The sequence below is a fragment of the Physella acuta genome, unplaced genomic scaffold (assembly GCF_028476545.2).
Source record: "Physella acuta isolate Inbredline_101_S28 unplaced genomic scaffold, ASM2847654v3 ptg001056l, whole genome shotgun sequence".
Lineage (NCBI taxonomy): Eukaryota > Metazoa > Mollusca > Gastropoda > Physidae > Physella > Physella acuta.
In genome coordinates, this window is record NW_026732573.1 from 18,592 (window position 1) to 90,680 (window position 72,089).

The 72,089-nt window shown below is 35.9% G+C and overlaps 3 protein-coding genes across 5 annotated transcripts in view; 2 read left to right on the forward strand and 1 right to left on the reverse strand.

Moving 5' to 3' along the window:
* Nucleotides 1-22,401: 22,401 nt before the first annotated feature.
* Nucleotides 22,402-28,914, forward strand: LOC131955129 (uncharacterized). The gene is made up of 5 exons (XM_059319107.1): nucleotides 22,402-22,504; nucleotides 23,770-24,126; nucleotides 26,384-26,556; nucleotides 27,718-27,949; nucleotides 28,657-28,914. Exons 2-5 carry the CDS (start codon nucleotides 23,791-23,793, stop codon nucleotides 28,912-28,914), a joined length of 999 nt encoding a protein of 332 aa, XP_059175090.1. The 5' UTR covers nucleotides 22,402-22,504; nucleotides 23,770-23,790.
* Nucleotides 28,915-32,018: 3,104 nt separating this feature from the next.
* On the reverse strand, nucleotides 32,019-50,664 carry LOC131955127 (serine/threonine-protein kinase N2). The gene is made up of 23 exons (XM_059319102.1): nucleotides 50,600-50,664; nucleotides 46,750-46,776; nucleotides 45,002-45,145; nucleotides 44,242-44,419; nucleotides 44,040-44,137; nucleotides 43,756-43,924; nucleotides 42,986-43,137; nucleotides 42,269-42,504; nucleotides 41,773-41,918; nucleotides 41,509-41,618; nucleotides 41,250-41,393; nucleotides 41,058-41,133; nucleotides 40,698-40,838; nucleotides 40,163-40,380; nucleotides 39,602-39,828; nucleotides 39,336-39,408; nucleotides 39,019-39,198; nucleotides 38,074-38,225; nucleotides 37,417-37,636; nucleotides 37,012-37,119; nucleotides 36,541-36,621; nucleotides 35,019-35,078; nucleotides 32,019-34,493 (listed from the first exon to the last, which is right to left on the reverse strand). Exons 1-23 carry the CDS (start codon nucleotides 50,618-50,620, stop codon nucleotides 34,350-34,352), a joined length of 3,105 nt encoding a protein of 1,034 aa, XP_059175085.1. The 5' UTR covers nucleotides 50,621-50,664; the 3' UTR covers nucleotides 32,019-34,349.
* Nucleotides 50,665-69,836: 19,172 nt separating this feature from the next.
* LOC131955128 (STING ER exit protein) overlaps nucleotides 69,837-72,089 on the forward strand; it is a 9,709-nt gene continuing 7,456 nt past the window's right edge. Inside the window, exon 1 of one of the 3 annotated variants that reach the window (XM_059319104.1) lies at nucleotides 69,837-69,900. The gene's annotated coding sequence lies outside the window, so the exon portion shown is untranslated. Of the gene's footprint in view, nucleotides 69,919-72,089 lie in introns of all 3 variants that reach the window. The other 2 variants (XM_059319106.1, XM_059319105.1) reach the window with 2 other exon arrangements.

Genomic DNA, 72,089 nt, shown 5'->3' on the forward strand with positions numbered 1-72,089 from the left:
CGTTTTTTTTAATTTTAGATTATAATCGAGCTCAAATTTTAATTGCAAACCGCTAGCTAAATTAAAGCATTGAATTGTAAACATGATGAGAAAGTTCAGTTTCAATAATTAGCTCTCGTTCTAGGCGGCGGACACTACACTCAGTGTTGCTCTGTAGTTTTAATTTATTTATAAAAGAATGTAATTGAAAATAGTACATACTCTTGGTCTAGGCCAGGGGTCGGCAACCTTTAGAGGTGTAAGAGCTAAAAGCTACAATTTACAAAATTTCCCAGTTATGAAAGAGCCATTAATAATTGTTCTTCAATATTAAGTTAGTTGATTAGAATTTGCTAAATAATAATTTTTTAATATAATTTTAAGTATGAAAAAAATATTTATTCATATAAAAAAATACACATGTTTCGCACAAAACATAAAAAAAGTATTTCAACTATTTCTTTTAGGATAATAAAATCCAATTATAAAACTACCCCTACCCAATTTAGAGGCTAATAACTATTAGAATAAGCCACTCAAGTCAAAATTAATGGACGATTAAACATACAAAAATGCCTTCTGATTAAAATAACCTTTACTATTGAAAATATGTGAAAAAAAAAGTGCACTTCGGTTGTTGAAAGCATAAAACCACTGCCACGGGGCTGGCCACAGCACAGTTGTGGGGCTGGGCCTTGTGTCTATGCAGCTGTCAGCTTTTTGTATACGCTCTACTCCACCTATTCTTAGTGTTTTTATTTTGTTTAAAGTTGTTTTCAAGTATAGTATTTTTTATGAGTTATGAAAATAAAATAATATTATTATTATTGAACTGGCGAGCCGCATCTTGACATCAAAAGAGCCTTTTTGATGTCAAGATGCTCAAATACTATTAATACTATTATCTTATTACAAAACTCACAAAAAATATAATTCTGCAAGTCTTGGTAAAAACGATATAACAATAAACATTAACAATAAACACATGCTATTCTATTAGAATATTTTGTTACTCCCTATTTCAATGTACTTCCTATTATTTCGTGACACTGGTGCAATGTTTCTTACCGACTTTTTTCTCCGGAGAGGGGGGGGGGACATTTTCCGGGGGAGGGACACTGGTAACGATAAAACAATAAACATTAACAATAAACACATGCTATTCTATTAGAATATTTTGTTACTCCCTATTTCAATGTACTTCCTATTATTTCGTGACACTGGTGCAATGTTTCTTACAGACTTTTTTCTCCAGGGGGGTGGGGGGGGGGGGACATTTTCCGGGGGAGGGACACTGGTAAAAGTATATGTTTTCTCTATAAATTTAATTTCGTTGGGAGAGGGGGGGGTTGGAGGGGGGAGGCGGTAGACTTTCTTGGGGGGGGGGGGGGTGTAGAGCGCCCAAGAGCAAGTAAAAATAGTTGAAGGTTAAGTAAAACATGCACGTTTCGCTGCACAAGTGGACAGCTCAAAAAGAAATACCGCGAGTTGAGGCACTCATGCGTGACGCATGGAATAGTCTCCCAGGATGCTAGAGTAAAATGTAGAAGTTGACATCTGGAGTGATGACGATCGTTAGGTCAACATATTCTAGCTAACAAGAGTTCTCGTACATGAACATAATAAAAACTAAAGTAAGAAGGCAACTCACAAACACAAATCTGGAGGCACGCTTGAAACTGAAAACAAGTATCAGCCAGATTTAAACAAACTTTCAAACTGCATTCAAGACTCCCTTTGATGAAACTAATGTAAATATTTATTTATGTATTAAAATTATATATATATATATATATATATATATATATATATATATATATATATATATATATATATATATATATATATATATATAAATCCTATTCAAATACCAAATATTGAAATAAATATGTAATTGGCTCTTTAAAAAGTGGTAAATTTTGTAATATGTAATTTTTGGCTCTTCCGCCTCTAAAGGTTGCCGCCCCTGTACTAGACGAACCAACCTATTAAAATGATTATTGTTTGTAGAAAACCACACAGATCAGGGGTGGGTTAAAGTTGACCAAAGTTTCGGTTTGTACCTTGTCATTCCAAAAAAAAGCATTTTTCTTCTGTAAATTTTTCAATTTTTTGCCTTGGTGTCACTGCCCTAAATGGTGTCACGGGGTGAGCCCACCCCCCACCCCCCCCCCCCCCGCGCCTCTGGTACCTTGTAGTTTTGTAAAATAGAGGCCCAGGCTAGGACAGGAGAGTTCATAAAAAGTAACGCATAATTGTATTTGGGCACACCATACTTCATATAACGTTATATAACATAAACATAGAACAGTGTCTACCCGTATATTATGTAATGTTTCTATCCACCCGCCCCCCTCCTCCCTCCCCCCCCCCTCCTCTGTTTACCTCCACGACATGACTGTAGCGCCTCCTGATTGTGTGTGTGTGTGTGTGTGCTCTATATGACAGGTATCGTTTTTTTGTATATAGTTGGTTGTGTGTTGTGATGTAGATGTCTATATAAAGTGTGTAGGAACAGATAGACTGTTTGTGAGAGTGGCCTCAACTTGGAAGTGGTGTGCGAGCGGGAAAACAAGTGTGTGAACGAGGGAGTGTGTAAGCAGTGTGTGTAGCGTCAACACAGTGTATCTAGTCGTCAGTCTTTTCTTCGTGTCAATGTTTCTCTTGTAGTTGGTGAAAATTATACTTCAATGTTACAGAAACTTCGATGGGTCATGTGGTGAAGTCACTTCAAAACAAATGTTTATATTATTTATAAGCTGTCATGAAGAATGTATAAATGTTGTCACTTATGGACCACAATATCAACATACATAAATGTAGCCGGTCCTCAAAAACAAAGAACAGGAAACTCTGATTTATTATTTTATTTAAATGAAATCAAAATTCTGCAGTATATTTTCTTTTTTTTTTTTTGTCACTGCAAAGATTACATGCCTTGATAGGCAATAAATATTTTTTGTTACTCATGAATATGTTTATTTTCTGTATTAAATATTCGCTTCTAGTAATTATAACGGTGCTGTAGAGAAGACGAAGAATTGCCTGTTTTCGAACGCTTCTAAAAACAGCATCAAACTAGTTATGTTATTTTATTCATCAAAGATGTCAAATTTTTCTTTAAACACATAGCCACATATTGGACAAACAAATACAAACAAAGAAACATTTTTTTACCACTTTAGCCTATATATTCATAGATAAATTTGTATATTGAAAATGTAGGCTTATAAATAAATAAATATATACATATATATATATATATATATATATATATATATATATATATATATATATATATATATATATATATATATATATAAATTTATATATATATATATATATATATATATATATATATATATATATATATATATATATATATTATAAGCTTATATATTCACGAAAGATGTCAAAGTTTGCTTTAATCACATAGCCACATAGAACACATACTTGACTAACAAATACAAACTAAGAAACATGTTTCCCACTTTAGCCTTTATATTCTTATATACATTTGTACATGGAAAATATAGGCTTATATCTTGCTCATTTAAATTTCGGATACATTAATGTAATTATTTCCGAATCAAAAACCTTTGTTTAATTAATTCGCCTACGCTAATCTCCATTTATAAATTTGTATTAACCAAGAAGGATAATCTGTAACTTTGATGCCAAAAATTGCTGCATTTAAAAAAAATTCATAAGTATTTTTTAAAAATACAAATCATTGTTTAAGTGGAAAATTAAAATAAGAATATTATTTATTCTTATAAAAATGATAGTTTAATTTTTTGTTCTGTAATTTAAAATTATTATCAGGCTCAAGTTTTAATTGCAAACAGCTAGCTGAGTTAAAGAATTGACTTGTTGATACGATAAGAAAGTTCAGTTTAAGGAATGTGTGTCTATTATTGAGGCTTGACACAACACTCCGTGTAGCTCTGTTGTTTTAATTTATTTATAAAAGGATGTAATTGAAAATAGTACATACTCTTGGTCTACGCCAGGGGTCGTCAACCTTTTCAGGTGTAAGAGCCTAAAGTTTCAATTTACGAAATTTCCCAGTTTTTAAAGAGCCATTAATATTTGTCCTTCCATATTAAGGTATTCGATTAGAATTAGCAAAATAATTATTTGTTTATGGGTTTAAGTATGAAAATATATGTATTCATATAAAAACATACACATGTTTCGCACAAAATATAATATATTTCAACTAGTATATATATAATTCTCTTCTGGGAGACTGTAGAAAACAAGCTGTAAGCGCTCCCTCCCACCCCCCCCTACATGGTCTGGTGAGCTGTGGTTCACGCTAAATGTTTACAAGCACAGCCGGGTTTAATGACGACTATTAGGGGCAGATAATTTAGTTTGAAACTATTTTAAACGTAGGGGGTAGGGGGGGGGTATCGTACTTTAACGAGCTACTTATAGTGTTTTAAAGAAATATTTTCAGTGGCATCGTTGGTACTGTCAAATTCAGAAACTATGAATTACTGAAAGGTGGAAAAAACAACAACTAAATAGCGGCGTAAGATATGCCGCGGGTCGGCTCGTAACTTTATAAAAGTGTAGGGCCCATCCTATAACTTAATAGTAGTGTAGAGTCCATTAGGGCCACATAACTTAATAGATAAGTATGGCCGAACATATAACTTAATAGTAATGTATGGCTGATCATATAACTTAATAAAAGTGTATAGTCGATCATATAACTTAAGAGTAGTGTAGGGCCCATTAGAAGAGTGTGGCCGAACATATAACTTAATAGTAATGTACGGCTGATCATGTAACTTAATATAAGGGTGGTGTTAGTAATGGTGTTTGAAATGACTTTGGTAATAAAGTTGGTTATGGTGTTGATAACGGCATTGGAAAAGGAAATGCTGCGACTGAAAATATTTTGCTGTAAAACACTATCAATAGCTATTGAAGGACGAGTATCCTCACCCTCACTTTCCACTCCTCTCCCCCCTTTGTCCCCCTTTCCCCCCCCCCCCCCCCCCCAACTCTGCCTCCGTGAAAGCAGCCGTCTGTGACGACAGTTTACAGGCGACAATGAAAAGAGCAAGAAGAACGTGTTATTATGTCCCCTTAGTTTTAAATCGTTTAAAAGCTAAATATCTGCCCCCAAATAACCGTCACTACGATTGTAAACAGTGATATGCCTAGAAAGCGGGGTAGGAACGGTTAAGCTGCGTGGTGTCTTGTATGGTCCCCATGAAGAAAATTATTTATATAGATAGATACGGTACTTTAAACTGGTACTATGAATATGTAATGGCACCCCGGCGCTCTTATGTCGGCGCTCTTTTGTCTGCGCTCTTATGTCGGCGCTCTTTTGTCGTGCGCTCTTTTGACGGGTCACCTATGTAATAAATACAATAAGTATTATGGCTTTATAGTAATTGAAAATATTGAATCCCACTTATCATCGAATCTAATAAACACACGATAAGCAACAAATCTAACATGTCGGATATCGAATCTAACAACAAGATCGATACTACTGTTACGGCGTTAAATTAATCACTGTAAAGATTGCATACCTTGATAGCGAACTTGTTTTTTTTTGTTTTGAATATTGACAGTTTTGTTGATATAAACTCGGTTCAGGTTTATCTCTTTGTTAATGTTAAATTACTTTGAAAAGCTAATATAAGCGTTAATCAAGAAAATGTATTTTATTAATTCGCTTTGGTAATTTCCATTCATAAATTTAAATTAACCAAGAAGGATAACCTATAAATTTGATCCCAAAAATGGCTAAATGTAGAAAGAAATTCATAAATAATTGTAAAATATACAAAACATTGTTTACAGTATAAACAGAAACAAAATTATTTTTAATTCTTATAAAAATGATTGTTTAATTTTTGTATTTTTAATTTCGATTATTACCAGGCTCAAATTTTAATTGCAAACAGCTAGCAGAATTAAAGACTTGAATAGTAGAGATGATGAGAAAGTTTAGTTTTAACAATTATACTTCTTCGACGATTTGCAACACAACTTTCCATGTAGCTCTGTTGTTTTAATTTACTTAAAAAGAAAATGATTGAAAATAGTACATACTCTAAGTCCTAGGCCAGAGGTCAGCAACCTTTTGAGACGGAAGAGCCAAAAGTTACAATTTACAAATGTCCCAGTTTATAAAGAGCCACATTATTATTTCAATATTATAGTATTTGATTAGGATTTGGTAAATAAATTTGATTTGTTAGTTAAAATCACGAAATTGTTGCCATGGTGCTGTCCACACCACGGCTGTGGGGCTGGCACTGGTGCCCAAGCGGCTGTCAGCTGTCTACCTTCTACTCCACCTATTCTCACTGTTCTCTGCTGAGTGTTTTATCATGTTTAAAGTTTTTTTTTCTTTACAGTATAATATTTGTTATGAGTTTTGAAAATGAAATAATATAACTTAATATTCGTGCAAGGAGCTGGAGGGCCGCATCTCGACATCAAAAGAGCCGCATGCGGCTCGCGAGCCACAGGTTGCCGACCCCTGTCCTAGGCTGTAGCGTCATCAGGTCGAGTGTACACCCACACCGAAAAAAAAATAAAAATAAATTCATATATGTATATATATAATGTATATATATATATATATATATATATATATATATATATATATATATATATATATATATATATTAGCCATCGGCACCCGTTACACGTGAATTATAGGCATATATTTTTGTAACGCTATACTTGTTTGAGAAAAATATGTTATGAAATAGTTATTGGTCAAAGCGCAATGTGCTTTACTACACGTTGAACAATATTAGTGGAAAAGCAAAAAAAAAACAAATAAATAGTAAAATATTCACACACATTTAGTATAACATGGGCTACCAATACCAATTTGAAATATTAGAAATAAATCAAGAAAAAAATCTAAAAATTTTTAAGATGTCATGTTTTCTGAAATTACTCAAGTAAACTTACACCATCTAATTTACAATTATTATTTTACTGGTGTCACCCTCCCCCCACCCCCCACACACCTCAACGCTGGGAGGCTGTTACATGATGACATGTTCCATAAGAAATTTAGCATTGATATTTTAGTTAGCCGCCACGCTCCATCATCAAAGGATTTATTGATTTGCAATTTTTTTCAATGTGATGTCAGGCCCATCCACTTTGGTGGGTGGTGTATTTCGTTCTGATCACTACATTGTTGAAAGTTGCATTTGGTGTCCCCCCACCTCCTCCAATTAAACAAGTGGCATCAGTTTTTGCAAAAATTATATAAACGAGCTGATCCGCGGCGTAGTATACGCCGCCATCTAGTTCTTTTATTTTCTGGTTATTAGCAATTTGTAATTTGTGAATTCAACACTACCCCCTACCTCCCTTCCTCCCCCCGCCCTCTCCCTGCCAGTGAAAGCAGCTGTTTACAGAAAAAGAAAAGATCAATCAGAAATTGTTACCTCCCCTTCGTTTCAAATCGTTTAATACTAAATTTTTTGCCCCTAATAGCCGTCACTAACCCAGCTCTACGATTGTAAACATTCAGGGTGAACCACAGCTCACCTGACAGGTGGGGATGAGGGTGGTGGCTAAGCTGTGTGGTGTTTTCTATGGTCTCCATGAAGAGAATTATATATATGTAGATCTCTTATTACTTCAAGTGGAAAAAATCAGTTTTCATAGTAACTTATTAAATGTGGTGTCACCCCCACACAGGTCGTTTGCTGAGGTACAAATTTATAGAAAATACTCAACAAAACAATTTAAAAATAGTAAAATGTAGCAAAGTTTTCAGCTGGTGTCGTTTGTAGCAAAGTTTTCAGTTGGTGTCGTATGTAGCAAAGTTTTCAGTTGGTTTCGTTTGTAGCAAAGTTTTCAGCTGGTGTCGTTTGTAGCACAAGCTGTGTCTGAGATGGATGAGGTTGACCGTGCTCTAGACTAGAAAGCTGGTTTGTCATCAGGGTTGTTTAGACGTGTGAGCCTTCCTGCTTGCCATTCTTCTATTTTCTTTCCTTTAGCATTGAGGTCAGGGTAAACCCATCTCTGAGAGTGGCTGTTCATGTCTCCCACAACCAGGCAATCTTCATTGTCTGGCAGAGAGATACGGTCCAGTTCCAAGTCCTTATCACAGATTACTTTCTGTTAGAATGAGCTATGTACTAATTTTTAAACTTTAAATTTGCATATGAAATTTTCTTTGCTATTTAAACTTTTTAAAACTCTTAATTTTTAATTAGAAACTAAATTTAATTGAAAACAACTAGCAAAATTTAATAACTGACACGTAGACTAGTAAAGATTCAAAAGTTTCATTTCATTAACCTTTAGATCTAGTGATTCTTAGAACACGTTTTTCCTTATTTTAATAATCGCAATTTTAACATAACATTAAACTATACATTTGCATTTTCTGCTAAAAATATAATTGTAAATAGATGCAATGGATTATGTATAAGAAAACTATCCTAAAATAATGAAAGAACATGTCAGAAAGAAATATTACTATTGTAAATCTGTATCAGTCCTCACACGCCGATGATGAAAACTGTAATACTAAAGCGAACACGACAAGGCAAACTGACGCTGTAAATTACATGTCTGATTTTGAAAAAGAGAAAACAAAAAACAAAACAAAAACAAATAAATTTACATTCTCGTATACGAAGCATAAAGGAAGTATTGTGATCGTGCAAAAAAAAAAATAATCGAGATTTTCACAGATATTGAAGTTGCACACCTCACTGAGTCGGAGAAACATAGTTTTGCAAATTTGTCCGTACGTCTGTGTGTGTATATGTTGACTGTAAACACGATAACTTGAGTACCGTTACAGCTAGGTTGATGACATTTATATTTAATATTTACTGTTTGTAGAAAACCACAACGAAAATCAGGGGAGAGAAAAGCTTGAGCAAAGTTTCGGTTTGTGTCTTGACATCCCGCCCCCCCCCCCCCCAATCACCAAACCGACACTTGTAGTGGCATATTTTTACCTTTAAAAATGTTTCCTACTACAGTAGGTACTATAAATACAGTAATTTAAATATGACACTATATATAATATAAAAAGTGTCGTAAATACAGTATTATAGATACTTTACCCCTTATATTCATAGTTACGTTTGTATATGGAAAATGTAGGCTTTTATCTTGCTCTTTTAAATTTCATGTGAATTAATTTAATTAAATCCGAACCAAGAACTTAATTTTTAATTAATTCGCTAACGCTAATTTCCACTTATAAATTTAAATTAACCAAGAAAAATAACCTACAAGTTTGCTCCCAAAAATGGCTAAATGTACAAAGAAATTCATAAATAATTTTGAAAAATACAAAACATTGTTTGAAGTGTAAATCAAAACTAGAAAAAAAATTAATATCTTACAAAAAAAAAGATCGCTTAGCCTTTGTTTTGTAATTTTAAATTATTATCAGGCTCAAATTTTAATTGCAAACAGCTAGCTGAATTAAAGAATTGACTTGTAAATATGATGAGAAAGTTCAGGATAAACAATGGTCGATATGCATGTATGTTGTTTTAATTTTAAAATGACTAATTATTTGATTTTTTCTGTCCATTGGTGGCTACAGTGTGAACTTTTGACTCCGCAGCACACTAAACTAAGCAGTGAAGAGAAACCTAGTTTGCACACCTTATTTTAATCTAGTTCTTATGCCATTTTATTTTTTTTCCCTTTGATTATTATATATGCAATTGATGTTCATTGTTCATGTCTTTGATGCTATGTAAAATCTATCAAATATATTATTATTACTGATTTAAATGTTTAAAACAATTGAATTGATAAAAATAAAAATTAAAAAAATCTACCCCCTCCTCTCTCCCCCTCTATCCACTTTACCCCCAGACATGATAACCCCACAATCCCTTTAACTGTTCCAACGACCCCACCACCCACCGCAACATCAATATCCAGAACTTATTTAAAGTTCTAAATCTTGTCTCTTTCCCCTAATCTTTCACACTGCAACCTTTTGAAAACTCAATGCGACCACTACAACACCCTTTCAACTAGTCACCTTAAGTTGTTTCCCTACATAGAAAATGCTTCACTGTCCCATTGACCCTCTCTGAAAAATTTCCTTTCCTCTCCCCACCCAGACTTCTGACACTTTCATTTGACCTTCACCCCTTTTACTGTCATACTTTGCAATTTTTTTTTTTATAATCAAATACATGACATCATGTAAATATTCATTATGTACATTTGCAAAACCTTTCGTTTTCACTTGGTGTTCAAAATTATGTTAAAAAAATTTGATGTTGATGTACTTGTTTTAATTGCAAATAAAAGTATTAAAAAAAAAAAAAAAAAAAAAAAAAAAAAAACCTAATTATTTGATTTTTTAAAAATTTATCTAGTGTCATCATATTTACTTTTTCGTATACTTAAAATTTGTATCATAAAAAAAGAAAAAAATTATTTATAAAAGAAAATAATTGAAAATAGTACACACTCTAGGTCTAGGCCACGGGTCGGCAATACTTTGAGGTGTAAGTGCCAAAAGTTACAATTTACAAAATTTCCCAGTTTTTAAAGAGCCACTAATAATTGTTCTTCAATATTAAGGTATTTGATTAGGATTAGCTAAATAAAAAAATGTATGAGTTTAAGTATGAAAAATAAAGTATTTCCACTAGTTCTTTTAGGATAATAAAAACAATTATAAAACTGCCCCTACCCAATTTAGAGGCTAATAACTATAAGAATATGCCACTCAAGTCAAATGAAAAAAAAGTGCACTTCGGTAGTTGAAAGCATGGAACCACTGCCACGGGGCACCTATTCTTAGTGTTTTGATTTTGTTTAAAGTTGTTTTCCAGTATAATATTTTCATGAGTTATGAAAATAAAATAATATAATTATTATGAACTGGCGAGCCGCATCCAGAAATCAAAAGAGCCGCATGCAGCTTGCGAGCCGCAGGTTGCCGACCCCTGGTCTAGGCAGTCTGCGGCTCTTTTGATGTCAAGATGCTCAAATACTTTTAATACTATTATCTTACTACAAAACTAAAAAAATATAATTCTGCAAGACTCGGTAATGAACGATATAACAATAAACAATAACAATAAACACATGCTATTCTATTAGAATATTTTGTTACTCCCTATTTCAATGGACTTCCTATTATTTCGTGACACTGGTGCAATGTTTCTTACAGACTTTTTTCTCCAGGTGGGTGGGGGGGGGGGGACATTTTCCGGGGGAGGGACACTGGTAAAAGTATTTGTTTTCTCTATAAATTTAATTTCGTTGGGGAAGGGGGGGTGTAGGGGGGAGGCGGTAGACTTTCTTGGGGGGGGGGGGGTGTAGAGCACCCAAGAGCAAGTAAAAATAGTTGAAGGTCAAGTAAAACATGCACGTTTCGCTGCACAAGTGGACAGCTCAAAAAGAAATACCGCGAGTTGAGGCACTCATGCGTGACGCATGGAATAGTCTTCCAGGATGCTAGAGTAAAATGTAGAAGTTGACATCTGGAGTGATGACAATCGTTAGGTCAACATATCCTTGCTCACAAGAGTTCTCGTACAGGAATATAATAAAAACTAAAGTAAGAAGGCAACTCACGAACACAAATCTGGAGGCATGCTTGAAACTGAAAACAAGTATGAGCCAGATTTAAACAAAATTTCAAACGGCACTCAAGGCCAATGCGCACATTGATGAAACTAATATAAATATTGATTTGTTTATTTAAATTTTATATATATATATATATATATATATATATATATATATATATATATATATATATAAATTTATATATATATATATTATATATATATATATGTATATATATAAATATATATATGTATATATATATATATATATATATATATATATATATATATATATATATATATTATATATATATATATATATATATATATATATATATATATATATATATATATATATTATATATATATATATATATATATATATATATATATATATATATATATATATATATATATATATATATATATACTAATTCTAATCAAATAGCAAATATTGAAATAAAAATGTTAGTGGATCTTTAAAAAGTGGTAAATTTTGTAATATGTAATTTTGGTCTCTTACGTCTCAACAGGTAGCCGACCCCTTGAACTAGACGAACTAACGTATTAAAATGATTACTGTTTGTAGAAAACCACACTAATCAGGGACGGGTTAAAGTTGACAAAAGTTTCGGTTTGTTTCTTGTTATCCCCCCCCCCCCCCCCAAACCAAACCAACACTGGTAGTGGCATGTTTTTACCTTTTAAAAGTGTTACCTAATACAGTACTATAAAAAAGTACTTTAACTATAGCACTATATATTCGGTGTCATAAATACAGTATATTATATATATATATATATATATATATATATATATATATATATATATATATATATATATATATATATGTATGTATATGTATATATACATATAATAACGTGAAATGAAAATAAAAACATTGTTTAGAGAAAAGCACAGTGTATTTTGAAATTTTGTAAAATAAAGGCCAGTGGCTAGGACATTTAAAAAGTTGGATGCATCTAGTTCAGAACCTAGCAAATAATTTATTAAATCATCAGAACTATTTTAAATTTATTAATTTAAAATACTCAGGAAAGATAACTCATAAACACATAGCAAAATATCGTGAGATAAATTAAGAAATAATAAAATTAAAGGAAAACTATTGTCGTCTATTTTGTTTGTTAGAAATAGTAAAACTATTGTATGAAAATTTGTTATCTTTAAAACTTTGTTTCTAATATAAAGTTTTTAATTGGACAATAATCATAAAAACGGTTAGCTGAATTAAAAAAATAATTTTCAATAATGTAAAACTTTAGAGTATCATTTTAATTCGCTGAAATACCAAATTTATCTCAGCTCTACTTAATAACCCAAATCCTCCTTCCCCCACCCTCGACCTCTCAGCCCACCACGCCGATGGAAAAAAAATTCCCTTGAATCATCATGTAATTACACATTTGCATTTTCATGTTGTTGGTTTTTTTTAATATTTAGACGTTTTGAATTTGATCTATGTATAAGTAAACCATCTTAAATGAATACAAGTAGGCTAAAAGTAAGAAAGAAATATTGTAAATCTGTATCAGTCCTCACAAGCCTATGATGAAAACTGTAATACTAAAGCGAACATGCAAGGCAATCTGACGCTGTAAATTACATGTCTAATGCAGAAAAAAGAGAGAACAAAAAACAAAACAAAAACAAACAAATTTACTTTCTCGTATACGAAGCATAGAGGAAGTATTGTAATCGTGCAAAAAAAATCGAGATTTTCACAGATATCGACGTTTTACATCTCCCTGAGTCGGAGAAACATAGTTTTGCAAATTTGTCCGTACGTCTGTGTGAGTATGTGTTGTCTGTAAACACGATAACTTGAGTACAGTTACAGCTAGGTTGATGAAATTTATATTTAATATTTACTGTTTGTAGAAAAACAAAGCGCAAATCAGGGGAGGGTAAAGCTTAAGCAAGGTTTCGGTTTGTGCCGTGTCACCTTCCCCCCCCCCCCCTAACCCCAAACCGACATTGGTATTGGCATATTTTTACCTTTAAAAATGTTTCCTAATACAGTATTATAAGTACAGTAATTTAAATATGGCGCTATATATAATATAATAAAGTGTCGTAAATAAAGTATTATAGATACTTTAGCCCTTATATTCATAAATATATTTGTATATGGAAAATGTAGGCTTTAATATTGCTTATTTAAATTTCATGTGAATTAGTTAAATTAAATCCGAACCAAGAACTTTTTTTTAATTAATTCGCTTACGCTTATTTCCACTTATAAATTTAAATTAACCAAGAAGAATAACCTACAAGTTTGCTCCCAAAAATGGCTAAATGTACAAAGAAATTCATAAATAATTTTTAAAAATATATAACATTGTTTAAAGTGTAAATCAAAACTAGAACTTTTTTTATTATCTTATAAAAAAGAATCAATTAGCCTTTGTTTTGTAATTTTAAATTATTATCAGGCTCAAGTTTTAATTGCAAACAGCTAGCTGAATTAAAGAATTTACTTGTATATATGATGAGAAAGTTCAGAATAAACAATGGGCGGTATGCGTTGACGATGAATACAACACTCCGTGTTGCTCTGTTGTTTTAATTTTATAATGACTAATTACTTGATTTTATAAAATGTATCTAGGGTCATCATATTTTCTTTCTCGTATACTTAAAATTTGTATCATAAAAAAAGAAAAAAAATATATTTATAAAAGAAAATAATTGAAAATAGTACACACTCTAGGTCTAGGCCACGGGTTGGCAATACTTTGAGGTGTAAGTGCCAAAAGTTACAATTTACAAAATTTCCCAGTTTTTAAAGAGCCACTAATAATTGTTCTTCAATATTAAGGTATTTGATTAGGATTAGCTAAAAAAAAATGTTATGAGTTTAAGTATAAAAAATAAAGTATTTCAACTAGTTCTTTAAGGATAATAAAAAACAATTATAAAACTATCCCTACCCAATTTAGAGGCTAATAACTATAAGAATTTGCCACTCCAGTTAAATAATTGCAAAAAAACGCACAAAAATGCCTTCTGATTAAAATTACCTTTACTATTGAAAATATTTGAAAAAAAAAGTGCACTTCGGTAGTTGAAAGCATGGAACCACTGCCACGGGGCTGGCCACAGCACAGTTGTGGAGCTGGGTCTTGTGTACATGCAGCTGTCAGCTGTTTGTATACGCTCTACTCCACCTATTCTTAGTGTTTTTATTTTGTTTAAAGTTGTTTTCCAGTACAATATTTTTTATACGTTATGAAAATAAAATAATATCATTATTATGGAACTAGCGAGCCGCATCCTGACATCAAAAGAGCCGCATGCAGCTTGCGAGCCGCAGGTTGCCGACCCCTGGTGTAGGCAGTCTGCGGCTCTTTTGATGTCAAGATGCTCACATACCGGGCAATTATTTAACTTGAGTACTTAAATCATCGAATCTAATAAACACATGAGAAGCAACGAATCTAACATGTCGGATATCGATTATATATATATATATATATATATATATATATATATATATATATATATATATATATATATATACTAGCCATTGGCACCCATTACACGTGAAGGCCTGAAAGCCTGATGTACGTATACAAGGTTAGCCTATACTGCACTATAAATACGTTACTTTAAATCAGGGGTCTCCAAACTACGGCCCGCGAGGTCCTCTCATCCGGCCCGCGGAGATCTTTTTGTCCACTGAAAAAACGTTTGTTGGTGATGGCTGAGGAACTTTGCCCAGAGAAATCAAAGACATGCCTGGAAGAAACTGGCCCCTGAACTGAAATTTGATAGTTAATGCGGCCCTCGAACTGAAAAGTTTGGAGACCCCTGCTTTAAATAAAGAAAAATGCGGTAACTAAAAATACGGTATTATAAATAAATACGGTACTCTAAATTTGTACTATAAATATGTAATACATACAATAAGTATTTAGGCTATATAGATCTATAACAAATTTGAAAAAATATAGTAATCTATATATATAATTCTCTTCTGGGAGACGTTAGAAAACAAGCTGCAAACGCGCCTTGCCGTCCCCTCTCTTCCTCTCTATCACTACCACCCCTCACCCCCTCACATGGTCTGGTGAGCTGTGTTCACGCTAAATGTTTACATTTTACAATCGTAGAGCCAGGTTTGGTGACGGCTACTAGGGGTAGATAATTTAGTTTGAAACGATTTTAAACTTAGAGGAGGTAACTAAGAGGAGGCTGCTTTCACGGGGGTGGGTGGGGTGGGGGGTTTAGTGTTTTAAAACAAATATTTTCTGTGGCAGCATTGGTACTGTCGAATTCACAAAATATGAAAAGTAGAAAAAACAACAACTAAATAGCGGTGTATGATACACCGCGGGTCGGCTCGTTGAAAATATTGAATCTCACAAATCATTGAATCTAATAAACACATGATAAGCAACATATCTAACTTGTCGGAAATCGAATCTATCTACTAGATCGATACTACTGTACCTGCATTAAATTAATCACTGCAAAGATTACATACCTTGATAGCGAACTTGTTTTTTTTTTTTAAATATTGACAGTTTTGTTGATAGAATCTCGGTTCATATTTAACTCTTTATATCAGGTAACGGCAATGTTAAATTACTTTGAAAAGGTAATATAAGACATAAGCAATAAAATGTTATTAGTTATTCAGCAATATGTTTATTTTCTGCATTAAATGTTCGCTACAAGGAGTTATAACGGTGCTGTAGAGAAGAATAAGAATTCCCTTTTTTCGAACGCCTCTAAAAACAGCATCAAACTAGCAATGTTATTTTATTCATGAAAGATGTCAGTTTGCTTTAAAAACAAAGCCACATATTTGACTATCAAAAACTAAGAAACATTTTTCCCACTTTAGCCTTTAGATTCATAGATACATTTGTATATGGAAAATGTAGGAGTATATCTTGCTAATTTAAATTTCAGATGAATTATATCCGAATCAAGAAAATGTATTTAATTAATTCGCCTACGGTAATTTCCATTTATAAATTTAAATTAACCAAGAAGGATAACTTATAAATTTGCTCCCAAAAATGGCTAAATGTACAAAGAAATTCATAAATAACTTTAAAAGATACAACACATTGTTTACATTGTCAATTGAAAAAAAAATAAGTTTATTTCTCACAAAAATGATTGTTTAACCTTTTTTTGTAATTTTAGATTATTATCAGGCTCACATTTTAATTGCAAACAGCTTGCTAAATTAAAGTTTTGAATTGTAGAGATGATGAGAAAGTTCAGTTTAAACAATCTCCCGTCCTGGTTAATCCGCTTAGCTCTGTTGTTTTAATTTACTTAAAAAGGAAATTATTGAAAATAGTACATACTCTAAGTCCTAAGCTGCAGCGTCACCAGGTCTGGTGGACCCCCACTCCGAAAAAAATGTATATATATGTATATATATATATATATATATATATATATATATATATATATATATATATATATATATATATATATATATATATATAAATATATATATATATATATATTATATATATATATATATATATATATATATATATATATATATATATATATATATATATATATATATATATATATATATATATATATATATATTATATATATATATATATATATATATATATATATATATATATATATACTAGCCATTGGCACCCATTACACGTGAATTATAGGCCTATATTTTTGTAATGCTATACTTGTTTGAGAAAAATATTTGATGAAATAGTTATTGAACGATATTAGTAAAAAAGCAAAGAAATAACTAAATAATAAAATATCCACAAACATTTGGTATAACATAGGCTACCGATACCAATTAGAAAAATTAGAAATAAATCCAGAACACTAGAATTAAGAACGAAGAAGACGAAGAAAATACAAACATTATTTTAAGATGTCATGTTATCTGAAATTACGTAAGCAAACTTCCACCATCTAATTTACAATAATTAATGTTTTAGTGGTGTCACCCCCCCCCCCGCCCCCCCCCCCCCACACACACCTCTATGCTGGGAGACTGTTACCTGATGACATGTTCGATAATAAATTTAGCTTTGATATTTTAGTTAGCCGCCACACTCAATCATCAAAGGATTTATTCATTTGCAATTTTTTCAATGTGGTGTCAGGACCAACCACTTTGGTGGGTTGTGTATTTCGTTCTGATCACTACATTGTTCTGTGAAAGTTGAATTTGGTGTCACCCCCCCCCCCTCCAATTTAACAAGTGGCATCAATTTTTGCAACAACAACAAAAAATATTAATCCTCTTATTATTTCAAGCAAAAAGATGTTGTCTCCGACGTAGAAGTTGTGGTCTGCCAATATAGTAGTCCTCGAAACATTCTGCAATCGGCATTGCTTCTTGGGGGAAATTTTCCGACAATTTATTAAGTTGTCACCACTACACCTTTGTTATAATTGTCGATTTGTACTTAAAAAAACTATTAAACTTTAATTAATTATTAATCGAAATGGCAAAAAAGAATTTTTCTTCTGTAAATTTTGATTTTTTTTGGCTTGGTGTCAATTCCCTAAAAGGCGCCACCCGGTGCGGACCGCACCGGGTGACACCAAGGCAAAAAATAGCAAAATATATAGAGAAAAACTTGAAGGGGGGGGTGCAAATCGAAAGTTTGAGAGCGGGGCTGTAAATCAAAAACTTGAGGGGGGGGGGGTGAAAATCGAAAGTTTGAGGAGGGGGTGTAATATTTGTTTTGGTAGAAGACGTAAACGGATGTGCTAAGTATTTTGTATGGTAGTTTGTGTCGTGAATCTTTTATTATTTATAATATTATATTACGAGAAAAATGGCCCGTTGAGGAAGGATACAACGGGCGCTAGGCTGATAGTGCTGTCTCTTTTCTCTAAACTAAAACCAACCCACCCCCCCCCCACACACATCCCCCCCCACCCCACCCCCCCCCCCCCACCCCCCACACACAACCCTCCCCCCCCCCCCCCACCCCCCAAAAAAAACATGTCTACCGTCCCATTCAACGAAATATAATTATATACTTTTTCTAGTTTCCGCCCCCTCCCCGAAAATTCTACCCCCGCCCCCGAAAATTTCAAGTACCCCACCCCTCTCCGGGGAGGAAAAAGTCTGAAAGAAACACTGGTGTCGCGCTTAGCCACTACGCGAAGAATTGCATTAAAGAAATTGCGAGAAAACCACTTTTTAGATTAGACACATTAATTAGGCGGTAATTTTATTATAGAGTATCGATGAGGAAACCACCCCACCCCCCCCCACCCCATCCCACCCCCCCCCCCCCACCCCCCACCCCCCACTCCCAAAAAAAACATGTCTACCGTCCCATTCAACGAAATATAATTATATACTTTTTCCAGTGTCCGCCCCCCTCCCCGGAAATTCTACCCCCGCCCCCGAAAATTTCAATTACCCCCACCCCTTTCCGGGGAGGAAAAAGTCTGAAAGAAACACTGGTGTCGCGCTTAGCCACTACCCGAAGAATTGCATTAAAGAAATTGCAAGAAAACCACTTTTGAGATTAGACACATTAATTAGGCGGTAATTTTATTATAGAGTATCGATGAAGAAATTTCTTTTGAGTTGGGGAGGGGGAGGGGCTCAGACGTTCTTACGCGGGGGGTGGGTCTTCGCCCCTACCCGAAGAATTGTATGCAAGAAACTCTTCACGCAAACCACTTAGATTAGACAACATTTCCTCTTTATTCAATGTTTACGCCAGAATCAATGACGTCATTATATTACTGTGAGATTATTTTCAACTCTATGCTAAATGTGTCGACGTCATACTTCGTTTTTCGAATTACTATGCATGTTTTTAAATTGCTTGTCTTTTCTCTAGAGCGTTCTTGTCAGACAGATAGATAGATAGATAGATAGATAGATAGATAGATAGATAGATAGATAGATAGATAGATAGATAGATAGATAGATAGATAGATAGATAGATAGATAGATAGATAGATAGATAGATAGATAGATAGATAGACAGCGAAACTATTATTATAGATTGTAGTATTATTTTTGTGTGTGTATATATATATATATATATATATATATATATATATATATATATATATATATATATATATATATATATATATATATATTTATATATATATATATATATATATATGTATAGGATATATGTATAGGATATATATATATATATATATATCTAATATATAAAGCTCAATTCTGTAACGCATATGTTTGTCGTTGGCATTTCTACGGATTTAAGTGTTAGATCAATTATCGTGCGCGTTTGTCTAAATTTATGAGTTAAAAAATTACTATTAAAAGTGTTGGGAAATTATTTTCATTTTTCAAATTATAGTAATAATTGTCGGCATGTTCATTAAACACAAGTTTTAAAAAAATATCATCTTTTACAAAAATTCTAATTATGTTTTTATTTAGTCCTATAGCGCTTACTTCCCTTTGATAAATTAGGCAAAACACAATTACTTCCCTTTATGAAACCATTGCATTAGTTGAAAAGCATTTACTTTTTAATTACTTTGTTTTGGTGTTGGGAAAAAAATAATTACATAATTAGCGGGGATTGATCAAGTGCAAATGTTTTAGGTATTTTACGGATAAGCTTGGAGTATTATAATTGTTCATTAAATTGAAACAGGCGCGTTCGTTTAAGTGAGTGCAAAAACTATGAATAAGTTGGGGTACTATAGTCGTTTATTAAGCTAAAACAGGCGATTCTGCCCCGGGCGTTTATGTTCGCGTTAGTGTTTTCTTTGTGTTTAGGTGGGTTTGCGTTAGTGGTTGCGTTTTGATTTGGTTCGTTTTTGTTCTTTCTTTTTTCGTTTTTGTTTTTTTTTTGTTTGGGTTTGTATTTGTGTTTTTGGTTGGTTTTGCGTTTGGATTTGGTTTGTTTTCGTTTGCTTTTTCGTTGTTTTTTTTTTGGTATTGGTGTTTGTGGTTGGGTTTGTTGTTAGGTTTTTGTTTTCGTTTGTTTTTTCTTTGTGTTTGTATTGGTGTTTGTGGTTGTGGTTGGGTTTGTTGTTAGGTTTTTGTTTTCGTTTGTATTTCTAATTGTGTTAGCCTTATGTTTGCGTTTTGTTGTTTTGGTTGGTTGTGGTTTGGGTGGGCAATGCCGGGTTTATGATGATTACTAAACACACAGGTAATGGTCTTTAACGGAAAGGTTTTTCACAGAAGCCAGAGCAGGGCCTGGCCGGGACGGCTAGTATATATATATATATATATATATATATATATATATATATGACTCCATATTATTATTTAGTATCATCATTAGTGTTATCCAGTCTGTTGTATAGTACGTTTGCTTGTATATCCATAGACAAAGAACCCAACATTTCCCCCATCTCTCCCCCCCCCCCCCCCCCCCCCCCCAAAAAAAATAATCCTGATCACACTTTACCAGTTTGACAACAAACAAATTTAAAATTACTTTAACAGTTTTAAACTAAATGATGGCAGCAATCCCAACAAGCACGAAGGGGTTGGTGTGTGTCAGATCTAAAATCTAAACTTGAACTTCTGTGTTGAAAGAGAGAATGTGTCAAACAGGTGTGGAAACCTAGTCGTAGAACCATCATACAGAGCACACATATTTGCATGAATAAAAACACAAATAATCAAAATGTTATATCACATGGCAATTGACATCCTACCTAACTTATAAAGCAAAATATAACAAAATGACCCTCCCCTTCTCTACTCCCTTCGTATAATTTATCCATTCAGTTTCTTCCAGGCATCTAACCCCCCCCCCCCCCCCCCACCCGAGTAAAAAGTCTGGAAGCGAATAATGTCACCAGCACAAAGAAGACATCCAGTGGCGTAGCCAGATCAGGTGCCACCCGGTGCGCCACCCCCCCCCCCCCCCGGAAGAAAAAAGTATGTGTGTACGCATGTGTATATGTTTTCAAATATTGTTTTCTTCTGGGTGTATTTGCCCACTTTGCTCTTAGAAGACTATTTAATTCACTCTAATTAATCATTTAATCAAGTGAAATTATCATTTTTCTGTATATATTTTGCTATTTTTTCCTTGGTGTCACCCCCCCCCCCCCCCCACCCGCGACGCTTCTGATGACATCTACTATTTTTTACCTTTAGATAATCGTGTTCTGGACAAGTTCATGTCGAATTTTATGGGCCAAGTTCGTGGGATGTGTACAGGCATGTGTCAAACTTTTTTTATTCTATTTTTAAATTCGATTTTATTTTAGAGTCCAAGGTCTATTCCATAAAATCTTAGTAAATGTCGATTCTTGAAGAAAATCAAATCACACAAGTATCGAATCTCATACAAATCATATCGAATTTTTAAAATATCGAATCGACATACAAATCCTGGATCTCTGAATCTAACAGGTATCGAATCGAAAAAAAAAATACCCGACCTGAAAAAATAATGTGCCTGAAAAATTTCGTATCTGAAAAATATCTAATCACACAAATACAAAAGCTAAAAATGCATCTGGTTAGCAACGAATCTATCAGAAATTGAATATGACTGATATCGAATCTAACTAAGCAGAGGCGAGGGGGTGGGGAATGGGGTACATAAGTTCTCGGGCGCCAAAATGGGTTGGAAAAACAAATTAAAATCTCATTTTAGTTGCAGTTTTGCATTATAAATATAAAAAATATATGGGGGGAGTGCAAATTGAAAGTTTGATGGGGGTGCAAATGGAAAGATTAAAGGGGGTGCAAATTGAAAGTTTGAAGGGGGTGCAAATTAAAAATTGAAAGTTTGTCCCCGGGCGCCGGGAAGGGTCGCTACGCCTCTGTAACTAAGACATCAGTACCATAGTACCGGCGTTGAATTATTCGCAGCAAAGATTAGGCCTGCATATCTTGAAAACAGGTGTGTTCTTTAAAAAAGCACAGTCTAGACAGCGTGAAGGTGTGCTGAAATTTTATTCGGTTCTGGTTTAATTATTTATCTCAGGTAAGGGCAATGCTACTGTTACATTACACTAAGGCATAAGCATTAAGTAGTTAAATACATTTTGCTTTAATCAACAACTTTACTTTCTGCCGCAAATTTTCGTTTCAAAAAAATAAATAAATTGTTTATGTTAAGTAGAGAATAATATAATGTCTGTGTTAGAACTATTAAATCGACTCTAAAAACAGCATCAAACCAACAATGTTATTTTATTCAAATATACACGTTTTCTTATTAAAGAGACATAAATAAATGGGTTACACAGCAAAACTTTTAAGCCCAATTACTCTAGCATCCGTATACCGGTATATTAGATCAAATAAACTTTTATATGGTTAAAGAGTATCTTACTAAAATAACGAGATTAAAACTGCTAAGCTGTTCAGAACCAAGATCTCGATTATTATATAAGTTACTTCCCATATAAACATTTAAGAACCAAAGATGATAACCTATAACTATATTCGCTTAAGTCGTTAAATATGCAAACGAAATACATGAATTATTAAATTAACAAATTGCATTAGTTTAAACATTTATAAATAATGAATATCTTAAATGTTAATGTTTATTCTTTATACTACATCAATTTTTAAATTATCAGTAGACACTAGTTTGAATATAAAACTGTTAGGTGAGTTCAATATTTGATGTATTGACTAACGAATGTTCGGCTACTTAAATGGTTAAACTGTTGATTAATAACTTTCTATAGAAATTTTCTTGTTTTTTGTTGTTGTTGTTTTTTTTTACAGATACAATTAATTTAAATATTCATCAAATTTTAAACCATTGACACTAATTTGAAAATAAAACTTAGCTGAGTTAATTTGTTGATTTATAGACTTACAAACGTTCACTTTAACAAATGCTGATTCACAGATGTTATTGAAAACATTTTTTTTTCTTGACAATTATCTATACATCTTAGGAGTTCAAAAAACAAGGTGAAAATCTTATGTACCGAAAGTTAAATGTTCGTGGAAAAAACACTCAAGTAATACAGTTTGGTTAAGCTTCTGATAGATCTATATCATAAAAATCTGGTTTTAATTTTTTTTTTTTTTTAAGTTTTATGCGCTATAAAAATCTGGTTTAAATGTATATTTTGTTTAAACTTTCAGACACCATAAAATTCTGGTTTAAAAATATTTTTTGTTTAAACTTTCAGACACCATAAAAATCTGGTTTAAAAATATTTTTTTATTAAACTTTCAGACACCATAAAAATCTGGTTTAAATGTAATTTTTGTTTTAACTTTCAGACGCTAAAAAATCTGGCTAAAATGACCGAAACAATTTCCAGCCAGGTGAGAGAGGATCGGATCCCTGAACAAAAAGTGTTCGATGACCTCGTGTTTCCTCTCGTCTTGGCCAACGACACAAACGTCCTTGACCCTATTCAAACGGCGAAGCAAGCCTGCGATTGGTTGGCGTCTCAGAAAGCTAATATCGAAAGTCAGCTGCTAAAACATGGCGCCATTCTCTTTCGGGGATTTCCGCTGCAGAGCGCGCAGGATTTCGACGACTTTGTGACAGCCTACGGTCTGGAGTCTCTTTCCTATGTGGGGGGCGCCGCTCCAAGGGTGAAGGTCACCGAAAATGTTTTCACGGCTAACGAGGTAAGTCTCTGTACTCGTGACGCCATGCGCAGCCCTGACTTGCGCCTTTTAATGATTGCGCATGATTTTAATATTACACATGTCTGTATGTGTATTTTTATTTGTACTCATGATTAATTTCGTAGTTCTCACTTGAAATTCAATAACATGCATATATATATATATATATATATATATATATATATATATATATATATATATATATATATATATATATATATATATATATATATATATATGTATATATATGTGTGTGTGTGTGTGTGTGTGTGTGTGTGTGTGTGTGTGTGTGTGAGGCAAATATATATATATATATATATATATATATATATATATATATATATATATATATATATATATATATATATATATATATATATATATATATATATATATATATATATCACAACCTCCACTTTTGCCCCCAAACCTTTGCACCAAACACTAACCTATACTCTTCCCCCAGCCCACCTTTACTCTCAATCCCATAACCGCCACTAATCTCCACTTTCAAAACTTACTTAAACTCTAACCCACGCATCAGTAACCTCAACTCTACCCCCCCCCCCCACATCACCACTTACCTCCAGTCTACAACCCCCCATATACACACTAACCTCCACTCTACCCCCCACACCACTCTAACCTCCACTCTAGCCCCCCCCCACCACTCTAACCTCCACTCTACCCCCCCCCCACACACCAGTCTAACCACCACTCTACCCCCCCACACACCAGTCTAACCTCCACTCTACCCCCCACACCACTCTAACCTCCACTCTACCCCCCCACACCACTCTAACCTCCACTCTACCCCCCACACCAGTCTAACCTCCACTCTACCCCCCCCCCCCACCACTCTAACCTCCACTCTACCCCCCACACCAGTCTAACCTCCACTCTACCCCCCACACCACTCTAACCTCCACTCTACCCCCCACACCAGTCTAACCTCCACTCTACCCCCCACACCAGTCTAACCTCCACTCTACCCCCCACACCAGTCTAACCTCCACTCTACCCCCCCCACCACTCTAACCTCCACTCTACCCCCCACACCAGTCTAACCTCCACTCTACCCCCCCCCACCACTCTAACCTCCACTCTACCCCCCACACCAGTCTAACCTCCACTCTACCCCCCCACACCAGTCTAACCTCCACTCTACCCCCCACACACCAGTCTAACCTCCACTCTACCCCCCACACCACTCTAACCTCCACTCTACCCCCCCACACCAGTCTAACCTCCACTCTACCCCCCACACCACTCTAACCTCCACTCTACCCCCCCACACCAGTCTAACCTCCACTCTACCCCCCACACCAGTCTAACCTCCACTCTACCCCCCACACCAGTCTAACCTCCACTCTACCCCCCCCCCACCACTCTAACCTCCACTCTACCCCCCACACCAGTCTAACCTCCACTCTACCCCCCCACACCACTCTAACCTCCACTCTACCCCCCCACACCAGTCTAACCTCCACTCTACCCCCCACACCAGTCTAACCTCCACTCTACCCCCCCACACACCAGTCTAACCTCCACTCTACCCCCCACACCACTCTAACCTCCACTCTACCCCCCACACCACTCTAACCTCCACTCTACCCCCCCACACCAGTCTAACCTCCACTCTACCCCCCACACCAGTCTAACCTCCACTCTACCCCCCACACCAGTCTAACCTCCACTCTACCCCCCCACACCAGTCTAACCTCCACTCTACCCCCCACACCAGTCTAACCTCCACTCTACCCCCCCACACCACTCTAACCTCCACTCTACCCCCCCACACCAGTCTAACCTCCACTCTACCCCCCACACCAGTCTAACCTCCACTCTACCCCCCACACCAGTCTAACCTCCACTCTACCCCCCCCCACCAGTCTAACCTCCACTCTACCCCCCCCACACCAGTCTAACCACCACTCTACCCCCCCACACCACTCTAACCTCCACTCTACCCCCCACACCACTCTAACCTCCACTCTAACCTCTATACCACAACTTACTTTCACTCTAACCCACACACCATCAGTAATCTCAACTCTGACCCCACCACCACATCACCACTTACCTCCAGTCTACACCCCATACACACACTAACCACCACTCTAACCCCCACACCACTCTAACCTCCACTCTAGCCTCCCATCCATACTTACACTCAACTTCCTTCGCCCCCCCCCCCCCCCTTTACACCATTACTAAGCTTGAATCTGATCCTCTCCCCCCCCCCCCACCCTCACAGGCACCTCCAGAAAAACGAATTCCGTTTCACCACGAGATGGCGCAGGTCCCCGTATCTCCCAGCATTCTCTTCTTCTACTGCGACATCGCGCCACCTTGCGGGGGGCAGACGCCACTGGCCTTGTCAAACGTGATCTACAGGTCAATGCTGGAGAAACACCCTCAGTTCGTCAGGTAAGTCGCCATGACATCACCTTTATCAATTTAGTCACCCTATTAGTCAAACCCGGAAGTCTCGAGTTCGAATCCGGGTTCAAGTCAGTAGACCGTCCCTGAGTCCAACTCTAATGGATACAGAATTTCTTCCAGGCATCTCTTCGGGGGGTCGACCCCCCAAAAAAAAATTCTACCGCCCCCCACCAACCCCCCCCCCCCCGAACGAAATGAAATTTATATATACTTTTAACAGTGTCCGCCCCCCCCCCCCCGAAGGAAAGTCTACCGCCCCCCCCCCCCCCCGGCCCAAAATTTCAAGTGCCCCCACCCCCCGGAGAAAAAATTCTGGAAGGAACACTGAATGGGTACCTAACTCACGTTTGGGAAAGTAAATGCGGCTGGGCATAATGCTGACCACACTATCTCTTCATATGCCGAGGTCACTGAAACAGGTGAACTCTACTCAGGTTTGAAAGGGAACTTTACCTATTAGTCAAACATTACTGATGCACTGGTTCTGTGAATGTAAGTCAATAACCTTTCTATAGATGTTCTTGACACTAATCAGCAGCTGTAATCATTTTTAGCAACGGCCGTTGCGTGTTGTTGTATTTTTTTTTACTGCGTTATCTTATCAAGCATACTTTACCAGAAACAAATCCGCTGAGTTTTGAAGTCGAATCCGGTGGGGTTTTGTATGGATTCTGTGGGGACGGGGTGAAAGTTTCCCCAGTCTGCGGGAAGGGGTTGAAGCATCATTAGACCAGCTTCTGGGGGAGGGGTCAAAGTTTACCCCCCCCCCCCCCAACGTCTGAAAGGGAGTGGACATAACCCAAGTCCAGCGCCATCTAATGTTTGAATTACTCACCACAAATAAAACACAATAGGACGTGTAAGTAGGTCACCAACCAGTTCTATGGCTCATGCAGGTTTTATTGAGCCGTGGAGCTGGTTGGTGACCTACTTACCATCCCTAATAACCCGGGCCAGAAATTTACAACGATTTCTTCGTCCAGATATTCACGCCTCATTCTGTTACGAGAAATGAGCCCTGACTCAATTACTGCTCATAAACCTTCACTGACTCCTTTAAACATAAACCTTCAGTGACTCCACATAAACCCATACTGACTCTATTAAAACATGACGCCAACTGACTCCAGCACTTCGACTCCTCAGAGACCTGGAGGAGAAAAAGGTCCAGTACACGCGGGTGCTGCCTGAGTTTGATGACCCGGACACCCCCATAGGGCGCGGGTGGCGGTCCACGTACCAGACGGACGACAGGGGCGTGGCTGAGGTCAGGTGCCGGGAACAAGGGACGTCATTCGAGTGGTTGCCGGATGGATGTTTGAAAACCGTCACGGCAGTTTTACCGGCAATCCGTGTGGATGCACGAACCGGGAAGAAGGTGATCAATATTGTTTTGTTGTCTGTTTATATATATATATATATATATAAAAATCCCTACTGCCTACGTCATTGGGCTGCGTTATAATATATGGTATGATGGTAGGAAAGGGAGGGTTAGGGGGGGGGGGGTTATAACCCCTCTCATGGACTCACACCCATTTATATATATATATATATATATATATATATATATATATATATATATATATATATATATATATATATATATATATATATATATATATATATATATATATATATATATATATATATATATATATATATATATATATATATATATATATACATATACATATACATATACATATGAAAAAATATTTGAACCCCTCCCATTACCAATACCTGGCTACGCCACTGTCCCAACCCATTTTGATATAAGCCAACTTTGACAACACTAAGCGTCAGTGTTTCTTCCAGACTTTTTTCTCCAGTGGGGGGAGGGGGGGGGGGGGGGGGGGCACTTGAAATTTTTTTTTGGGGGGGGGGGGCGGGACGGACTAAAATTTTCGGGGGGGTGGAGGGCGGCGACACTGTTAAAAGTATATATTGTCTATATAAATTCCATTTCTTGCGGGAAAGTGGGGGGGGGGTAGACTCTCTTCGGGGGAGGGGGAGGGCAGAGCCCCGCCGAAAGTGAATCCTGAAAGAAACTCTGCTAAGCGTTAGTTTTTATGTAACGTCCAGATGTGGTTCAACTCCATCATCGCCGCCTACAGGGGGTGGCAGGACAGCAGGAACTCTTCACAAAAGGCCGTCACCTTCTCTGACGGCACCTACATGCCACCGCACGTCATGGACGATTTGGATCAGATTTTTGAAGAGGCGGCGGTCGATGTCACCTGGCAGAAAGGGGACGTTATTCTCGTCGACAACAGACAGGCGCTGCACGCACGTCGGGAGTTTACGCCACCTAGAAGGATACTGGCCGCACTTGGGAAATAAATTTGTAATATATATATATATATATATATATATATATATATATATATATATATATATATATATATATATATATATATATATATATATATATATATATATATATATATATATATATATATATATATATATATATATATATGCATATCCGGTATTTTATGTGATTGTGTAGTAGACAGAAATAATGGCAGTTACCTCCCGTTTGTGAATGAAAATCAAGGGACGCTACTTTAAGTTTCGTAATTAAAGAATTTTTTTTTAAATAATAAAAAAAATATTTAAAAAAAAAACTATAAAAATGCTGTTTGTTGGTTTTTTTGTTTTTTACATTGAAAATATATATACATAATATAATAGTATAAACAAAGCACGCCTCTACAATTATGATAAAGAAAATATAGCGCACGCTTTGTTTACGTTTAAATACCTCATATTCATAAAACAACGTAACGCATCTTAAAATTGCACGATTTGTAACGCGTTGCTGAAATCTTTTTAAAATATTACGTCAGCCTTTGTTCTGAGACCGCAGCAGCGCGCGGGGCGGGTAAGCTTGTCAAGTCTATAAAAACAGAATTTGTAACATTTTAATAATGACAACCAGTACGGTCTATCTAAATCTACTTTAGCCATTACTGGAGGGTTTTTATCGTATCTAAAATAGTCGTTGTTCACTCAGGAAACTGTGATTTAACATGTTTTAACTTGCTGTAGTTCAACAAACAATTGCAACAGGTATGTCTACTTTTTGACCTTTTGGTAATCGTGTTCCGGACGAAGTTTATATATATTTTTGTATAATTTTTATGGACCAAGTTCGGGAGCTATCTGCGTCATGTGTCAAGCGGTTTTTATTCTACCTTAGAATAGAAGATATAATCTAAGACTATATCTATTATATTACTTTTTAAGAGTACAAGATCTATTCTATTAAAAACTGAATTAGCTATTCTTCATAACACGATAATGGGACGGACTGGCCTAGCAGTAGAGAGCTGGTCTGCTAACATGTAAGTCTCGAGTATGAATCCGGGTTCAAGTCAGTAGACCGTCCCTGAGTCCACCCAGCTCTGAAGGGTACCTAACTCACGTTAGAGTAAGTAAAGGCGGCTGGGCATAGTGCTGACCACACCACCCCTTTATAATATTTATATGCCGAGTTCACAGAAACAAGTGAACTCTACTTCACTTACCACGTGAGGTTTGAAAGGGAACTTTACGTACTTACATAACCCGATACGATGATAGAATCTGATCAATATTGAAAAATTAAAATATCGAATCTCACAAATATTGAATTTGACATACAATTCTGGTCCTCACTGTATCTGACAATTTTCGAATCTGACAAATGAAACAAACAAATATTGAACATGTTGGATATATATTCTAATTATTACACCGATACTACAAGTGACGAATTAAGTTGGGGGAGGGGGAATATGGCAGCTGCCCGAGGCCCCGGACTTCTAGGGACTCCCGAATTTTCTCTCTCACAATTTATATATAAATTGTATATAATAAAAGATTTAACTCGCGTATTTTTAAAATTAGAAAATCGATTGTCATAAAATTTGAGTATTTTTTTTTAGTGAAAACACTGAAAGCATCTCTCAGGTATCGATATTTACATCAGCTGTCGCCAATTGGTGATCACACATTGTTTACGTAGGTGAATTCTTCGTCATAAAATAACCAACCTTTTTATTTTTTTCAATATCAACTAAATCAGTTGGGGAGGGGGGGGGGGGGAGAGGTGTGCGTGCGTGTGTGTGTGCGTGTGTGATATCCGCCACTGTACCGGCTCCTGATTAATAAACCACCGCAATCAGCAATGATTACATTTATCTTGATAACGTGCATGTTCTTTTTTTTTAAAAAGCGCAGTCTGGGCAGTTGACATGTGTATTGAAAGCATTTCAGTTCAATCATTGCTTTTTCTCGTTATCTCCGGTAAAGATAATCTTACGTTACATTAAATAACAAACGTAATCATTAAGTAATTAAACATTTATGTTTTAGTCAGCAAGTTTACTCACTGCTTCAAATGTTCGCTACAATGAACATAAACTGTAGGGATGATAGTATTAGATGCTCCTAAAACTGTGTCAAACCAACAATGTTATTTTATGCACAATATATGTTTTCTTTTTAAAAGGACATAAAATAAAATGATTTACACAGCATTAATTTTGTAATTTAAAACCTAACGAGCCGACCCGCGGCATATAATACGCCGCTATTTAGTTGTTTTATTTTCTACTTTTCAGTAATTCATAATTTGTGAATTCGATAGTACCAATCCTGCCACTGAATATATTTGCTTTAAAACACTGTCAGTAGCTCGTTAAGAACTATAACCCCCCCCCCCCCCCCCCCACACACAAGTAATTTGTGAAAAAAATTAGCCAAGAAGTACTATCGAGGTTTGGAGCCTCTTCCCAGACTGGGGGGGGGGGGGGGGGGAGGGGGCTCCGCCCTGAGGATGAGGGAAATGTTATACGGTTAACGAAGTAAGTTTCTGTAGCCTACTTTATTAGTTTGCATATTTTCATTAATGCTCATGATTTTAAAAGCACACACATTATGTGTAGGCTATACATTGGTTTGATGTACTTGTATGACTTATAAGTAGACTGAATATTGTTCAGCTTATGGTCTTTTAATATTTTAAAATGTCTATTCAAAGGGAAAAAAAAGAAACCTCTTTACTAACAAAACATTCAAACCTTATTGGCTGTAGGGCTAGTGAAGTATAGTTAATCAGTTTATCGCTGTGTAAGCAAAGTACCTTTCCAGCCCACACGGAAGACTTAAGATTCAGCTTTACCCATTATTCAAATACTCTACAACAGGGGTCTCCAAACTTTTCAGTCCGAGGGCCGCATTATCATTAACCATCAAATTTCAGTTCGGGGGCCAGTTTCTTCCAGGCGTGTCTTTGATTTTTCTGGGCAAAGCTTCTCAGCCATCACCAACAAACGTTTTTTTCCGTGGACAAAAAGATCGCCGCGGGCCGTATGAGGGGACATCGCGGGCCGCAGTTTGGAGACCCCTGCTTTACAACAACAAAACTAAAATACAATCAACACAAATTCCAACAAGGCATCAGTTTAAAATGTATTGTAAAGTCAGTAAAACATATTTCTACAGTGAAAATTCAATCAATGTATGATACAAGAATAAAAGTTTACAATATTTCAATGAGAATTATTTTATACACCAAATTATATACAATCATTGGTGTTATCATGCCAACGTAACTAGAGTCTGTTAGTGGCCTTCAAAGGGCCATATTCTAGTCAAGTGGCCCAAATTTTATAGATAAATTCTATTTCACTGGACAAAGTTTGTTTTTTCTCAGAAGTCTATATTGGTTTGCTGTCTCTACTTTCTAGTTCAAAGACCTAACTTGTCTAAAGAACACAAAACAAAAACCTATCAATGACTAGTGTAATAGAAGTCTATCCACCCCCCCCCCTACATATTTAATACTCCCACCCACCCACTTTACAACTAATGCTTTGTTGAATGAAAGTTTAGAAAGATTTGAAAGTTATTTCATAAGTAATGTCAAGATTTAACACAAGCAACTGAGATGTGTAATGTGGATTAAGCCAAACATCAAGATAACAGATGACTTTCTTACAGCCAGTGTAGCACAGGTGAGCATAATATCTCAGGTAGAATGTCAGATGAAGGTATGTACACCTATATTCACACCTATGTACATCTAATCCCCCACACCTTTGAATTTGTGTCTTAAAGAATTGTTCCTAGATGATGAAAGATGAAATATAAATAAATAAGTACTCAACATTTCCAAGTCCAGTCACTCTGTATTAAAACTGAACTAGTACAAATTTGTTATTAGGGCCAACAAGAGACTTGTCTAAGTATAATGCAATAATAGCAGGCTGGTGTTTCATAACCCATTCTGTGTAAAATACAAAAGGTTTATAGCCTGCTACAGAAAGGGAAATAGCCACATCAATGCTGAGCTAAATGTAGAAGTCACCAAGTAGACTTTGCCTATCTAAACAGAGAAGTACTGACACCAGCCCACAAGTGCTGGAGACAACAGGTTAAGTTTTAAATGCCCTACACAGAACACACGTGGCATCTGTCATGTCAGACACATCATTTACAGCCGTCATGTCATTCATCTGTACTAGCCTCTAACAGGGAGCTAACTCTGCACTTTTTTTTAGTCATGTCATAAATCTGTACTAGCCTCTAACAGGGAGCTAACTCTGCACTTTTTTTAGTCATGTCATTCATCTGTACTAGCCTCTAACAGGGAGCTAACTCTGCACTTTTTTTTAGTCATGTCATAAATCTGTACTAGCCTCTAACAGGGAGATAACTGCACTTTTTTTAGTCATGTCATAAATCTGTACTAGCCTCTAACAGGGAAATAGCTCTGCACTTTCCAGCTCTTAACTGACAAAGTAGTGGCCCACAATTTTTTATTTTAAAAAATGCTCTAAACAATAACATCAAGCAACCTGTTAGTGAATTATTTATCTCATCAGATGAAGCAAATGATAATGCTGTCTTCGGGTGCCAATACATTGACTGAAATTCTGGCTTCCATACCTATGTTTTCTTTACACCAGCTTTTTACATTCCCTCACTTAGATAACAGATATGCCATCAGTAAATATTAGATATACCATTATTAAATATATAAAATTAATACAATGGCTATGTCGAATAATCCACCACTAAATGTCGAATAATTCACAGCTAAATGTCAAATAATTCACAGCTAAATGTCAAGTATTTCATCACTAAATGTCAAATATTTCATCACTAAGTGTCAAGTCAACATGGTAACTATGGTAGAAACCACATCTTATAATTAGTAAAAAGTTTTTATTTCATTGAATGACTACAAGAAGAAAGAGTTACACAACTTGATTCCCAGCTGCATAGGACCAAAAGCCACAAGAAACTAAAGATCAGATTAAACATTAACTAGTGTAGGAATGATTTTAAAAAAAAAACCAAACATTTAACATAAAATCAGACTTTTGCTATGTGGAATGAAATGTACCATTCCACCAGGTAAAAACATTTGAGAGCTTACAAAGAGTAGAAAGTTAACAAAAAATAACAGTGTACAGTCTAAAACCAAAAGTTAACAATAAATCCTTGAAACAACTACACACATTCCTGAATGTTATGGAGAGTGAATGAGGTTGATGGGGGTTTAGAAATTATTTTCCCCCACCAAGAAATGTTAAAGACTAACAAAAACTTCATCAAGGACATACAATCAAATTTGCGAGGGGAAAAAAAATAAAAACATGAAAAAAAATACTATTATGGAAATTTAGTAGAGAAAGAGAGACCCATGCAGAAAGTACCAAGATATACATTTCAATGCTGATATAAATGTGTGCGAGGAGAGATACAAATGTCAACTGGCTTTCTCAGCACCACTCCGCAACATAGTCAAAGTCTCTGAATAGCTTCTGGTCAGCTGAGTTCAAAGGTCGCCTGTCTTTTGGTGGGGTCAGTACAGCACGTTCAGATGTGAACTCTTCATCAAAGTTGCTGACATCCTCCATGTTTTTCTGGTGTTGCAAAATGAAATTATACTTTATTACCAGTTCTATCCTATTGAAACTATTTTTTTTAATCTATTATTAATAGGTAATTAACCCTTTATGTCACAATTCAGTGGGGTTTAGAACTCAGCAAACCCCTCATACAATTTTTCTCGTAGTGGGATTTTGTTGGATATTCTTATAAAAATGAGGAAAAGTTAAACTAATTTTTACAACATACTTGGATTTTCCCAGTTAAAACTTTAGTTTACTAATGTTGCAGCAAACAATGTAAAATTTGTGTGATAGTAATTAGTACGTACAAATTATAATTTGTATGTACAAATTATATTCAAAAAGCACAATTTCATGCAATTTTTTTCATTTAGGGATTTTATATTATGGTTTTTAGTGAAGTAAGATGTTATCTTTTAAAATTAACTTAGACACAACCATATTGTTTTCCTGGAGTAGTTCCCCTTCTCTGTAGGCAAAAAGCGTCAAAAAAAAAATATTAACCAACAACTTTTGACTGAGTGTAAAGTTACTTACAACTGTGGGAGTGAATGGTGGCTTGACTTTCTTGGTTAGGAGATCATTCCAGTTGACATTCTGTAACAGTAGTAAGGGTAACATTAGGCAAAGAAATCAAAGTGAGTTTATCGCATAACAGGTTGGTTCCATTAAGACAAAAGAACAACTAAAATTGTGGAACTGCAAATGACAAATATAAATTGTCTAAAAGTTTATGTATTTCCTACACTTAACACAGATACTGCACACAAATAAATGACACTAGAGCATTTTACAACAAAAACATTTTCCATTCCAAAATTCTGTGGACTACAACATTCTAATAACATGCTCATTAAGAATAAAGATTTAAATCTACTTTGCATATCTGAACTAAGAAAGACCAGACAAGAAGAAACTAGAGCTGGAGTTGAAAACGTAAAACTTTAGCTCAATAGAAACAAACTTGTCCACAAGATTTCTGTAACTCCAGGATATTCTGGTGTGATTTTTTAGTTTAAAATTATTCTCAAAACAACAGCACACTGTTATCAGTAAAACTGCAAAATTTGTTTAATATATTACTCTGTAATCAGCAGTTTTAACAGCACAACTTTTGTTCTTGACATACATAAAAATCCATGCAATTAGAGCCTTATTGCATCGTTATACATCCAAAAACCAAATATATCTACTACAAGTTAAACACCACCTACAGATCATGCAACAGTTTCTACTACAGAAGTGCATTTAACTTTAATGCTTCTAATTTTGTTCTGTTTTATAATTTATAGCATTTTTAAAATAATTTTTAATTTAAAACAAATTTTTAATCACTATGACTGGGAAATATACAATATTGTAGCTACTATAGACTTAAATAAAACAGCTGGATGCAGTTTTAACATTTGATATATTAAATGATGTAAGTTATAGTAAAATTGTGAACTACTGCTTTCAGAAATGCATGGATAAAATTCTGTCAAATTTGCAATGACTATTGTTTTGTGTATATAATATATCTATGTGATATTTCTACTGGATATATGCCAACACCTTAAAATACATCAATTAATACAGGTTGTTAAGAAAACCCAGCTACTAGTTTGTCATGAGAAGAAAGTGATAAAATACTTCCACTGAGAGCAATCATCAAAAATAAATAAAAAAGATTAAATAAGCTCATTCCACACTTAGAAACATGGTTTGAGCATATAGGTATGTGGGTGCAAGGCGCAGTACACTGTTAGCCCACTAGTCATTCTCAAAGTTACCCGAAAGAATGTCTGGCGCTTAACATCTTCTGCGTCTCTCTCACTTGCACCCAGCCTTTTGTCTGGGTTTCTTCTCATTAGCTACACCGGGTGGTGGGATGGAAAACAAGAACACATCAACATCGACATATAGAAGTAACTACAACACCCATGTGACCCAGTGCGCCTGCCATCCACAATCACCCAGATATCTTGGAACACGGCATGGAATATTAACAAGATATCTGACTGCTTGTAAACTTGGCACACTGATGAGCCACATAGGGTGTGGACACTGTTACATTTACCCTGAAAAATGCCTGCTTCTTCACATCTTCAGCATCTCTTTCACTAGAGCCAAGGCGACGATCAGGATTTCTGCGCAGCAGCTTTGTTAAAGATGAGAACTTTTAAACTTTACAACATTCACTTACAGTTACAGCATTGCTACTAAACTTTTCTCGGTGCTCAGGATAAGCAGGATTAAACAATTTAATTAAAATCATGAATAAAAACTATAGGTTATTAAATATCTTATAGTCAAATTGTAGCCCTGTTGAAAAATATGCATATAGTTTTAACATGTAAACATAAACTTAAATAAATATAAACAACTCATAGTTTCTTTTGAATTCTGGGCACTGTTTTCAAATTTTGTAGAGTTGATTAAAGTTCAGCGTAAGTTTTATGTGAGTGAATTACTCTAGAAATAATTATATTAATTAACCCTGGTCTGTTGTATTAATTATATTGCATCATGAAAAGAAAATTATCCTTACCCTCCTCATAATAGCAATTGATTCTGTTGAAAGAAACCTTGGGTAGCGAACCTCCTCATTAACTATGCTGTCAAACACTTCTTCTTCATCATCACCAGGGAATGGAGACTGAAAACGGAACAGCATCTCACTTTACTGGCTAATTCATGTTTATAAAAAAAGAGAATGTTAAACCCCACAATAAATACTTTAAGAAATAAGCCTACATCAGTGATGTTTAATTAATTCAAGTATAACAGCACAGATAAGTTCAAGATAAAAACAGATATTAAACTGTTACACAGCATTGAAAATATTCAATCTCTATCCTTAAAAAAACCTTTGAATGCATTAGTGCTATTAAAATGTATGATATTGCAGGTATGAACCACAAGCTGTAGTGGTGAGCAAGAAACCACTACCTACCTCTCCAACCAACATTTCATAGATGAGAACACCAAGCCCCCACCAGTCCACAGCCCTGGAGTAGGATGTCTCTGTTAAAACTTCTGGCGCCAAGAACTCAGGTGTCCCACAGAACGTGCTGGTGCGGTCTTGAAATCCCATGCCTTCTTTACACAGACCAAAGTCAGCCATTTTAAGATAACCCTCAGAGTCTAACAGCAAGTTGTCTAACTTTAAATCTCTGCAGACAGAAAGTTGTTACCTTGCAAGTTTAAACAAAGACAAATTATTTTTCTGTTTTCACCAAACCTACTGAACTTAAGTTCATGCAATACTCCATACCATGACAAAGCAATATTTTTATTTCACACAGCCAACCACAGATCAACAATTCATACTTATAAATGCATGTAAAAAAAAAATTGACCACAGTTCACTTCTGAAAAAAAATTGTTACGTTTTGTTTGTTGTTCCTCCACTTTTCCCAATAAAATCTACTCATAACAAATGTAAAAAGGAAGAATTAAGTACTCTTCCCCTTTAAATTTTAATACTAATACTCATGTTAACTTGATATAATTTAACCATGGAATCCCATGGAGTTAAAACACTCTCTGAGCCATTAGTCTTACTCCTTTACAATTCAATCATTCCCAGACACAAGGAACAATATTTTACCTGTAAACAATTTTGTTCTCATGCAGGTACTGTAAGCCCAGAACCACACAGCCAGCGTAAAACACAGTGCGTGGCTCAGTGAACACATCATTGTGAATATGCATCATCAGGTCCCCACCACAAGCGTACTCCATCACAAAACATACATGTTCCTGGATGGACAGAAATCAGACAAAAGATGAATCAAATTGCAAACAATTGTTTAAATATAGCAGTGGTCGACTAACACTGGCTACATAAAGTATCCTGCTCATTACATGTTTATATATTGCTCTTTGAATAATAAGATGAAGCTCTTATAAATTAAATGCATATCTTTTCAATAAGTTCAAAAGTGCTGTGATAAAAGTAAATATAATTTAATCTTTTTTTCTACTAATTAAAGTAGTATACAGCTCAAATTGTCCTACAAAATCATAATTTTTACACATGTTAAGTCATGGAAACTAAACAAGAAAGGAGAGAGCCAACTTAGAGGATTTGAAAGAAGATCCCTCCAAGGCATCCTCAGAATAAAGTGGGACGACAAAGTCCCGAACAAGGAAATATGGCGAAGGACAGGATTAAACGACATTGTTTCAGAGGTTCGAATGAGGAGATGGAGATGGCTGGGCTATGTCCTACGCATGAGCAAAAGAAGGCTCCCCAACATGGCACTGAAGTGGACTCCGCCTGGAAAGCGAAAGAGAGGAAGACCACTGGGAACATGGAGGAGAGAGATGGAAGAAGAAGTGCAGGCTACTGGCAAGACCAAGCATGAACTAAAGTGGCTCGCTCAAGACAGAGTGGAATGGCGGAGATTTGATGTCGCCCTATACTCCACAGGGAGTGATGAGGATTAAGTAAGTAAGTAAGTTAAACACATGGTTGACTCTAAACCTATTTAATACTAATTCTAAATAGTTTTAAAAGAAGCCAAAATCCATCCTAAGTGGTTGAACTTACCGAGGTTTGAAAACATGCAAATAAATTGACTAAGAATGGATGCCTCATGGTGTTTATAACTTCAAAAATACGTTTCTCTGACATTAAGCTCTCCACTTCATCTCTTGCAATTATGTCCCCTTTCTTTAAAGCTTTGATAGCATAATATTCTCCAGTTTTTTTAAATTGAGATAATAAAACCTGTAAAGATACAGAAATGTTAGATACTACTAGGTTACAAATGATACAAACTACTCATTTTATTTCAAATTATTTTAAGATTTTATAGTGATATTTAAATATATGCAGCATTTAAAAAATCTAAATAAAGAACTTACTTTGCCAAAATGGCCTCTACCTAGTACACTGATTGGACGGAAATCATCCATTTTCATTTTCTGCCCTGTAAATCTGAACAGGAGAAAGTAGGTTAGATGACTAGTGTACACAACTAATATGGCAAGCAAAATTTTTTACATTTTTTCCTTGAAGTTAACAAACAATGTAGTTTTTTTGTGTAAATGTCTGGTATTTTATAATAAGTTCTTTTCAATACCATTAAAGCTACCCTCTGATAATTGTAGACAAAAACAGAAAAACGTACTCTGGTTCTTTTACCAACTGGGGTATTGGTGGTACTGGTCTTTTCTCTGGAATAGCTGGTGGAAGGAATGAAGGGGCGGGTGGTGGAAGTGTGGGAGGAAGTGGAGGGGTGGGGGTGCGTCTACGCTGGTGCGGCACCTCTGGTGACTGTATATTTGATGTATCAAGTTCTCCTGAAGATGTGTTAGGGGTTGATTCTCCCAGAAAATCAAAATTTGAAAGTGCTTGCTGGAACACAAAAAAAAAGAAATGACTTGGTAAGAAGAAAAAAAATATAATGTTTCAAGTACAGGCTTAGATTTAACACTAAAAATATTAACCTATACTCATAAGTATTCAGTTTGTGTAAACTATGCATCCATAATTAGGACAGCATGACAGCTAACCCAAAAGTCTATAATTCAGCTAGAGTATGTTTGACACACCTGACTCCATACAGCTCTGATGAGCACCTTATGATGTTAGTTTAGCTTAACAGTGTACTAAGAACTTGCTTGAATGTTGAATTAACTAAGATTACTTAAAATGTTCTTGAATGTTTGAATATAGAATGTAAACACACCTGGACATCTTCTCTCTCATTCGAATGTGTTCTCTTCTGATGGGATGAGTATGAGTGGGAGTGGTGGAGTGGGGCTGGCAATTCTGCCACTAAGTTATCTCTCCTGGCATCTTGATCTGTCTCCTCTTTTGTTTTTGTTTCTCTGGCTCTCTTTGTTGTTTCAGGTGGCTCAAAGCTGATCTGGGAGATGGGCGGGCCTCGGTCCTGGGACATTATGCCTAAACAACCCATAATACAGCCTATTCAATCATTTTTCACAGGAGGTACCATTGAGTAGTTAGTTTGTGTAACACTACAGCCATCATTAGCTTAAGTGTTAGACAAAAAACAATGATTGTAAACAGTTTAAGTAGTTCATATTACTCATGTAACTTTTAAAAATGAACTATGACTTGATCTTTTATATTTGAAATTGCAAACTAGATTGTAAATAGTTATTATATTTTAAAGTTAAATTTTAAAACTGTAATGTAGTTAATTATTTATATACGCTATATAAGTGAGATTAATTTGAAATGCACCAAGTTTGGTTTACCTGGGGAAGTAGGTGTTGGTTCTTGTTGATGATTTCGTGATTCATTCAAGTCTGAGCAATTAGCAGGCAAGGACCTCTTCATAAGCCGACCCCATGTTGCAACATTGATGTTCATTTCATTGGGCCGTAGGAAGTTCTTGCCTAAAACATCAGGTGAAATCAATTTAACTCAGTGAGAGCAAGTGTCATTGAAAACAGCATTAGATAGCTCATGTGTTCTAGGTACTATTTGTAGAGTTGGACTAGATGTGATGCGTTTTTAGTCTTATCATTGACAGAAGAATGTTATAGCATTAAAGAGCTGAAGCACTTGTAATACTGTCTCACACATTCCAGTAAGTTATGTTAAGATTTATTTACCCTTGTGTTTTGGAAATATTTTTCTTTGTCTTTGTAGCTTTGGTTTCCTAGATAATGTTGGGTTCAGGAAAGTGATCTGAATAAATAAAAATTGGATGCTGTTAAGTAAAGCAAACATAAAGCTAGGGTTGTATATAAACAAATGAAATTTAAAATTAAATTTGTACTTGAAACTAAAACGTTTGACTTTACCTCACAAAAGAGAATCCCTTGAGGTTCCATGTGTAATGTAATGCCGTGCCTTTGGTTGTCTAGAAAGTCTTCAAGCCTTAAAAACTTGACAGCACACATCTGTCTCCAATCTCGCCAGTATATTGCTATCTCTAATTCCCTTGACTAGTAGAAGAAACAAAGTGAAATTATTTCATTGAAGTAAAAAAAAAAATATTATATGCAAAGTACCAAAGTAGGAAGTAAAACAAAGAGCATCGAAATGACCAAACCAGCTTACCCTGTCAAGGTCTATAGAGCTCCTATGGTCCCAACACTGCTGACTGCAGGGTTTCCAAGAAGTTTGGGACACTTGTTGGCTGTCTAGCTTTAGACAACACATAACTTCATCTGGATGACAAAAACATTATTACCACATATAGCCCATTTTGAGAGCTTAGATCTTATCTCTATGCTTATGATTTTGAGTACTTATATCATATTATCTACAAAATATGCTAATGTTGAAGGCTAGTGTAAATGATATTTTAAAATGTAGACTTACTTGTGATTTCATCTTTAATATTATACATTTTGCTGCTCCCTCGCCTCAACAAACTCCGACTCTCTCCAGGACTGGACATCAAAAGCTGGAGATTGTCTTTCCGCCTTGCTGGGATGTCTTCTAGAAGACCCTGAACACCAACCAACCTGTAAATGTTTACGTCATGATGGAAAATATAAGATAAGCTCAAACACATTGAATTAGACATTCTTAGTGTTTAACTCTTATTTATGTTGGGTAGGGTACTTGATGGATTCATTCCGAGGTTAGTAGCCCAAAATGTCTAGTTCCATAATACTTGTGTTCCAGTACAACTGAGTTTTACTACTACTACATCAGGGTACCTAAGTTTAGTAAAGGCACCGAGGTTAATATACCATTCCCTTCACAGGTTGAGCTTTAATATACTGATGAACTCTACTTCAACTACCCGGGGAACATGTTGGGCCAGAAAAAGTGCTTTACTCCAGTAATACATGCAAATTTCTGATGTTACCTGACTTCCAGTTTCCCTGTTAATGCTGCAGGCTTGCTAAAATAATTGGAATTTCTACGTTGTGTGTTGGTGGTAAATCTGTTCTGTGTGACATAGGTTGAGTTGAGTAGTTCACTTAATTCTTCTTTGAGCAATACAGCTTTACTAGAGGTTGGTTCCATTTCACTCAGTCTTTCTTCAAGAGACATTCTCATCAAATCTAATTTCATACTTGAATCCCCTAGTCTTGTTTGAGCCTAAAGATAAAATAGGAGCTTGTTTTATAGAAGAAAAAAATAAAACAACAGGGAAATATGATCTGTATCAACTAATTTGTTTCAAATATGATTATATGGGAAATTATATGAGGATCCAGGCACGGATTTAAAAAACAGAACACGAGTTATTAGAGCAAAGTTACTGGGATGAATATATAGGTTGGAATGAAAAATCTTTATCTTTTCATACTTATGTATTTTACTTAGAAAAACAACAATACTTAAAACATAATGATGGAAATAGCAAACGTATTTAATCAGGAAATAATTAGGCTTTAGACAAAAACACAAAATGCAATTACTGGGCCTACTGCTCAGTGGATATGACTCACAACTTAAACACCTGTTATCCAGAATTACTCGCGGGTAAAAAACCTTAACATAAAATGTTTTGAAGAATTTGAGTTTACATGAAAGATCTTTGTTATGTTTTAGAACCACAAACACACTTGCTACCTACCTCTCGTAACGCTTTTTTATCTTCAGATTTGGAGTTTTGTAAAGTTCTAATAACATTTTTGGCACCTTCTGCTACAGCAGACTCTATTTTGATGTGGTGTCGAAGTTCCTCTAACCTCAGGTCTAGTGGGGATAGAATTTCACTAGCCTTGCCTTCAGGAAAAAAAAATATTTGATGTAGTGTAGATAAATTTTTAGTTTCTTTGTAGTTAAATGTTAGCTGATGAGAAATTAAAAGGGCGAACAGAATAGTTATTTGTAATTAAATTTTAGCTGATGAGAAGTTGAAAACCCGATCAGAATAGTGGTTATTTGTTTAAGATGTTCTTTGTAATTAAATGTTAGTTGATAAGTTAAAAAGCTGATCAAGTTTATTTATTTGGGATGTTCTTTGTAATATAAAATATTAGACAACGCTCTCTTTATGCAATGGGGGGGGGGGGGGGGGGGGTGAAGGGTTGGATGGGACTACATGCATGGCTACCTACTACTGAAATATGAGATTAGAAAAATTGATAAGAAAGGTTTTTTCCCCATTTTAACTAATTCTTATAACCAAAAGCTAATCACAACACAGCAAGAGAATTTAAAAAGGACAAATTAATTATTAATTCAAAATTTAATTTCTTAATTTTTCTTTTTATTGTAAAAAATAAATAATTAATTTTTCTTTTAATTTTCAAAGGAATACCGTCTTCATTTTTTCTTGTTAATTATAAAAAAAAAATGTTTTGTATAGGAATTCCAGGGAAGTGAAAGTGAGTGACATACCATCTCTACTGTTGACTTCAGCGCTGTCCACCTTGAGCATCTGCATACGAATAATCTCAATCTTGGTTTTGGCATCACTTAACATTTGCTGGGCTTCAGCTAACATTTTTTTGTCTCTGGATGAGCCTGTACTGTACATTGTTATCATGTTCTCTGCCCCATTCTTCACCTGTTCAAGGGACAAAACTCTGACTTTTGCTAACTTGAAATTTTTTTTTATAGATATTTTCTTTATAACATTCAGATTTTGAAAAGAATAGAAAAAAAAAACTAGTCTGACTAACCTTGAGCTCTATATCCATCTGTTTCTGTAAAGACTTGAGCCGTGGATTGACATTCTGATCAAGCTGATTATCCCCCTTCTCTGGAGATTTGATGCCATCTAGAAACAAAATACAGAACAGGTTATAAAAAAGGGGACACTTCTTGACAGGTATAGTTACACAGGTAAACAGATGGTATTGAGATGTGTATCATCCAACCTACCAGCATGTTCAGATCCTGCATCTAGTGCACCTGTGTTTGTGACCAGCAGGTAAGCGTTGAGTTCCTGCAGTTCCTGGTGCAGCTCTTGAAGTTTGGTGTTGGCCTTCTTGACAATGCTACTTACATTCTGGAGGGTCTTTTTATCTGTGGATGCTTCTCTTAGCTTCTCAGCTCCTTCCTAAAACACAAAACACAATGTTACTTGTCTTTAAATAAACCTACTCAGTTAGGAACACAGTTTATTCTTTTTTAATAATAACTATATTTATGAGCACAGTTAATAACCCTTTCGTTATCAGATAACTTTACAACTGAGGGATTATCCTAAACAAAGCACTAAGCTTTAAGTTCTCAGTTGGAATTTATTGGGTGGTTCCCAGAAAACTAAGCAACAAAAAACTGTGCATACAGAAAAATGTGCTAACACAAATTATACTCAATAAACTTAAATTGTATCAATATTTTTGTGGAAAAGTTTTAATATGCTACAATGTACATGTGGTCATTCTTTGCTAATGTCTATAAATGGATTTTAGAAAACAAAATGCCCTTGCACACTTTTTTTTTGTTTTTTCCAGTTACCATATTGGTTTGATTAAACAATGCCCAAACAAGCCAAGAATCTCGCCATTGGCTAAGAAAAGATAGCTGAAGAGAAAACTACTGGTAAAGCAACAACTATTCTTAATGGAGTTGTCCAAAATAAATTCACAAGACAGGTGACAGAGTAGCCTATGGAAGATTTTCTAATCAAACTTACCTTGATCTTCATTTCTTTTCTAATTTCTTTTTTTAAATATTCTTTAATCTCCTCCAGCCTCTGTTGCAAGTCAGCCTCAGATATGTCTCCCTCCAGCCCCAGGCGTTGTGTAAGTTCATGGTAGGAATTGTTTCCGGCACCTCCCTGGAGACAAACAAACAATGAAATGGTATCAAACAGTCTAACACATTGTGTGTCAGTTGTGAAACAGCTACAAAGTGCAGTCAATGCACTGTGGTAGTTTATATGAGAATGTTGACCAATACAAGATTTCATGGTGATATTCAATTGTAAAACTCAGTCAAAAGGTTTTTAGGGTTAAAATGTGTTAGAATAATTGGTATATTTGAATTATATTTAAAAAGTTTTAATACAAAATTTAGTATTGAAATTTTAATATTTTGTAGAAGAATTATAGGATTAACTGGGTATACTTTCAAACATTTGAATTAAAAATAAAACCAGTAGTTAGTAAGCTTGAATATAAAAATTAGACAATGAAATTAACTTGTAAATGAAAAACAAATTTTAAAGCTAAAGCAAATAATGTAAATAAACAATTACAGTTAATAATAAGCATGGGTTAAACTAAATTTGTGATTTTAAATGTTAGTCAAAAACTATTATAACAACTACCAATAAGCATGGGTTAAATGCTACAAATAAACTGTGATTAAATATACATGAAATACAACAAAAAATAATAAGCATGTTTTAATGTTAAATTGGGCGCTACTACAGTAATATAAAAGTATTAGTATTTCAAATGAAATCCTACAAAATGTGTGCTGTATATGTTTTGTATTATGAAAATGAACGTAACTATTTAAAAAGCTGTTAGTGTATGAAACAGACAAGTAAACATAAAGGATGAGAGGTTTTACACTGATGTTACAGATGTCAAGGCTGATTGTTAATATGTGGATGGCAACACATGGAGCAGACTAGGATAAAATGGTTACATAATTTATAGTGTTATCTTCATTAGGTGGTGGATAAAGCTAAAACTATTCCTTTAACTAAATGCTGTGGACAAATCCTGAAGTGTGGATTTAGCTTAAACTAACATGCCCTCCTTATTCTAGTTTTAAGATTTATGGTGAATTATTTCATTAGAAAAAAAAAAACAAATATCAAATAGGATAAAAATATTCTATTTTAAATTAAATAAGGCAACTGATTAATGAACTGCATAAAAAGTACAGAACAATTTAAAATTCCAACACAAAAAGAATATAAAAACATCTTTAAAGACAATTTTTTTATTTACAAATACTTAAAAAGTAAAATTTATTGTAACCATAGGACCTTTAAAATCTCTACATGGAAAGTAAAAAAAGATAGAAAGAAATAAAATCTGAGTAATAAACAGATCACTTTTTTCCCCTGAATTTTCTTAACCAGTTTAAATTTCTCTATGGATAATAGAAAAAGTATTTTACCTAAACAATTTTTTTTTAATATAAGAATTCTTAAATTATTTATGATGGAATTTTTTTCAAGAATTATAATTTTAAAATGTTAAATTCAGCAAAACAGTTAAAGCAAAAAAAGTTTACACTGAGAAGAAATCTTTTAAAGTTTGTGCAACCCAATATGTAATTAAAAGACTGAATTTTGTTAATTAAGTTTCCAGCTTTATATATCTAATTGCATTACAAAGAAGCTCTGCAATGTATGTACAATAAAAAACAAAACATTGATGGTAAAGTTAGCTACTAAAGTAATGATTGATGTAAGACAATTACCACACGGAATAGCACCAATTTGCGGTACTGAAAAAACAAATGTTAATAGTTAGGTCAAGCTTTTAGAAAGAGCAACTGTAAAAATTAGTGAAAACTAGTGAAACGAAACATAAGAGAACTATGGGATTTCAATAATAATAAGATAAAAAATAATAAAACAAATTGAATCGTATACAAACATAATGCAGACATTGATAGTTTGAATTCTTAGAACCATACTTCTCTTATACAGAGAAATTTTTTAGAGTTGAGCAGTATTTTATTATTGTTCAAATATTGAATCTACTTTTTTTTAAAAATCAATAAATTGAATGTGAAGTGGTATAATGAAACTAATTAGGTATTTAAAATAAAACAATTGAAAATAATTTTTAAAATCTAACTATTCTAAACTAAAGCAGTATTAAAATATAAACCTAAATGTAAACTAGATTTCTAAACATGTGAGATAACAAAAATAAGAGCTCTCTCTCTCTCTCCCCTCTAAGAGCCACCACTTGAATGCACTGTTTATAAAAGAGTTGTAACCATGTCTGCTATAGCAGGAAAATGTTCTGTGTAAACATTTGCACTTCAAGCAGTTAGTGCTGGTGGAGTGGGAGATAGCACAAGTGTCCTATTCTCCATCCTCTTTCCATTGTTAGCTAACTCACTTATCATTTCATCTATTTAAAACAAACTAGTGCTATGATAATATCTTCACTCTATGTTTTAGTATGTTGTGAATAAAATCATAAAACATTTTGAAAAATTGATTCTAATAAACGCAACAGCTGTGATCCTTTATTTTATAGCCATAATCAAACACCTTGAACTTAACATTGCATGGCATGATGTAAACAGTAAGCCAGTACTTAATCTGATATGCTGAGGTTTAAAAAAAAAACTTACAATTGTACTGAGTAGCACAGAAAATACATTATCACGCCCAAGATTGTTTACTGAGATAAAGGAACATTGTTTATAAAGCTGCAAGTCATGATAACTGACAAGTCAGACACAGAAAACAATAAGAAAGATAAATGGACTGATTCTTCAAAAAAAAACTGTTCACACAACAACAAAAAGTAAGTGTTACAAGAATTCCCAGTCATCTACTCTCCTCAAATGTGTACACTGTAAAACATACCAGTACCATGTCAATATACTGTAATATACAAATTCAACTATGTTCTTTACCTATACCAGGCAACTGAAGGAAACCTTAAGTGCACTAAAAATTAAAGTGATAAAAATCTCCTGACATTTTGTCACTATTATGGCATATATAGAGATTATAATCATAAACTTCAAGGCCAAGCTAGTCATGGATTGCAGTGAATGAATATCAATATCAGCTATGTATGGCTTATAAAAATCAAAATGTATACATGAATAGAAGGAGAATTGTTGAAGTAATGTTGCAGCAAAAAATAACTAGCCAGGTCTGGATATTGCCACAATAAATACAAAGGCTGATTGTAATACAATAAAATAAACAAGCCAGCTGATTCCATCTGAAGCATCAAACTAGACCAACATACAGACAAACCCCTCCCACCTCCACACACTGAGTCATGGTATGGCTAAACATTATAGAATGCAGCTATGAATAACTTTTATCTGCTTGAAAAAAAAAAAAGGTTTTGTGATGAAACCAAGATAAACATTGATGATGTAGACTGGAGGCACAAAATCACAGATTACAGGCATTCAATGTCTTTCTCATTTTCTCCTTCTATTATTCCCTACATCTCATGTTCCAGGGTAATGTTATTTTAAACCTCCCTGCTACTAATGTTGATTTAGAGTTACCCTTGGTGTTTCTGGTTGAGCACTCTGTAGGCAGCAAGTAAAACTAGAGCAAAGTGTTCCGAACTAACCCAGATCACCAACCCCTCCCCCCCCCCCCCTTTACTCTAATGTGGTTGATCTATTTCCAGCCAACTGAACCTTCTCTGTACTTATTGTCTACACTCAACCACCTGGCCAGGCAAGCTGCTAATTGCTTACATCACACACACAGCTATACAACACCTTCAAGACACTTTTACTGTTTGTTTTCTACTGGGAAATTGGCTTTTCTATTTAAACTGGATTTTTACCAAAGTGATGTTCACAGCACTCAAAAAACACAAATAAACATGGCAAGAATCAGTACACCATTTGGTAAACAAACACCTCATTAGTCCTCATCAAATTGTAAAATACAAAATTAACAATTCATCAATCCTTTAACCAACTAGTAACAGACAGAACCATAAAAAAGTCTTTCCTTACACCCACTATACAAATACATGTATTACTAGCTAATTAATGCTTACATTATTTATTAATTATCTATGTTTCCAGGGAGATTTATAAATTACCCATATTCTCAAAGGTATCCTGATAAGTCTACATAATGACCATCTGTTAAGTCTAGCAGAGGGAAATCCCCCCAAAAAAGAGAAATAAGTAGGTTACTGATAGCCACCCTATGAAACATGAATGTAGGAGACACAGACTAGGATTAAGAATAGAATATCAGATAAAATATTATTTGTTTGCAGAGAATAATAAATTAAGTCACAGAGGACTACAATTAATAAAATCCTCATTAATTAAAGTTAGAGAGCTTAGACAAGTACATAGCAAATGTCAAAATATCCAACTTTATGTCAATAATTCTAGGATACTTAAAACAAAAACAATAGCAACACTTAAAACTGCAAACATCTCCCCTTAAAACCACAGACAAACCATGCTGTACTGTCTAAAAACGAGTAAGGAATTATTTTTCTTTTATTCCAATCACGAAAAAGGAAGGCAGACAAGGCATAACATTTTGTACTACCAAAGGGGTCATCCATAAAAAAAACGTCATGTTTTAAACTACTTTTTACCTCCCCTTTCTCCATAGGCACACATAGGCACAAAAGTCACCCCCCCCCCCCCCCCCCCCCCTTTAAAATCACGACAGACTTCAGCCCACAGCCCCCTAAAAATGGCAATATTTTTAACAGATATATTTTTTAAATATTTACTGAGCTCAGTCAACACTGAGTACATTGATCAATTTGAATTACAATGCGCACAAAAAAAAATCTTCAAACACGCCATAATATAGGAAAAACTTGGACTTCTAACAACTTTAAATACAGAAATGTGTCGTCATATTTTCTGACCCTTCCTCCCACTCGTCACAAATCATCATAAGAATGTGCGACTCCCCCCTCCCCGAGTGATACGTTGTTTGTGGTAATCACAAAAGACACGTTCAATTAAAGAAGACCGCCTATGATTTGTATTATCTGTCTCTTTGATGTAGACGGCACCACAGATAAGCCGACTCAACACTCGGGTCTCATGTTATCACAGTACTAGCCTTGTAAGGGGAGGGTACAATGTAACGTTTGCTGCATGACTAATTAGCAAACACAATAATAAGATTGAGAATTAGGGGTATATGTTTAAATATGCAACATGTAAATATTCTTACTAAGACATTAACTATACAAAGGCTGGAGTATAGGATAACCTTATAATCATTACTTTTTTTTTCAACAAAAAAATGTACCCGAAAACGAATAATGTAATAGATTCTACAGCCGTAAAGAATTTTTTTTTTAAATTCGTTGATCCCATTGTATGAAACTAAATATGTGTCAAGAGATGACAAATTCCTCAGTATCAGTCCAGTGTCGCTACGGTATATGTGGGTAGATGTCATTGTTCTGACAGAAGGCGACACACTGCGATATAAATAACCGCTAGACACGCACTTTAATAACGCGTTTATAAACTTACAGCTGGTAATGTACGTTACAGCTAGTTTAATTAAAAATACAATAGAAATAATCGGAGCGACAAGAAGAGAAAGCCAGCTTACCCAGAGAAATAACTCGAGCATTCTCCACAGTCCGACATTCACGTCACTATCTGCGTACCTCAGACAAAACATAAACACGGGCTGACGGGACAATGGACAGGCATGCCGCGCCAAGCCGAGGCGAGACAACACAAACTAGGGGCACGTTTTAGGGGAAAACTTCACACCTATAAGGTCAACATGGCAGGGTGTATGGGAGAGACTGGCCACATGCAGGGGCGGGGCTGGCCACAAACTGAATGTATGGGGGAGGGGAGAGAGGCTGGCCACATGCAGGGGCGGGGCTGGCCACAAACTGAATGTATGGGGGGGGGGGGGAGGCTGGCCAGTTTAGTGGCCACATGTGTGCGAGTAACTGGCCACATGCAGGGGCGAGGCTGGCCACAAACTGAAAGTATGAGCAGACCGATAAATGTCCGTTTGTTGTAATAAACTTAAGAGGTTGTAATGAGCAGAGTGATAGATGAGCAGCACTTTATTTACATAATTTGGGTATCACGCAGAACAGAGCAGATTGCTTGAAATGGGAGAGTGAACACGATTGGTCGACAAAATCTTAGGTAGGCCACTAGAATGTGTCTGAACTTGTAAGTCGGGTAGATTGTGTGTACGGCAGTGTGGTGTGTATTCGACTCTTCTGTCTCTACATACACAACATACCCACCTGTGTAAACGCACGTAGTCTTGAGTAAGTTACAAAAAAAAACTATTCTAACATTGACTAACGTTTACCATCCTACTTCCTGTTTGACCCCATTTCAAATCGGCATATTGTTCTGGCAGTTAGCCTAACCGAGCTTTCAACAAGCCTACAACATTTAGACCTACTGACGACCATGTTTTGGCAGTAACCATAACTGTCAGTTTTTAACTCACCTATAACATAAATGCTACCAAAACCTACATCGGTTCTCTGATACTGTTCCCTACGTACACAACTAACACTATCAACCCCACGGACACACGGGTGGAGTAAAGAAGGTGATAAAATATTTAGGTACAAAACTTGGATACAGACGTTACACCGGCTAATTGACCAGGACATGATCCTGGAATGTAGGATCTTGACATCAACCAGCAGCTGCCAATAAGATATTCCCACCACGGCATCCAAGCATACTGTAACGATCTGGCAAGAATCGTGTTCACAAGTTACAACCCAGCCCCCACCAAATTTTTTTTTTTAAAAACCCGCCTCCATTAATTTATGTTTCGCGCCTACTGCCAAGATATCGCGCAAAAGTTAACGTAATAAAGTATTCGGGCTTAAAAAAAAACATTTTAAAAAAGTAAAAAGTTAAATATAAACACGTTATTCTTAGTCTGCCAACAGGTTCGAGTCGTAAGGCAAACGTCGCGGTATTCTCGCGTGGCAAGAAACCAGTTTACAACAGGAGAAATAAAAAGTCGCAGGGCTTTCAAGGCCGCTGGGGACGGGATTATTATTAGAAAACAAAAATCACAGCCCACAACACATTATAATAATAATAATAATACAAGTAATACAAAGAAGCTACAACCGCAAAAAAAAAAATGAGTTTAAGTTTTATTTTTATTGTCTTATTACATCACAATATGTTGTTGGAAAATATTGGAGAGTCAGATCCTTTACGCACGCCTCCATGGCATCTTTTTGTTGTTGAAAAAATATTGTAGACTAGTAACCACTAAGTGAGACGTCATGTATAAAAACTGCATACGAGCGTGAATATTTGACCAGCTAATGGTGTAAAAATGAGATATTCAAAAAGCATTTGAAGCATGCGAGTGAGGAAATGACAAGACGGTGTGTCACAGTGTGTCCAAGTGTTGAGGCGGCGAGCTGAAGATTAGATGAAATGACCCCCCACAGCAGCGGGCCATGAATGTGGGACCCGGCCACTTCCTACAGTCAACACCAAACATGAGAGGAATACCGCCAGCCTTTAGCGATGTCTTAGATTGGCTCTGCCATGTGCAGTCAAACATTGCTGGCTTCAACGGCAGCCCGTCAGCTGGGGAGGTGGGGGGGGGGGAGCACAATCTATAGGGGAGATCTATAATCTAAAGGGGAAGAAATAACCTACTGAAGAAGATACAATCTACCGAAAAATGTATAATTTACTAGTCAAGATAAGAGCAAGTACACGGGGTTAACAGTAGATATGCTTACAAACTATTGATCAAGTAATGGTAAAATAGCACGTGTAATACAAAGGCCAAAATAATTATTAATGGTGCCAGTTAAAGCAATATACAAGCCACATGCAGGGGCGGGGCTCGCCACAAACTGAATGTATGGGGGGGGGGGTGGAAGGCTGACCACATGTGTGCGAGAAACTGGCCACATGCAGGGGCGAGGCCGGCTACAAACCAACACTGTACTACACTAAATCAAGTATGCAATTGAAGGTAAATCAAAATAAACGACTATATTGTGTTCAACGTTTATAGGCGAGTGTGAACCATCAAAAGCTTGCGTGAGTTCAAGGGATAAATGAAGTATAATGAATGGTTTGGTATAGAACCAAAAATAAAACCATTAAAAGAGGGAGTGGATTGAGGTGCTTGTGATTTCCTTCCAGGAAATATGCAATCACGTGAGACAAACCAGAAACCAGTAACACTACACAGACGACAGCCTTAGCACACACGGCCTACTAAGGTCTAATGTAAGTCTAGTACGTAATAGGGAAATGGATGTGATGGGCTAGATGATGGGTGTTAATGTCTGTTAACTGAAATGAGGCCTTTTTTCACATCGGAAATTGCTTCTAGTTTTTAAAAATATCTGTTAGTGTAAGAAAAACAAATTTTCAACTCAGAAAAATCAAGTTTTTAATCCTCTAAATTCCAATGAACAAGAAACTTAAAATGTTATTTCTTTATTTTACAGAACTTGAAGGGGTTGGCGGTGCAAGTTTTTTAGAACCCCTGTCAGGCGAGATAACGAACCCAAAAAACAATTTTATTTCAAAACTATTAACATCCTTTATATTTAACTAATGGCACTTGCAACCGCCGGCAGCGCGTTATTAAACGGCCGTTTTATCAGATACCCCAATCACGACCAGCACCTTCAAAAGGTGCACACACACGTAAGCGAGGTGAGAGGCGCAGGGGCAGCCACCCAAACAAACAACAAGCAAAAAAACAAACGGAGGGAAGGACAAGTGCAGGGTGTGCACGGTCAAGTGATTGTAAACAGTTCTCTCCCTTCCTCAGGGAATAGCCCTCAATAACAACTTCATTAACATACCAGTCTGAGAAATAACATGGCCGGTGCACGCAACGACCGATTGATTTCTAAGGCTGAACACGTACACAACACATTCAGAAGACGTACTGGATACACGGTGAGCGTACAAACGCTAAGGTACACTTCCACTAGACATCTAGTGAGTGCTGTAGAAAACAAACACACCCTACGGCTTTACAATCGTCTCAATGTACAAGCCAGTTCTCCTGATAAACTTTACCTACGGCTGGGATGTAACAGAGAAACAGTAGTCTAATGTCAAGGGCGGCTGGGGTAAAGCCATACCACCCTATACACAGACGCCAATGTGGGGGGAAAAGAGAAAACGATATGGAGGTGGGGAAGGAAAAGAGAGAAAAGCATGTACGGGGACACTTTGTTATGTTTTCTACTACGTGAAAACAAGATTTCAAGATAGTATCTTTTCAAAATTCACCAACAGCGTCTCGCTGAGATAGCACATTCAAACTTATATTTTGTTTTTAATTATCTTATTATTGAAAGACATAAGGGTAGTGTTTCTACTACATACACATATATGTGTGGGAGATTTGTCTAAGCAAAGGTCTCAACAATAGACCTTGAAGATCTGCTGGATGTCGATAGTACACCGCCAGTGTCGTGCCTTAAGCAACACACTCTCTAATTACGCCCACGTAACGTCCATATCGCCGTGGAGCCAGGGTATTATGTTGACCAGGACAAACGACCGCCACATGGCGACTAGCTATGTGTGCAGCTTTATGAGACAATGATAGATAAGACCGTGGGGAGAAGGGGTTAGCTGGGGTGTTTGCTGGTAGCGGGATACGAGACAAACGTATTTGTCTTCTGGCAAGGACGATGTGTTTCCTACTGGCTAGAGACCGGCACAGCGTCTTCTATCACCTATAAGGCTTTCCCCAAATAGCAAATATTAGCCCATTAGACAAGAGCTATTAGAATAGAGAACCCACAAGACTAACGTTAGAAATAAAACTTCTAACATTAACGCTGAGGCTAGCAAATAATAAAAGTGGTAATAAGTTATGATCAAAGTTTCATAAATAGTTAGCTTATAGGTATAACAATATTATAACTCAAAAACACAACTTTTTAAGCGTACATAAAACAGATATATGTGATGTTTTGGAATTCAACAGTCGACCTGCATTTTAAAAACATAAACTACCTTCATTTGGCCACCATTTCCCCATACCCTGACACAACACCACCATTAGGCCAACATTTCCCCACACCCTGATACTACACCATTTGGCCAACATTTCCCCATACCCTGACACAACACCACCATTAGGCCAACATTTCCCCACACCCTGATACTACACCATTTGGCCAACATTTCCCCACACCCTGATACTACACCATTTGGCCAACATTTCCCCATACCCTGACACAACACCACCATTAGGCCAACATTTCCCCACACCCTGATACTACACCATTTGGCCAACATTTACACATACCCTGACACAACACCACCATTAGGCCAACTTTTCCCTATACACTGATACTACACAACCATTTGGCCACCATACTTTGACACTACACCACCATTTGGCCACCATACTTTGACACTACACCACCATTTGGACACCATACCCTGACACTACACCACCATTTGGCCACCATACCGTGACAGTACACCACCATTTGGCCACCATACCGTGACAGTACACCACCATTTGGCCACCATACCGTGACAGTACACCACCATTTGGCCACCATACCGTGACAGTACACCATTTGGCCATCATACCCTGACACTACACCACCATTTGGCCACCATACTTTGACACTACACCACCATTTGGACACCATACCCTGACACTACACCACCATTTGGCCACCATACCCTGACACAACACCACCATTTGGCCACCATACCCTGACACTACACCACCATTTGGCCACCATACTTTGACACTACACCACCATTTGGCCACCATACCCTGACACTACACCACCATTTGGTTACCATACCCTGACACAACACCACCATTTGGCCACCATACCCTGACACAACACCACCATTTGGCCACCATACCGTGATACACCACCACCATTTGGCCACCATACCCTGACACTAAACTTCCAAGTCAAACAAAACATTACCTGCCTCCTCACCCACGATGTGACGTAGCTGATTTATTCCCACGCCGTTGACACAACGGTTTCTTTCAGATGCAACAAATACCAATAAATTAAGCCTGCATAATGCAATTAGCGTCCACCTTAAGTGGAATGTATTTACCTTCAGTTGGGAGATGAAGGAAATTACAAACGGCGGCGCATCAGCCAAGATATTATACACACCTCGTATATAAAAGTTGTATTGCATACTTTCACAATGCACAAAATAAACATTACGAACAAGGAAATGTTACCAGACCGTAAAAATAGAAATTATAGTGATGGATTAAATGTTATATTAAAAAAACTTACAAGGGCTAAAGGCAATATACGTATAACGATGTTCGGTGTTGTGTGGTAATGGTGATAAAAAAATATCAGGGCGATAAATGGCACAAAGCTAAAGCAATTAAGTCGTGAAACAACATACACTAAGTAGGAGTGTAAACAAAGCGTTACCTCGCCTCCCCAGTCGTCATCCAGATCATCATCACTACTGTTCAGGCACTCGAACATTGCGGCAGGCTAACTATCGATGCTTTAGACTATTACAAACATTTCACGTCTGGAGATCCACGGATAAAATAAAATAAAATCCAACGCCGTCTTCCTGTTGTGTGATGTCAAAACTGTCTATGGTGTGTCTAGGAAATGATGAAGTGAATGTTCACATTCCTTGAGTGAATTTTTTAACTTGTTCACCGGCTCGTATTATGTGGACACAAGCGTGTAACAGTCGTAGCCAGGTAATAGAATGGTTGCTACACAGAGTTAAGTCATAAATTTGGTGCAAACAATGTCACAGTGCTTTGAACTGTTGGAGAATAAACCCAACACTAGAAGTGGGTACTATTAGACCCAACACTAGAACATACTATTAGTATTAGATCCTATACTAAAACAATGAAAAAGATACTACATCCAAAAGTCGACCAAATTTAAAAAGATACAACCAAATACAACAGTCGAACAATGACAAAAGATAACACATAAATCCAACAGGCGAACAATGGAGAAAGGTACTACTAGATCCAACACTACAACTATCAAAAAGGTACAACCATACCCAACACTTCAACATAATATGCAGGTTAGCCAACCCCGAGTCTACATTATATCAGCCCTCGGTAATTTCACACTTTTGATGCTACATGAGACTAATAGATCAAATAGATCAAACATGAAGGCTATGCTCACACAAAGCCCTCGCTAATATCTACACGAGAAAACACCCTCTGATCTCAACGTTTTTTAAGTTGACCACCTGATGCGCTATACAATAAAGATACACCTGGGCTGCTTTTATTAGCCTGTATGGAAACTTGACTAACCATTTTTCAAACGAGAAAAGAGGACGTATTCGTGTTCTAAAGTTAAGTTGCAATATCAATCGGCACAGCGTGTGTGGCGAAATTCAGACAAGATTATCTAAGCGTTTCATGGAACTGTTTTGTTTTCATTTATAAACAACGTACTACTTACTTGAAAGAAAGCGGGACAAAACGTTGTGCTAACACGTTTATCGAGATTCAAGTTATGACATGAAACTACACACACTGACGCGCTAATTTAAAAAATGTATTTTCTTTGAAAAAAATTGTCAGTGTCACAGATATTAATTGTAGTCCGTCACTTCTAGCACACGGCTACAGAGGGCTGTTGCTTGTTTTCTTTTAATTAGAATGTATGGTATAAAACAAGACAAGTTTCTCCATTAAATAGAACCTGTTACTTAAAAAAAGTAAACATGTACAGGTAACTTGACCTGCAGCAGCATGTGCAAGCTCTTGTCTCTACAATAAGGTTATCAGATTTCTAATGATTTTAAAATGTTGATTTTCCATTAAGTTTTTTTTTTTAAATAAATCCCATAACGTTGAGGGGGAGGGGGGGGCACTGATGAGCGCGCCGGCTTTTGGCAAGAATAGAAAGAAAGACTGCGTGAAGAATGTGTTAAAGTACAAGACATTTCACGATGGATGGAAGGTAGAGAACTGTCTGCTGACTCAAACTATTTTATCAACATCCATCTTTTAATGCAGAATCCTTGCAGGTATTCAATACCGATGGTAATATGTAAAAAAAAAATGTTTTGAAGTTACCAATGGATAAGACTACGTATAAGAGATACTTGCATACTGTGTTTTGAAGGCCCCACAAATAGACAGAACTGATGCCCAGTATGTTTTGAAGATCCCATAAACACAGGAAGACACTGGCCATGTCAGCGCATAAAACCATCAGCCAAAGTGTCTGGTATTATATGAACAGAATACCTGTAATTAGCATTGGCTGAGTCATGCGCGTTTGTTTCAAATAACTGTACGCATTCCAGTCAATCACTTTTTTTAAATATTCCAAATACTTGGATTTCCCAGAAGGCACCAAGGATACACACGTAATGGCAATTCCGCTTGAATACACAACACCGCTTGAGGTGACCGATTGAAATAACGTTGGCAGATAAGGGAGATAATGATAACGTAATCAAGACAAGGCCGTGACGATACGACCAGTGACTAACAATACAGGCGACACACGTGACCAAACAGGTACACAGGTGTCCCACCTTGTCACGTCGTATCTTTCCGTTTACGGAAATAGCCAGTCACAAAGACGCAGTTACGACTAAAATAAAACCCGCATTTCATTTACCTGTCACGCTGGGCTTTCTGGACCGCTAATATAGAAGAAAACTATGTGATAAGAAATAATATGTATTTTGCGGGAACAGGGCATTACTCCCCGCCCCCGTCAATTAACATCCGGACATACCCCCCCCCGACATTTCCCCCCGGAGTAATTACCCCCGCCAAGTGGGATATTACCCCCCCCCCCGGACAGGGTTAGGGCTATGGCTAGGGTTAGGGCTATGGCTAGGGCTATAGCTAGGGTTAGGCTTAAACCAATGTCTAACGTTGGTTTTGGTTTTGTGTTAAGTTTTAGGCTGAGGTGGATGCTTAGGTTTTAATCTTTTTCTGAAGGTTAGGATAAAGGTAATATTGGCTCCCGGGGGGGGGGGGGGGGCTAATGACCTGTAGCCGTATTTGGTATCTATTATCCATACATATTAGAAATGGTAGAAAAATGGTTAACAATATAAAATTGATTCCGATACTTTAACGTGTACGCTATTACATAACTAGTGCTATATGCGCATTAGCATTAAGTTTCCAGATTTTCCTGACTCCACTATAAAAACAAATCAGTTAACGCCATTAAGGCTAAGCTCAGGTGTTGGCAATAAACTTGACGCCAAATCCAAATCTAAGACAACGGCACCAGGTGATTATCGACTCGCCAGTAGACAGCTGATTACAACAATTTAGGATACACGCACTAGGTATATAAATCTACGGCTAATGGGGGATGGGGAAGAGAAAATTAAAACTATAGATAATGTGCGGGGGTGGAGGGATAAAACAAAATCAGAGATCTCGAGATAAGAGAGATGCAAGCTTTTAAATTCCTGTATGGATCATGGCCTTGGTGGCTAAATATGATGCTATGTCTACACTTTAGCTCTATCGCTGAATTGTCTTACATTTTTAAACAGATGCGTGATACTATCAGTGGACATCATTTTAAAAAATTCAACAGATTCTATTCTTTTCAATACAACACGTTATACCTCGTTAAAACCACGGTGTTTGGCTTAAGCTGTAATGTATAATTCTAACAACCACATACATTTTATAAAAAAGATAGGTAGGGGTTTCTTTAAATTCCAATTCAAGTTTTCTGACATATTTTTAGATACACCTCGATAAACTCAAACAGAAAAAAAAGCTTCGCTTGAATTCTTAAAAAAATAATAAATCCAGGTACGTATATGCATTAGCGCTATCAGTTGGAATAAATAGCGTGTAACGTTGATCTATTTATTTACAACTTGTAACACGAATTCCCCAGCAGCTCTGCGAGATAACCCCGGGAATTGCATCACGGTGTACGGGGCCTGAGTCACGCCTTGTAATAGGTGGCACCTACAGCGGTGCTCGGGTGTTTACCAGCAGCGTAGAATGCCAGCGTAATCTTGAGACTGTTTGAAGGACACAGCGCCACTGTACTCACCCATTAGATGAGCAACGTGTCAAACGTGAGTCATGTTGGGGGGGGGGTGGTAAATGTCACGAGGACAAGGGCAAACCTCGGATACTGCTAGATCTACAACAAGGAAGAAAAATGGCGATACAATAGAAAAATCTACTTCCCCGTGTACAGTAGATCTGTTCAATATACAGTACACTTACATGTCTCTATTAGTAGTGAACTCATATGGAAACCTAAACATTGTCCCCATACAAATGTAATCAGCTATCTGATGTTGATACACATCTAATATCTTCACAGATATCTCCTAAGTCTAGGTTTACCGTTGTATTTGAAGAAACAAAGTAGAAATATGCTTAGCACAATTTAACCACGTACACAACCACAAATTGTTAAACGTATTTGATTTACTACCTGAAAATTAATACTCTTTAACAGCCAACTGTCCATCCGACAAGACAAGAAAATTGCACCAGGTGATTACAGATAAATTCGCAGGTATATGGTAGACAGTAGGAATGTCGCTTACGTGTAATTATTTAGTGTACTTTATCAAGTATACAACCATACTACTTCTTTAACAAAGCAAAAACAAAAACTAAACGGTACATAGGTCTAAGTTTGTATTAAATCTCTGAGAAAAGCTCATTATTCACGGAACTTACTCTGATATAACTAATGGCAGTATCTTGCTAAGGAAAACACAACAAACTACTTAAGCTATGTTTGAAAACAGAACAGACAGATGTCCAGTAACGGTCAAGTAAAAAAAAAAACCCAGAACCGAGTCATGTCAGACAAAGAGCGAGTGGACGAGCAAGAAGAGATGCTCCCCCCCCCCCCACTACTTCCTACAATCAATAAATCATTACATGACGGAGGCTTGGGACAGGTTACTCATGGCCCTAACCAAGACATCGGGGTGGTGTTTTAACCCCCTCAAACTCAACCCTTCGCGAAGAAATGTGTATGACCAATGCAAGCAGTCTTTAAAACAAAGAAAAAACACCAGCAACGCAAGCACAACTGTCTTTGAAACAAAAGAAAAATGCACCCAAGTTCAGCCATAAAAGAGTTAACCAACCAGAAAACAACAATTCAAGAGAATGGAGCACTGCTATATCTGTATTCACATGTATAACGTAACACAACCAATAGATCTAAGATATCGATTATAAGATTAAAAAAAAACAATCCCAGAGAATGTAAACACCCGTATTGTATGTTCACGTCACGGAAACAACTAAAACACGAGTAAATATTCTGTAACTTTATTACGTATCCCACATGATCTAACCATATACAGTAAGTAGACTAGAACAATCAGCATAGGCCTAACTCGGTGCACCACGAGTGAAATAACTACCACATTGGAACTAACGTGAAACGCGCGTCCCCCCTTTGTATAAATAATCAGAACTCAACAGCATCTGGCATCGCTGTGATAGATGTGCTTACAGGAAAAGTGTTTCCGTCGTCACCCCCTCCCTGCACAACAAATTGGAACACGCCCTTTTTAAACAGTTTTTAGGCTAATAATACTTTGACATTGTAGTGGCGTGATATGGTTTGCTAGTGATTGAAATCAGGAATTAAATTATACAAACACCAATCAGTAAACAGAGCTTGATTGATGTATACCAGATCATTTTATATTGATAAGTTAATTTTTTTATCAACAACTATATTTGGGTTTAGTTGTTGAATTGGATTATGTTTTCATATTCTGCTTTAGTCAGTTCATAATCATTTCAACAAATAAGGCACCTGAAAAATATTTTTTTGTAATAATAGAATTTGTTTTTTGTTTTTTTTTTTAAATAAAATAGAAGGTAGGAGTAGAACGTATGCACTACCTACAAACAAACCGAAAACATCTCATGCTTTTAATTACCGCTGCTAAAGTAAATCTTGACGGAGAAAGGCTGTCTGTCTAGCATTTGCAAAATTCACATCAGCAGATTCACGTGTTAGATGTTAAAAGAACTTCTCTAATTTTTACTTTTATACATGGCGTATGGGATTAACTAACAGAAAATAAAGTTGGCAACCCATTTTATCTTAAAGATTCTAACAATTTTTCACTAGCTGGCAACAAAAAAAGGAGGATCAACTTACAGCATTAGCTGAGGCCATTGGGATACTAGACCGGGCTCGTTTATACCAGAGACTAACTGGAGCCTAAGGGTATTAGGCTAAAGGCGTACAAGAAAATGTACGCGAGAATAATGAGCTACGTCTGGCTATTTGTTGGGCCATTTGATAATTGAAGGTCACGTGTTCAAATACCAGGATTTGACCTTCCAAACTGTGCGGTTGTTTTTTACTAGTCCAATCTTTTTGTATCTTGATTTGGATGTTTTAAGAGGTAATATCTTTTATTAGGATCATTATTAGTATAATAACCCTTAACCTCTTAACCTACATTTATTTTTTGTATTGTTTTCCTTCCCCCCCCCCCTTCCATATATAACAACCCCCATTATCACATATTTGTTTGGTAACACAAACTTCACAGAAATAAGCATTTAACGAGGTTCCATAAGCATAGATAAGGTATTATAGACGTTCACAATCAGCACCAGTGGCCCACTATCAAGAGGTGCCAAGGGTATTGAAATCTCACACTGGTAGCCATTGCATAAAATGTGCGTACCCTTACACCAAAAGCTATTTAACTTTATTAGACGGAGCATATACACTGTTATTCAGCTTGCACATGCAACGGGTCTCTGGTCTAAAACAATGCGGCATGCGTCTAACTAATGAAATATGTTACAAAAGGGCATTGCCTCGGTGAAAACCACTTTCCATAGCCATAAATCAAAAGCCACTCTGTGCACTCTAACAACAGCCAAGGCTAAATAATTGCATAGGTTATCACAGGAGAAGGTGCTTGTTAATTCCGTTTACTGACCCTCTGCCAACTCTCCTACAATATTTGAAATGCAATAAAAAATGTTAAGTTGCTTAGATAAATCAGAACGAAGGGGAGCGTATGCGAGTCAGGTGTACGGGGATAAATGCCCAAGTTACAAATAGATATGCCTTCAAGTAGCAGTTGTAAACTATTTAAAAATAGAGATAAATGTGTCAGCTATTAAATGCTACTTTAAGACGACAGGTCTGTAAAAATAAAAAGCGAATGTATACCATCTCTGCTCTTTAAAGCAACTCGTATACACAGAGAGGAAAGAACACTAGACTTGAAGTGCCGGAGAGGTTACACTATTTGGAGGTAGCATAATACAGAACGGCGGGCTTGTGAAATAAATTACAATAATACGGTATCATCGTCTCATCGCTTGTGGCTTGTTACTATCGTGGATGTAACGAAAACAGAGGTTTGAAACTAGGGTGCTGCGCCTGATCACACCGCCCTGTGTAAAACCACCCGATTAGGTAAACATGTATGTACATAAACCCGATAACCTGTATATGGACACAGGGGTTCACGTTTCCCTGCCATTTCCCAACGGTTACACTGTTGCTAGCCTAGGGTAGTGGGGGAGGGGGGAAGGAGAGAATAAAACACGCGAACCTCCAAGGTTCTCATACATAATTGGAGCTAATCTGTTTCTAGTGTAAATGATTGAATTACAAGCTAACGTTTTATTTTACGTTATTTTTTCCAGGACAAAGAACTAACAAGGACCACACTCAATTTTTTTTTTGTTGCTTACCAATGAACTACAAAATGTGCGTCATAAAAAAAAAAATCGGGGCGACAGCTTCACCTTTTGACCTGAAAGGTCTGAGTGTGCGTCTATCAAATATCGAAGCCCCAAAACGGTAATTTCCCTGGGAAATCCCACCGCCCACCACCTAGCCTAGCGAGATTGTGAACAAACAGTCGAATGACGAGCATCAAACATGAGTGGTATATGATAGCCTGTTTTCAACTAAGCTAGCATACTGTTGTCGAAGTAAGACGTAGTTTTAATTCTTTGTGTACAAACCTGAGTTATCAAACTTTAAAAATTTAAAGCTGTCGACGGTTTAATGATGGGTTGATTAATTACTAATGTCTAAACAAAACGGGAATCGATTAATACAAGCACGAGTATTTTACGTTAATGTACTGAAACCTGGTTTATCCTCAATGGAAATTATTTTTTTTTACATTTTATTTTAATTTTGGTTTATATGACATAGATACCCAAAAAGCAAAATAAAATAAAAATAAAAGTATTTGTTTCGTTGTTGTAGACTAGGTAAGTTAGGAATAACTTCCGAGGAAACGCCCCAGCTAGAATACAGATCTATGCCGCGTTGCCGCCTAAGCCGACAGTGCCTATACAACAAGTAACAAACCAGGTTACAAGATCAGTTACCCCCTGGTCGTCGCAGGTTTTTACGGCCGTAAATGTAAACATGACCTACTTTAAAGTATCCCAGCCGCCGGTTGTAAGAAACAAGGGTCACGAACTTAGATGACCCGATAGTGCATTTTAAAATATTTTGAACAGTTAAATATATTAATTTATTTTTAAAAAAGACTTTTCTCGTGAGAAACAAATAAACGCCGTCAATAAGACATAAAGCATGCAGCTATGTTTACCAGGCGCCACACTAATACGCCAGAATGCTTTAAAAAAAAACAATACAGACATTTCATTATGTGACTGCAGGTAGGGGAGGTTATAAATCTCGTGTGTTAGGCGCAGCACAATGTCTACAGGCAGGCATCATCTGAGAAGAGATTAATACCACTAATCCCTGGGAAGTTTAGAATACGCCCTGTGTCTGCTCAGCGTAGATACCTACACATTAAATACACTGAGGTGCCAGTTTGTAATAACTGATTAAAAGCATTTCACCAGCAAATTGAGGTTATTGTTGGCGTGAAAATGTGATGAATTTTTAAAAGGGTGTGGCGCATTAGGGTGGGTTGTCTGCCAGAGAGTTACGTAACAGACACTGCTTCCAAGCTCAGGTAAAGAATGAGCCAGGTTGAAACCTATAGATCTACATCTTCTCTTCACCATGCTACAGTTAAGTTTTAATTACCTCAATAAACTTGTAGGCCTACATGCATTAAGATGTGCTAAATATAAACGGCATTCAAACAAAAGATAGGGTTTTAGATGGGATGCCAACTGGTTTTCAAGACTAGATAAAAAAAAATATAAGTGCAGCTAAGGAACTTTGGGTGTCAACAGGTAGGGTTTTGTAAACACAAGCCATAGCTTTGTTATTCTGTTATCAACTAGACCCCCATATCTCAGGTACAACAGAACAGACCTTGTGCTTGCACAGCCAGGTAGAGAGGAAGTATCAGAGATTTAGGAACTAGGGGAACCATATTGTTATTAGAGAGATGTAGGAACTAGGGGAACCATATTGTTATTAGAGAGATGTAGGAACTAGGGGAACCATATTGTTATTAGAGAGATGTAGGAACTAGGGGAACCATATTGTTATTAGAGAGATGTAGGAACTAGGGGAACCATATTGTTATTAGAGAGATGTAGGAACTAGGGGAACCATATTGTTATTAGAGAGATGTAGGAACTAGGGGAACCATATTGTTATTAGAGAGATGTAGGAACTAGGGGAACCATATTGTTATTAGAGAGATGTAGGAACTAGCAGTAGCAGAACCATTTCATTATTGTTATAGATAAAGGAACCATGGGGAGTGTATCATTATTAGAGAAAGAGAATGTTAACAATCTGAAGTGGAATTTAATTTTATAATTTATCTAAGAAAAATCACATTAATCATCAAAAAAAGCATCTCCTTTCTTACTTTAAGCATTTTCAAAGAACTCTTTAGATAAATAAATAAGAATTAATGAAAATGAATATAGTTGAAATACTACGTCTAATGCATACCTTTAATGTTAGTTTAACTTTACGTTTCAAACTTTTAAATATTAGGTTATATAATGCAGATGTTAATAATAATAGTCAACACACAAAAATAGCCACTAATAGGTTGTTGAAAGTTCTGAATAAACTTCAGTCAGACCAAGATTCTTTCAGTCTGCAAAGATTAAATTAACATGACAGAGAACAAGGACAGCTCTCAGACAGTGGGAGACAGAAACAAAAGCCAGAGGAAAAACATTTTAGAAACGGATGCAGATACAAAACAGTATAGAGAACACTTAAAATAGCCATAAAACACATACGGGACTGAGCAATGTAAATGAAAAATTACTTAAAGATGGGCTACTTGCCATAGTAAACGTATCTTATTCTAACAATAATACTGCTTGGTGTTGTCAAAAAAACAATATTAACCATAAGTGAGTATTAAACCTAACAGTACTGTTATGCTATTGATGATTGGATAGCTTGATCTTTAAAATGTATTATTAATAAACCAAAATCTAAATAAACTGATCCTATGAACATAAAGCAGAGCAGTGATATACCTCATTTTTTAGGGGTTGAGCTATCAAAAAGTATCAAATTGCTCAATAATCATATAATAATTTTTTTTTTTAACTTTTAAGTGGCAAGCATGAAATTTACAATAAACAATATTCAACAAATATAAGGAATTAAAATCATGTGAGCAATATTATAACTGTCAATCAATTAAACGAATCCCATTTTCTTCTCTGCTCATCTGAGGAATCACTTAGGTATTGGTCTTTGCTATTATTTTGATGTTGCTTAGCCTAACCTAAATAAATTTTAAAAAACTAACTTATCCCAAGAGAAATGAAATGTATAGTTTACGGTTTACCAGCCTGTGTTATTATTTTGCATTTAATTTATGATCAAAATATAGAACTAATGTATAAACCTATAAAATTAGTAAATCTGTAATTTTCTGCTAAAGGTAGGAGAGGGATGCAGATTGGCATCATAATCTGATACACTGACGCTGTATGTATTGATAAAAGTTGCATCTCAGACTTCCTATCTGGCGAAAAAGTATTTATTTAAATAGACCTATCTTTAAACGAGTCTTAAAAAGATGTGTGTTGGGTTTTTATGTCAATTTGGGGCTGAAATAATTTATCAAAAACTATTTTTAATGACCAAAATTGGTTTGGGTTAGGTAGTGACAGAGGCGTAGCGACCCTTCCCGGCGCCCGGGGACAAACTTTCAATTTGGCGCCCCCTTGAGAGCAACCTTTCAATTTGCACCCCCCCCCCCTCAAACTTTCGATTTGCACCCCCCCCCCCTCAAACTACAAAAATGCAGCTAAAATGACATTTTAATTTATTTTTACAACCCATTTTGGCGCCCCCTAAGGTCGGTGCCCGGGGACATATGCCCCCCCTGCCCCCCCATCGCTATGCCTCTGGGTAGTGAGCCTGTCATTTTCAAAACTAAGTTTCAAATTAATTAAGTTGGTGTTCTGTCATGCTTTATTTTTGTGTATACTATAATATTGTAAGCCAAGCAATAAGTGTTAGGGATTTGGACTAAAACAGGATGAAACCAGAAAACTCATACAATTAGGCTACCATTAGGCCTATTTGCCTGTTAATTTGATCTCATAAATCTTGATATCAAAATCTTAATATTTAAAAAAAATCTAGGCCCTAAACAAAATCAAACTAACTTAATAGGGCCTAAAACTTTATTCAGTCATCCATCTGACACTTCCTCATTCCTGACTCACAATAAAATACTGAATACTGACTGAATGAAGTGAGTCAGGTCAAGTTAGTAAGTTTGATATCTTGAATCTAGATCTAGATCTAGATTACATCTTCTAGTACTGCTAGATCTAGATTCTAGATCTCTAGTGGGGTAAACTGCAATGTTTAAAACTTAAACCAAGTGACACAATTAATTTGACCCTGTCTGAGAGTCTGAGTCTCTGTCTCACACTACAGTTCACTACAGTCACTGGGTGGGTTTCTTTAAAAACTTGCCTTAAAATTCAATTTTCTATGCAACTCGTTTTTTTTTAATTTAGCCAACAAAACAAAAGAAGGACAAATAGGCCCTAGAATCTATATATGTTGACAGACGAGGTTAGATAGAGACTTTAGAAATCTAGAAAAAATAATTTAATAAAACCTCCCCTCAGTTATCAGTTCATCTTCCTACTTTAACTTCCTATGTCAAAACTTATAACTATTATTTTCGTGCACTGCTGCAGTTTATACAAAATTAAATTTATCAATACTAATTGGCACTTGTGGGACACAAAATGAAGTGACAGTTGTGCACTAATATGCAAAGGAGCACTAGAAATATGCAAAAATAAACTTACCTGACTGTAAGAGGTGCCACTTTCAGACGCCATTTTTGTTACTGTGAACCGCCTAAGCCTGTCACTAAGAGTATAGAATCACAGACTAACTCAATTTTTTGATAATAATGTCCCAGTCTCCTCTACAGGACAACAGCAAGTGTCCAGGAACAAAATATTATGATGCACTCTTTTATTTCATTCTTGTTCAGAAGCATTACAATACAAAATATCGAATGTCCCAGTGAAGGCCGACATTTATCTAGTCACGTGATTTATTATCCAATCAAAGTTGTGTTTTTAAAGACTCACACTGGAGACAGTGACATAGTTTGACACAAACTATTGGTCAGCTTAACTTGTGCTTTCCTTCTTTTCCCACCTCTCGGTTTTTTAAAACTAGAATACATTAGCCTAATCCAACGACAATGTTTAAATTAATACTGCCTGTAAAGATAAAGACTACATTTAGATGATCTAGAAAGCAGTTGTTTAGAAAAATCATTCAGCCTATAGAATCTAGATCTAGCCTTTTTCAATTTTTTTTTCCTCCTGGGGTGGAGGGGGTGGGGCTTGAAACTTTCGGGGGGGGGGGGGGGGGGGGGACTGGAAAAAAAAAGGGGGGGGGGGGGGGGTAAAAGCATAAATTACTAATAAATTATATTTTGTTTGAAATGGGGCAAAACCATGCTTCGGGGGCAATTACACCCCCTCCCTCCCCCCCCCCCCCCAAGAGATACATGTAAGAAACTCTGTCTACATCAACTAGCCTACGTTAAAAAGAAACCTTTACTTAGGCCAATAAGTGATCTTTAAAACGACGTTACGTTTAATTGTCGATCCCCCCCCCCCCCCAATCGTCACAACACACCCACCCCCTTTCTAAAATGATGTCAAACCTTAGAACAGTAGAATATACCGACATTTTAATTTTTGAAACAAAACATCAATTTTTTTCTTAAGTGTTAATTAAACTTAGTCATTGATGTATACTGCGTTGGTCAGTGTGTAGGCCTACTAATACAGGCCCTATTACAATTTTCAAAATAGTAATTGAAAGTGTGAAATAACAGCTAAAATTCAGTTATAAAATACGTTGATTCTTTTTGAAAATTCAGTACTTTGCTTTTTCAAAAGACTTTTTTTTTAAATGTATAAATTATTTTTAAAATTGATTAATCTACAACCTTGAGCACTAGGATACCCAGTTGGCTATTAGCTAGCATTTTTGGTAGTTTCTAGGTTGGGCCTAATTGTGATTTTTGTTGTTGTTAGTTGTTTGTTGTTGTTATTTAGAAAATTTTAAAATTTAGATGGGCAGTCTCGAGTGAGGCATTTTATTAGGTGGCTCCTATGTCGATGGCCGTGGGAGGAGGGGTGGCTGTGGCTTCAGAAATTCAAAAAAATTGCATTCGGCCTACTGAAGTATGAACTCCCACGCCCCTCCAGCCACACACACACACACACACACACATCTTAACAACTTTAAAATAAAATAGTCACACGATTTGTTCTTTTTATTTAAAACAAACTGTTAAAGTATTTGTCCACCCAAGAAAAAATAAAAATATTAACTTACTAAATTTTTATTATTATATTTAAAAGCGAAACAGGGAAAAAATACACATAAAAATGTGACGTAGAACACTTAGAAAAGAACGATAATAAGTAGTGTTATGTGTACAACTTCAACAGAAACTTAAAATTACGTACGTAGTACGTAGACTGTAGGTTTTTAATTACTTAATTAGACCTGTACTTTATTGACAAATATTAGATCTATCATATACATATTTTAATATGGAATTCAAGTAATATAGGCCTAGGCCTAATATTTTTATTTGGTAATCTATCGTTTTAGGTACGTTTGTCGTTTATCGCCCGCGGCTAGATCTAGTAATGTTACGAAAGTTACCTAATTTTCAAGGCTTTAAACTTTAATTACTTTAATAGAAATAGATCTATATTATATTATTGTGATAGATCTATATTTGTGTCAAATATTATAGATAAATGAATAATAAACCTAAATCAATGGCTAAATATTAGGGATTTTGGTAAAAAAGCACTAATCATCATATAAAAATAAAAATTAGAGCAAATTACATTGTCCGAACACTACATGGGACCGAACACTTCGTCGGTTTTTGGCTCATAGAAACTTTAATTAGCATGTCTCATGCGAAACAACGGCGCCTGCACGTAAACTGTTCATTTATGAACACTTCCGTGTCAAGTACTTCCGTTTCCTCTCTCAAGAATTATTTTTAGAAAATTTTTAACGTTGCATGGTACGCACATTTCTATTTTTACACCAGCCGGATGAAGTGACCTAGGGTTGGACTTAGGGGCAAAATTTGAACCAATCAACGCTTAGCTAAAAGGTTACACTATAAATAGCTTCTATATATGTATGGAACATCGTAAATGTCAAGGTTAATGGGTTATTTTGTGCTTGAACAATAAAAAAGGGGTGTTCGCTAACTTTTTTGACCTTACATGGGACCGGACAGCAACACAAAAATATTATTAAATAAGAATTTAGAGCATAAAAGGGGCTGGTTATTGAAGGGAAAGGGTCAAAATAAGGTCAAGAATGCAGTGGAATGCGAAAGAGGAGGGGGAATCATGTGACCTGGCTGGCTTAGCAGCGTACTGCGCGAGCCGCAATGGCTGAATGGGATGAACTTTGGGAGTGTGGGAAAAAGGTTTTATACTATTAAAATTACCTCACAAACAATCAATAACACAATATAAATGCATATTATATATGTTTTTATTCATTAAATTGACTTTAAATTATTCTAAATGAACAAAAAGTGCTTTGTCCGATGACGGGTAAAGGTGTCCGAACACATTTGAAATTGTATTACATGTGTCCGAACACATGTTAAGACCCCCCAGTCACTATAACAAGAATAGCTAAAGTTCTATGCGTATGAATACAAAATGACACACACATTATTAAAGTAGAATGATTGCGGATAGATATGATACTTTTTTTTCCTTCCTATGTTAAGCGGTTACTGAATGAGACCGCATGGAAGTTTTAAGTTGCGTTTTTTCGCGGTGTGTGTCCGGACAGTGTAATTTGCTCTACATATTCTTGTAGAGCTCAACAAAATGAAAACAAAACAAAAAAGATTTTTTGTCTAGCTCAAATAGTTTTTTTTTTTGCGAATTTTTTTGTGAGGGGTGGAATCCCCTTACTTTTGCATTGGCCAATTGTGACAAGTCATGGTATACCTGAATAAATTGAGCATAGTTATTTTAATTGCATTTGTATTTTGTTCATATTTGCAGAGTTTAGCTAGAATGATATATAGAACTTGTAAATGTTGTTGAAATGAATAAAAATAATACAGAACTTATATTTTTGTGTTGGCTTCCTCCCATAACCCCAAAAAACTGTGTGCTGCGCAAATATGAAAATGTTTCTAAAGCCATATTTTATATAAATACAGCAAATAAAAGAACTACAAAGTTTGAAATCTAAAGTAAATGACTTGAACACTGTTATGTGCATATAATTGCCTCATTATTTTGGGCAGGTGAAGTAGAGTCCATCTTTAAGCCATTATGTTATAAAACTGCTGCGCAAATATGAAAATGTTTCTAAAGCAATATTTTATATAAATACAGTGAATGAAAGAACTCCATAGTCAGAAATCTAAAGTAAATGACTTGAACACTGTAATGTGTCTATAACTGCCTTGTTATTTTGGGCAGGTGAAGTAGAGTCCATATAAAAGCCATTTTGTAATAAGTGAAATGAAGTTATCAGATCAATGTTTTTATGTGTGAATTGTGTATGGATTCTGATTTTCAGCATATAACTATATCTAAGGGTAAGTAGAACTTGAATACTTAAAATTACAGTTAGCACAATGCTAGTGTA

What these genes read in the sequence shown, in the direction of transcription:
- LOC131955127 (XM_059319102.1), bottom strand. Translation starts at nt 50,620, where the DNA reads ATGCTCGAGTTATTTCTCTGG. An exon ending in ATGAAATGTTGGTTGGAGAG is followed by an intron (nt 37,120 to 37,416) that starts GTAGGTAGTGGT and finishes TTCCGTTTTCAG; the next exon opens with TCTCCATTCCCTGGTGATGA. An exon ending in AGAAGCAGGCATTTTTCAGG is followed by an intron (nt 35,079 to 36,540) that starts GTAAATGTAACA and finishes CTACTGTTACAG; the next exon opens with AATGTCAACTGGAATGATCT.
- LOC131955129 (XM_059319107.1), top strand. Translation starts at nt 23,791, where the DNA reads ATGACCGAAACAATTTCCAGCCAGGTGAGAGAGGATCGGATCCCTGAA. An exon ending in AAACACCCTCAGTTCGTCAG is followed by an intron (nt 26,557 to 27,717) that starts GTAAGTCGCCAT and finishes TCGACTCCTCAG; the next exon opens with AGACCTGGAGGAGAAAAAGG. An exon ending in ATGCACGAACCGGGAAGAAG is followed by an intron (nt 27,950 to 28,656) that starts GTGATCAATATT and finishes TGTAACGTCCAG; the next exon opens with ATGTGGTTCAACTCCATCAT.